This window comes from Barbus barbus, assembly GCF_936440315.1.
Source record: "Barbus barbus genome assembly, chromosome: 26".
Taxonomy (NCBI): domain Eukaryota; kingdom Metazoa; phylum Chordata; class Actinopteri; order Cypriniformes; family Cyprinidae; genus Barbus; species Barbus barbus.
In genome coordinates this window covers 23032141-23090857 of record NC_136754.1, presented here as the reverse complement: position 1 = coordinate 23090857, position 58717 = coordinate 23032141, and the positions used below count along the sequence as shown (strand labels likewise).

Below are 58717 nucleotides of genomic sequence, written 5' to 3'. Positions count from 1 at the left end.
AATGAAAGAGTTTTTGTTTTCGATTTGATTTATTTCGTTAAGTAGTAATTTAAAGCTTTCTATAGATATATTTATCATGTCTGTAAGGCATGTATTTGCTGACTTTCGGTTCATTTTTGTGAAGCGCTCCTGTTCAAGACGAGACGGCAGAAAGCGCATCATTGTATTCTTTATTTTAGAAAATTATTTTAGATATTTTATAAAAAGTTTTGTTGATATTGTGAGTGCACACAAATAAAAGTAGACCCTTTACAGTTCCGAATTATGTATTACTCTTTCGTTTATGAACAAAAATTACGGAGTAAGTTGTTTCCATTGAAAAAATGCAATTGATTGCGATGGTGCCTCCATGTCCTGTGCTTTAGCTTCCACTCTCCGCACAAACTACTGATGCAGCGCACATTTATCTAGATTTAATGTTTAAACATTGTTATATGCTTGAACTGTTTTAGTATATCTATAGATTTTATTTTAGGCAAGTTGTGATGATTTGAGAAGGCTAAATTGATCAAACATGGCTATGATCAGCATACACGCGAGGGTAAGATTTACACGGGGGGTCGGATTTCGGTACAACACCGGGTTGGATGTCCACCACAGGCTGCAGCAAGATGCTCCTCATTTCCCACGCCCCACCCCCCTACTTGCCTCCTCCTCCCTCTCGCCACACTCCAGTTCAGTTGGTGGCGGTAATGCACCAAAAGTTGGCTTGCCCACCGCCAATAAACGTTACAAGAAGAAGAAGAAGAAGAAGGAAGGACCCCCCCCCCCCCAGGGTAGTGTAATCAGTCCAGTACTATTTAATGTGATGATAAATTATATATTTGGTAAACTGGAAGGGAGTTTTGGTTTGTCATTATTTGCTGATGATGGGGCAGTATGGAAGAGAGGGCAAAATTTGAGATATATCTATAAACAGCTTCAGAAGGCAATTAACACAGTAGAGAATTGGGCAGAGAAATGGGATTTTAAAGTATCAGTCTCAAAATCTAAATATGTAGTATTTGATTTTAAAAGGGAAAAACCAGAACAGGGATTAGAGATATCTAATACACCCATTGAAAGGGTTAAATCAGTTAAATTCTTGGGAGTTTGGTTTGAAGAGAGAATGTCATGGAGGGTATATATTGATCAAATAGTTAAGAGATGTGAGAAAGTTATTAATATTTTAAGATGCCTAGTTGGAAGAGACTGGGGTGGGGATAGAAATACATTAATGATGATTTACAGGGGAATCATCAGATCCAACATTGACTATGGATGTATGGCATATGGGTCAGCAGCGCCATCTGTTTTAAAGAAATTGGAGGTTATTCAAGCTAAGGCTTTAAGAATTTGTAGTGGGGCAATGAGAACAACACCTATCAATGCACTTTTAGTTGAAATGGAGGAGACTACTTTAGAGTTAAGGAGGACTAAGCTGTCCCTGAACTATTGGTCTAAGCTCCGAAGTCTTAATTGCAAAAATCCGGCCAGAAATTTATTAGAGGAACACTGGGAGTTTCAGAGAAGTGGTGGAAGGGATAGAAAGGGGAGCATGATTAATTCCGTGGACAAGAGAGCTCAAGATATGGGCATGAAAGACTACATAATAGGACCAGGTCTCCAGTCCCACCATGGTTTCTGCCAGAGCCTACAGTTGATTTTTCAGTGCTAGATCAAGTTAAGGAAGATAATCAGAATCAGAATCAGAATGAGCTTTATTGGCCAAGTATGTTTACACATACAAGGAATTTGTTGTAGTGACAGAAGCTCCACAGTGCAACAGAAAGACAGCAACAGGACAGGACACAGATAATAAAAGAATAACAACAAATAACCAAATAGGCAATGTACAAAGCAGCAAAAACACAATATATAATATAGACAACTATGTATGTACCGGTCAAGTATGTGCAAATTAGAAATGAGAGAATAAAAATAAAATTAGTGAGTGTGGTGAATGGATAGTGTATTATAGTTGTGTGTTCCACGTTTATTGTTGAGTGTTCATGAGATGGATTGCCTGAGGGAAGAAACTGTTCCTGTGTCTGGTCGTTCTGGTGCACAGAGCTCTGTAGCGTCGACCAGACGGTAACAGTTCATAGAGGGAGTGTGCTGGGTGTGAGGGGTCCAGAGTGATTTTACCAGCCCTTTTGCTCACTCTGGATAAGTACAGTTCTTGGAGAGTGGGGAGGGTTGTACCAATGATTCGCTCAGCAGTCCGGACTACCCTCCGTAGTCTTCTGAGGTCAAAATGGTGATCCTGTAGCCATGGTTTGTGAACAGTTAAAAGGAAATTGGTCAGGCAGTGTGCAGATATTTACTGGCCCTATGAATCTACTCGATGGAAAAACAACAATAGGGATAAGTATCCCTCAGTTATGTATCAAACAAGGTTTTCGATTGCCAGATAATATGTCAGTCTTTTCTACAGAATTAGTAGCAATTTTGTGGGTGGGTGGGTTTTGGGACAAGGACCTGGAAGAAATGTTTTATGTTCAGATTCCACTGCAGCACTAATCGCAATTAAGGGCAGGAAGAGTGAGGCCAGACCAGATTTAATAGTTGAAATTCTGATTGCACTAAATCGGGTGATAAAGGTGGGAAATATAGTGGGATTTATGTGGGTTCAGCACATGTAGGGATTCAGGGGAATGAAGAGGCTGATGAGATGTCAAAAAGCTACACACAAGAGTGGAGGTTGATTTGATAGTAATGTATGGAAGAGTTGAGTGCAAGAAAATATACAGCAAAAAAATAAAGCAAATATGGCAGAAAGAATGGGAAGAAGGAAATAAAGGCAGACATTATTTTTCAATTCAGCCTACATTAATGCACACATCATTCACAAGATTAGAGAGGAGGGATAGTGTGGTAATCACTAGATTGAGACTGGGGCATTGTGCAATGAATTATGGGCTGGCAAGGGTTGGCAAGCATCCAGACGGCAGATGTTTGTGTGGAGAATTAGAAACCGTGAAGCATGTAGTAATGGATTGTGAAATTCTTCGTGCTACAGGAAACCGCATGTTTTCTGATCTGATGGAAGCTGGAGTCTCATCTTTATCTTTAAAATCAATTCTTGAAAATAAGGAATATGACGCAACAAAGGTTGTTAAAAGTTTTTTACTCCACACTGGTCTTTATTGGAGGATTTAATCTATGAGATGGAGTTCTTCAGATGAACTGAGGAGGGCAGCAATACGCATTTGTAGCGTCTAAGCTGCCGCAAATCACACAAGAAGAAGAAGAAGAAGAAGAAGGAGAAGGAGGAGGAGGAAGGCCGTTACTGTTTCGTTTCTTAACACAAAATAGAAGTGTAAATACGCGCCAGCAGGATTTGGGTTGGGTGTTTGAAATAACAATTTCTAACATTATTAGTACGGATTCAACAACATGGGAGGTGGTGACCTTGTAAGTAAAATTTTGTTTTAATTTTGTTTTTTTTGTAGTAGCGCAGTTGCTAATGATAACCATTGTGGCCTAACAGTTCAGCTTGTTTATGAAAACTTACCAGTTTCACTCACTGGCCGTAAAAAAAAAACAAGACTCAACAGTCATGTCACCTTTATTTATATAGCGCTTTAGTTTATACAATACAAACGTGTCAAAGCAGCTTTACCGTGTTAAACAGGAAAATAATGCTTCAGTAACGCAAACAAAAGTCTTCTATAAAGCTGCTCTAAAACATCCAGCTCAGCTCAGTTCTCAGCCATAGTGTCTGTGCGATAGAGTCGATAATATTGACAAGTATCAAGTGTCCCCAACTAAGCAACCAATAAGTCAATTAATAAATATGATTAACTCCACATCTTTTTTTTTTTTAACAAAAATCTGTATTCTCTCCACAAATACCACCAGAACTTGAAAAAGAGTTGGCATCCGCAAACTTTGAAAAACATCGAGCGCGTGTGGAAAGCGGAGCAGAAACATGAAGCGGAGAGAAAGAAGATCGAGGAGCTGCAGAAGGAGCTTAAAGACGAGCGAGCCCGAGAAGAGATTACCAGATATGCACAAGAGACAGGGGCTGTTAAGTGTGTGACGTTCAACCACATTCTCTCAGTTTTCACTGTCAATTCCGCAACATAGCTTTGTCATGAAAGAAATACATTATAACACAATGTATAATTGGACTTAGTAATAATAACAGACTTACAGCTTTAAGCCTAATGTAATATCAAAATTGTCAACATTGCAGGAAGAAAGATGACCGTTTGGACTGGATGTACCAGGGTGCAGCAGGACAGATCTCTCGGGATGAATACCTTCTTGGTCGCCCCATTGACAAGCAGATCACACAGCAGTATGAGGAACCTGAGAGTGGTCCATCAGCTGAGACCGGACTCCTGCCTGGTTCTATATTTAACCCTACAAGTTCTGTCTCTACTAATGATATGGCTGCCAAGATCAGAGAAGACCCTCTTTTTGAAATCCGGTAAGTTGGAACGGTATTATTATTTTTAACTAAAAGGATTGTAAAGGTACACAAAAATGATGGTTCAGTGCATTCCTGGGTTTTGAAGTTGTGGTTCATTATAATTTCTGTACAACGGGGAAAGTCAAACATAAAATGTAGGCCGGCCTGCAAAATCTTTAATTTTAGTTGCCATTTATTAATCACAATTGTTCATGCTTGAGAAATTCCTCGGTTTTGACGTCACGGTTTCAGTACAGCAGGAGGAAAAAATATTACACACACAGGTGTTCCTAATAATCCTTTAGGTGAGTGTGTGTGTGTATATATATATATATATATATATACACACACACACACACACACACAGAGCTGGGTAGATTACTTACAAATTGTAATCCGTTACTGATTCCAGATTACATGACAAAAATTGTAGTCAGTAACGTAATCTGTTACATTACACATTTTAGGTAATATAATCAGATTACTTTTAGATTACTTTTGATTTAACTCGTTTATCACATTGATTTAAATAGCATTATTTTGTACCATAATGATGTAAAAAAAATGCAAACAGTAAGAACTTGTTCCCTTCATTGTAATTTACTACATGAAGCGCATTAAACATTATATTACAGTTTCCCAAACTAAGGTTCGTAAAGGAACTGCAGGGGGGTTGTGAGTTTAATGAAAAGCTGACAATTAATTAAATCATAAAACATAAAATTAAAATAAATCATTTTAAATCAAACTTTTTTTTTTATTAAATTTTTTTTTTTTTAATTTGAACTCCCTTTTGAGGAAAGTCTCTTCACTTGGCGGCCATATTTGCAACGCCTCCAGTCAGCTCATACAATACAATCTTAATGAACAGGGGAATCCTGAAATCTCAAAAACTGCTCGCTCACATTGTCAAATCAGCAACAAAAATCTGAAATTATTTGCCCCATGAATGTTGTTTTTTATGCTCAAATAGCATTTAAAAAGCTTATTTTTCAGGCTAGACCAGGCAATGTGCATGCTGAATCATAACCTGCTTATACTGTGCATATGCATTGGCAGGTCTAGTCAGGTTTCTTTGGGAAATTTGGCTCTTTCATTTCGAAAGTGGGACTATTCCTCCATATTGCGTGTTGCAGTTTCTCCCATTCATAAGCATAGGAGTGAACAGTCTTTGTGTTTCTATAGACTTTGTTTTAAATAAAACACTTACTAAAAAAGATTAAATATTATTATTTACCTGCTTGCCATGTGATCATTAATCAAAGAAACCGTGAACATGCAAATGTGATACTTAATTATTGAAATATTTATTTTAAAATCTCAGGGGTACTTAAAGCAAATATATTTGGTGAATAAGGTTTAGATGACAAAGTTTTGGAATGCCTGCATTACATGTATCTAAAAAATAACGTGAATGTTCATTTTAATTAGTTATAATTAATAATACATGGTTAAAAAAACTACAGAGTAGTAATTCAAATAAAAATGAATGTTCATCAGTAGTTGATGCAATGTTGAAACCCTTCTTAAACCTGAAATGATTTTTGTAAATCCAGTGGTCAAATGCTGTCGCCACCTGACTAATGACTGATCTTTGTGTGAATGTCCGCAAGACTGGACTATTTATACATATATAATAAGTATATAATAAGTAGGCTATTTTAGAAAGGAAAATTTAAAAGATTAAAAAGAGAAATTAGGGGGAATCAATGATTTATGAATCATTTATTGCTATTGTGTGAATAATATGTAATCATGTAATCCATAAAAAAGTAACTGTAATCTGATTACGAGTATTTTAAAATGTAATTTACTCTGATTACAAGTACTTAATTTTTGGAATCTGATTACGTAATCCAGATTACATGTAATCAGTTACTACCCAGCTCTGTGTGTGTGTATGTGTGTATATATATATATATATATATATATATATATATATATATATATATACACACACACACACACACACATATACACACTCACCTAAAGGATTATTAGGAACACCTGTTCAATTTCTCATTAATGCAATTATCTAATCAACCAATCACATGGCAGTTGCTTCAATTCATTTAGGGGTGTGGTCCTGGTCAAGACAATCTCCTGAACTCCAAACTGAATGTCAGAATGGGAAAAAAAGGTGATTTAAGCAATTTTGAGCGTGGCATGGTTGTTGGTGCCAGACAAGCCAGTCTGAGTATTTCACAATCTGCTCAGTTACTGGGATTTTCACGCACAACCATTTCTAGGGTTTACAAAGAATGGTGTGAAAAGGGAAAAACATCCAGTATGCGGCAGTCCTGTGGGCGAAAATGCCTTGTTGATGCTAGAGGTCAGAGGAGAATGGGCCGACTGATTCAAGCTGATAGAAGAGCAACTTTGACTGAAATAACCACTCGTTACAACCGAGGTATGCAGCAAAGCATTTGTGAAGCCACAACACGCACAACCTTGAGGCGGATGGGCTACAACAGCAGAAGACCCCACCGGGTACCACTCATCTCCACTACAAATAGGAAAAAGAGGCTACAATTTGCACGAGCTCACCAAAATTGGACGGTTGAAGACTGAAAAATGTTGCCTGGTCTGATGAGTCTCGATTTCTGTTGAGACATTCAGATGGTAGAGTCAGAATTTGGCGTAAACAGAATGAGAACATGGATCCATCATGCCTTGTTACCACTGTGCAGGCTGGTGGTGGTGGTGTAATGGTGTGGGGGATGTTTTCTTGGCACACTTTAGGCCCCTTAGTGCCAATTGGGCATCGTTTAAATGCCACGGCCTACCTGAGCATTGTTTCTGACCATGTCCATCCCTTTATGACCACCATGTACCCATCCTCTGATGGCTACTTCCAGCAGGATAATGCACCATGTCACAAAGCTCGAATCATTTCAAATTGGTTTCTTGAACATGACAATGAGTTCACTGTACTAAAATGGCCCCCACAGTCACCAGATCTCAACCCAATAGAGCATCTTTGGGATGTGGTGGAACGGGAGCTTCGTGCCCTGGATGTGCATCCCACAAATCTCCATCAACTGCAAGATGCTATCCTATCAATATGGGCCAACATTTCTAAAGAATGCTTTCAGCACCTTGTTGAATCAATGCCACGTAGAATTAAGGCAGTTCTGAAGGCGAAAGGGGGTCAAACACAGTATTAGTATGGTGTTCCTAATAATCCTTTAGGTGAGTGTATATTAGACACAATATTGTCTGATTTTGCTAAATTGTGTACGTGATAAGAAGAACTGTTGTGTGTCTCCTAATAAAACACAATAAGTGTTGGACTTGAAGCAGCACTGCAGACCATTCTGTGTGTGACAGCAAAGTACAGCGAGAGCTGTCAACTCGTAAGTACGAACGTCCCAGGAGGAATTGAACGCAGCATAATCTAGTGTTGCAGAGGTTTCTATGCTTTTCTTTTTAGGAGCGCTTGTCTTCCTAATTTAAAAATAAATAAATAAATTAGGAGCACCTTCTGATCAATAATCAAAAATTCTGATCAAAGATTAGCCTTCCTAGTACTAGGTGATATTTGACTCCTTAAAGTGATTTACAGGCATTTTCTTTTTCTTTTTACCTTTTTAATGGCATTTTACAAATTTTATTAAAAGTATGTCATCTGTCAAATTCAAAAAATTATATTTATAAGCTTTTTAGAATTTATAATTTTAACAGCATCTAATATGAAGTAGAATAAGACAAATAAGTTAGCAATCATATGAAATTAGTATTAATAAAAAAGAATTTGTACTACAGAGGTGGCACAGAAGAACACAAAATTGGCTTGTAGGTACGTTTAATGAGGCTCAGAGGTGGAATGAGTGCAATTAAATTCATTTTGAGATTCATGTTTTAAATATGTTGAATATAGAAATATTAAATTATTTAAATAACTGAAATAATACTTCAAAAATTAAACTAAAACCGCCAGCAGGTGGCGCCAAGTCACTGATTTTATCACTGAATCATTCATTCAATTGATTCGTTTGAACGGCTGATTAATTCAGGAATGAAGCAAATGGCTGTCTTTATGAATTGGTAGTCATGAATCACTGACTCACTAGATTCGTTTAAACCCGTAGTTCATTCATGAATGAAACCCCGCTGTGTTTGCTTTTAGAGATGCGCAGCGGCTCAGCTGTTACTTTATTTGGAACTATTTTCCTTGATGAAATGGCACAAAATCAGGCAGTAGTGTTATATTCATACAACGTAAGTCACTTAATTTTAACTTCTTGTTTATTGAACTGTTGTATTAAATCAATATCACATTTGCAAACTCCCTTAATTATTAAAAGCTGTCATTCTCCTTAGTTTATCGCAATCTGTGTGCTCACAGAAAACGGTCTATAGAGCGCGTGAGTGAGTTCTCTCTCATGAATGAGTAGAATTATTATTAATAGCCGCAAACCGGTGCTGAAATTCAAGTCCTGCTGTGTTCTCTGCTAATTACCCGACTGTAAATGATGCGAGTGGTGTCACTATGATGTTACTGCAGCTGTGGCGGGGATGATTTTTGTTGTGCCAGCCCACCACGGCTGAATGAATGTAGCGAAAACACTGACGTATATAGTAACAAACATATCAATTGGTTAAGACATCAAGTAGGAAAATATTTTTTTTCTTTTTATAATCTGATCTCAAAAATGGAAGTGTGTTTAATGGGTACGTGAGCGTAATAGGTATGTTTACCCTACCTGTCATACACCCAGTTTAAGAGCAGTTTTTCTTCTCTTAATTAGGAGTATAGTGAGTACATGCTTTACCTACACAAATGAAATACTCAAAGAACATTTGCATTTAAAGCAATTTTGAACTGCAATTCTATGATTTACACACTTTTATAAAATTTGTAATGTTTTCAATCTAATGCTTTTACAATACTCGACTCTGTTATGTAGTCATACAAATAATTAAACATTTGCATAACTTTTCAACACAAGGTTTTAATTCTTAAATAATAAAAGCCAAAAGAGAATGATTTTGCCGCAAAGTGAGCTAATATCACAAACTGTATAATATCAATACCAAGCCCATCTCCATTTGGTTTTAATGGACTTGATGAGTGACACATACAAACCTTCCTCCAAATGCAGCACTTCCATAACTGACATGCTAGCTTAATACTTAGCCTTGTTAAAAATCAAGAGTTTAATACCCCCCTCTCCCGCCACCACACTTCTCAATCAGAAGTGGTGTGTTGTAAAGAGCCAGCTGTTTTGGTGGAATGACCAAATATAATTGAAATGAATATCTGAGCCGGCAGAACAACAACAACAATGCGCTACATGCTTCTTTTCCCCTCATTTTTTCCAATTGACGGAAATCTGTTGTAGCGATTGACTGTCACATATAGAATGTATATAAAGATTTTAAAATTTAATATTTCATTCATTGAGATCCAATGTGTGATTGAATTGTTCCTTGAATTTTTTTGAGCAGTGTATTTGCAGTCACAAATACATATGTGAAGATGTACGTGATCACCTTGCTTCTGAACACTAAATATTTCTCATGTTTCCAATCTCCCCCATTCATTTTCAATGCACGGTCATTTTTGGCCAATAAAGTTAAGATCAATAAGGCCTACAGTAAATCAGTTTCAAAAATGAATACAAAACCACTCCAAATTGAAAGAGAACTGGTTGACAAAAAGATTGAATCCCATTTTTGGTGACATTTTATAACAATTTAAAATATAAAAAGCCTTTTTTTTTTTTTGGTAAGCCAGTCATTTGTGACCGGAAACACCACAAGTGTTCTTTTGTGCCATATTTAATTTTTTTTTTACAAGATATTAAAAAATTATTGGCAAACATTAGAGCAGGGGTCTCCAACCCTGTTCCTGGCGATCGACTGTCCTGCAAAGTTTAGCTCCAACTCTAATCAAATCTTCTCTAATCTTCAGGTGTGTTTGATTAGAGTTGGAGCTAAACTTTGCAGGACAGCCGATCGCCAGGAACAGGGTTGGGCACCCCTGCATTAGAGCATGCTAGTGTGAAATCAGTACTCAAAAGGTTAGAGACATCTGTGAAAATACCTTCAAAGGGTGCTAAGATAAAATGTGTAATCCCCATTTTGTTTTCAGAAAACGTGAGAAGAAGAGAGGGGTTCTTACAAATCCTGTTAAAATGAAAGAAATCCAAAAGATGGTGAGTAGTGTACTTTGCTTGATATTTTGTGGTATGTTTAGTGCTTTCAGAACTGAAACTGTTAACTTACTGTTAACTCACTTCAAAATGAATCTCATAGAAAGCTGCATTGGAAATTGAATTGACATTTAAATTTATCTAATTGCATTCCAAATGGTAGAGGTGTGCCCAAATAGTCAAATTAACGTATCCATTGGCCACCTTCTTCTTCGAAGTCCAAAACTTTACAATTGTAAGGTTTTGTTTTTTTGCTATTTGAAATTGTTCGAAAAACCTGCTTTTTCCAACTCGTCCTAGATGGTTTGTCTGATTTTCATGAAAATTGGCTCAGATCATCTTCAGCCCATGCTGACAAAAAGTTATGGAATTCAAGTAAATTCTTCAAACCGTTCTTGAATAACAGATGAACGAATTATACAAAAAGCATGCAAAAATGAGTCTGAGGCTGCATCTCTGCAATGGTTTGTTTTTCGGCACTGTGCCACCTAGTGGTCAGAAGATATAAAAAATACATATTTTTGCTTATAACTTCTGAATGGTGTGGCCGAAAATTAGATTTAGATTAGGTGCATCATGCGAGTCGAGTTGAATTATAGTTTTCCTATGTCAGCCATTTTGGGTGTCGGCCATTTTAAATTTTTTTGTAAAATGCTATATTTTACGAACGCATTGACGTATTATGAAACTTGGTATGTGTCATCAGCACGATGCCCTGAAGGAGCCTGAGAAGTTTCAAGCCACCGCCACCTAGCAGTAAAATCAAATATTCACATGCTTATAACTTTGGGTGTGGTCTACTTATTTTCACAGGAGTTTTTAGACTCCTGAATCCTTGCCGAGTCCAGCGATACCAAACATGCCAGGTTTTGCCTTATGGTTTGTGCAACGTTTAATTTTAGTGCTTAAAAAACATTTGCCAATATCTTAGAAACTGTTACTCCGAGTGACACGAAACCAACGCAGGAAATTTGAAAACATAGCGTGCCAGTTGTATGCTAATACCCCATTGCCAAAACTTTGATAGTAAGTGGCAAAAAATGCAAAGTCAGCCATCAGTCATTTTCTCTCTTCTCATATAAAACTGCCTATAACTCCAAAACTAAATGAGATATTTTCACCACATTTGACACGCATATGTATGGCCATACTCTAAGGACACACAAAAAATTTGGTGGGATTGTGCCTCTTGATGGCACTATAATTGAACAAAAAATTGCCATTGACTACAGTAGAGTATTATGATATAACTTGCTATATTTTATGAATGCATTGGTATACCATTACAAAGCTTTGTATGTACCATCAAGACCATGACCTGAAAGTACTCAAAAGGTTAGAGACAGTGCCACCATGTTGGTCAAAGATTATAATGAAATTTTAAATAAATGCTAATAGCTTTGTGAATTTTGCAGATGATGAAAGTGATACCAATGTTACCATAGTCAGCCAAACTTCCTGTCCGCCATTTTAATTTTCTTTAAAAACCTACTTTTTTGAACTCTTCCTAGACTGTTGGTCCAATTATCACCAAAATGGAATCATATCATCTTCAGACCATGCTGACAAAAAGTTATGGATTTTGTGTTGATAGTCAAAACCATTTTTGCATACCACAACAACGAATTTGAGGCATGATGCCAAAATGACACTTGCTGTACCTCTGCAATGCTTTGGCATACTGACACCAAACTTTGTGTGTGCCATTGTCAACTCACACAGAACACACCACATCGATTTGATAACACAGGGCTTAAAGTTTTCCAGCACCGTGCCGGATCTCTGGTATGCAGCGTTTGGTGGCGTAAAAAAAAACAATATGCTACATTTAAAAAAATTGTTTATCACTTTCGAGTCCATGAGTTCGCCTACCAATGGTATGAGAGGAGCACAGCTTTCACTCTCAACCAAACTAACATTAGTAGCCAATCAGAATTTTTTTGCTCTAAACACAAGACGCTCATAATAGTATCAGAGCTGCAGCCCAGATGAATGGAGAAGCATGACAAAAAGCTGCGAGGCGCAATGGTCGAAGATGTCCATCTAGCGCATATTTACATAGAAAAACTAATTAAAAAGCAGCGGAGCTTTGTAAGCAGCTATGATGAAGCATATGATTGCCAGAACAAATTTACTGGGATTTTTGAAAAGGTCCTGATCTCTTAATGGTAACGTTAACTTACTGGTAAAGACTGTAAGATGTAACATTCTAAAATACTACAGTTTTTCACATCTGTTAAGAAACTAAACCCCATTCTCTGAACCAAATTCTCAATAGCCTAAACCAATCTGTCAAATAAATCACTCTTTCTGCAAAACCGTAAACAAGTTCAGGCAGTTTAGACGCACTTTGCAAATCTCATGCACTCTTTTTGCAAAACTCTAAACACATTCTTACTCACTACAACAGTTTGCACTGTGATGAACTTGTGACGCAAAACCTTAAACACAAGAAAGCAAAAGCTAAGCACAACTGCAACACAGCCGTCATCGTTTACACGCGATAATTCAAAACTGTTCACAACTACTTCTAAATATGTGATCAAAATGTACAAAATATAAGCCGGTTCAAAGTGCATAGATGGCATGTTCATTCATCAATCCTAGATGTAGAGGGAGAGTGCATATACGAAGGGTGGAGGAAGAGAAGCATGAGGAAGAGCAAGACCAAGAACAGTCATTTCAGATGAAATTAGAGCTACTGTGATAGGCCATTTGCTTATGCATGAAATGACAGAGGCAGGACAAAGAGTTCAGCCTAATTTTTATACACTGTATTTTGGTCATTTCAGTATTTTTTTGTGTAGAATTGCAAGACTACTGCGTTAGGATGGAAGAAGTGAGTGAGAGAGAGAGAGAGAGAGAGAGAAATTGCAAGCTCGTAGACAGGAGTGTGTTCGACCAAAGTCTCTTTCTCGGTTTGACTTGAATGCGCAGACCGATCGCTGTATGAAATCAAAGCACTGCGATTTGTGTTCAAATCGAACACACCTCATCTCACAGCCGGTCCGTTTTGACGGCACATCCACATGTAAACATGTCGTTGGCATGGAAGTTCTTAACTGTGAGTTAAGCTGACACAAAGTTCGCAATTTGTATTACAGTATTGGCTGTTTTTGCTCAAGTTCGCTGACGAAGTTTCAATCAAAGCCACAGCAGAAGTCTTTTGTGTTTCCAAGCAACACAGCGGTGTTTCATTACTGAACAGAGGTGGGTAGAGTACCCAAAAACTGTACTCAAGTAAAAGTAAAAGTACTTCTAGAAATATTTACTAAAGTAAAAGTAATAGTCTGAATAGTTACTTGAGTAAGAGTAAAAAAGTATCGGATAAAAAAAAACTACTCAAGTAGTTAGTTACTAGTTACTTTGGATCATATAGGTACTGAATATAGTCTATTTTTTAGATATATAGATTACATTTATGTAATGTGTATACACACACACACACACACTGCCGTTCAATATATATATATATATAATTTTTTTTTATGTAATTTATTTCAGTGATGCAAATCAGAATTTTCATCAGCCTTTACCCCAGTCTTCAGAGTCTCATAATCCTTCAGAAATCATGTTGATTTATTATCAGTGCTGCTCTTTTTAGGTTTCTATTACTCAAAGAATACTGAACAAAATGTCACAGGTTCCAAAAAATATTAAGCAGCAAAACTGTTTCCAACACTGGTAATAAATCGATATATTATAATGATTTCTGAAGGATCATATGACTCCGAAAACTGGAGTAACAGCTGATGAAAATTCTGATTTGCATCACTGAATTAAATTATATTTTAAAGTAGAAATATAATTTCTACAGAGCTAACGCGGGTTCCGCGGGTGTTCATTTCATACTCTGTGACAGCTGTGGGGTGGTGATGGCGCAGTGGATAAGACACATGCCTTTGGTGTGAGAGACCCGGGTTCGAATCCACTGTGAGACACCACTGTGTCCCTGAGCAAGACACTTAACCCCTAGTTGCTCCAGAGGCGTGCGACCTCTGACATATATAGCAATTGTAAGTCGCTTTGGATCAGCTAAATGAATAAATGTAAATGTAAAGTAAATTAATTATGTATTATCCTATAACCTCTGACACTGAAACCTCTGAAAACGCCTCACATAACTGCTCTGAACATAACGAAACAAATGCATATTGACGGATCTTCTGTTCTGCAAAATGTAAACAAATGTAGCCTATATTTTTGCAAGCGTAAATATTGTAAAAATATGAATATTAATTGTGTCTAGAACAGGCCGCTGCGCAGAGCTAACGCGGTTCCGCGGGTGTTCATTTCATACTCTGTGACAGCTTATTTAACCCTTTAGGCGCCAGGGTTTTTTGGAAAAAATGCTGGATTTTGACATCAAGATTTCAAAAGCTTGTGGCTTGAAAGGGCTTAAAGATAGAGATCTACTGTAAATTAAAAAAATGTTGGGCATGACCGAAAGTTTATGTGGGGTGTAAATATACTCATCTAATTTGCATATTATGACGTCATCAGGGGCGGCCCTCTTGAATTTCATAATATTTAGGAAATAGTAGATATTGAATTGATGTTTGATTTTTTTTTTTGTTTGTTTTTTGTCTTTTTCTCCTCATTCCAAATGATCAGAAAAGAGGAAACCAACAATAAAACAGGAGAAAGTACTAAATTATTACTATATTACTATACTATATAGTAGTAAAACGCATGTCAACAGTAGCCTACTTTTTGATCAGTTCATCAGTAATATTCAGGAAATAATAGATATTGAATGGATGGTTGAACTTATTTGCATGTTGTTGTTGTTTTTTTGTCTTTTTATCCTCATTCCAAATGATCAGGAAAAGAGGAAATCAACAGTAAAACAGGAGAAAGTAGTAAATCATTACTATATTACTGTGCCATAGTAAAATACATGTGCCTATTTTTTGATCAGTTGACCAGCTATCTGTCCAATCAGGTATCTATGTGACAGTTTATAGTTCTTGAGAGTATGGCATCTCTCATTGCATGGCACAGCGCACAGACCGACCCCACACACCGCACCTGTACTGTCTGCCGGCGGCACTTAGAGCGCGCGCGATCAGAACAAACAGCGCAATCTGGCCGATCATCAGAGAGAAACAGCTCTCCTATGGACACTAAGACCACGTCCACCCCTGCCACCCCCATCCCCATTGGGCAAAGTGTTGAAAGGATCACTTGTTTGTGCTTTGTGAACGATCGCGCCTTGCGCAGCGGCACAATTGCGCGGAAAAGGTGTACCGGGAGAAGCGCGATCATTAGACGGCCGATCGTCATTTCCAAAAGGCAAATATTCCCCTTCAGAGTCAGAATCGGCCAATAACATTTGCAACACATCCTCACAGTACAACTTTTTATTAGCCGTTTGGCGATTTTTCTCTCACAAATCTCACAATTTACTCAGACGCTATGAACTGAATTGCTTCCGCATTAATGACACGATAGCTCACTTGCTCTGCTATTTCCTCGAACAATTTTGGTCTAGAATCGAAGTACTACATGTCTGCCATCTAGTGGAAGGGAATACAAATGAGCCATTACACCAGATTAGGAACTACAGCCCATTTCATGAAGTATGACGTCTTGTCGCAATTTTGCGACTTTGGCGCTTAGAGGGTTAATGTATAAATTATACATTGTATTTAATGTAAGGTACATGTACAACAAACTGGTAATGTCATAGTGGTATCGTGGCCTATACCTGTGGAACAGTAGACAGCACACGCGGTGTTCATCTAATAAAGATCTTCATATAGCTCTAGCAAACAAGCCTTTGCAGATTTGCTTTCAACTGACTGTAGATTTTTCTCTAAAAAATATACTTGAGTAAGAGTAAAAGTACCCATTTTAAAATATACTCTAAAAGTATTAGTTACCCAAAAAATTTACTCAAGTAAATGTAACGAAGTAAATGTAACTCGTTACTACCCACCTCTGTTACTGAATGAATCCACGTTTTTGAATGAATCAAGTGAGTCAATGATTCAGTAATCCATTCATAAAGATAGTAGTCACTTGCCTCAAAACAAGAAGAATAAAGTTATTGTTCTTTTGATCAATATTTTCTGTAGTTTTAAATAGAACATATTTACAAAGTCATAATTATAATAAAAAATTATGTTTTCTTTAGTTAGCCTATACAATGCATATTTGTTAAATGAAAACTACGAATCAAACAGATTTGCTTTTAAAATGGTATTTCCATGTAATTTGACAAACTTCCAGTTTAACCCACGCCCACTTCCGGATCCATCCGAATACAGATACAAATAATTCTGAGATTGTTACAGATACAAATACAGATATAAATAATGGCTCCAAAAGTATTGGAACAGTGAAGACAAAATTGCTCTGTTGACTGTGGAGTAGAGACATTTACAAATATGATTAAAAGATGAATATGAGACAGACATACAGAATGTCACATTTTATTATTGGTTGATTCAACACAGATGTTTTACCAGCTAAGAAGTTCAGTACTTTTAGAGTTTCATCCCCCTATCTGATATGAACATAAGTATTGGAACAGTTGCCTCAGGTCTTTCTAAGTGATCAGCTGTGTCCTGTTGCATTAATTCTTCAGATATTAAAAGCAGGGAATGTGTCGTATCAGTTATATCCATCACTTCTGCATTCTGAATCTTGCATTCGATGATGACACACACAAACCAGGATGAAGATGAGGGAGCTGACTTTGAGAGAAAAACAAGCAATTTGGATGCTAAAAGAAAAGAGGAAATCAATTAGCTATTGTAAAAATAAAGGGCATGGAGAAATCAAGAGTTTGGAAACCACCAGTGACACCAGCAACCAACAACTACCTGATTGGCTGAGAAAACAACAGTAGCTGATGACAGACAATCATAAAAGCTGTGAAAATGAACCCTAAAAGACGTGTGTGTAAAATTACCAACAACTTCCAGAAAGCTGGGGTGATGCTCTGACAATCTACTGTCCTCAGGAGACTTTGACATAGAATAACAGATGCTACACAGCAAGATACAAACCTCTGACCAGCACCAAAAATAGAAAGGCAAGATTCGAGTTAGCAAAAAAGCACAAAGGTTGTAACGCTCTGACCCAGATAACTTCATGAAATGAAAGAGAGGGAAAACTAAAAGTTGGTGTCCCACACATTTAATGGTTGGTACTCGAAAACGCGCTCCTCTCATACATGAGATTAACTCTTTCTTGGCATTACAAACAAAAGTAAAGACAAAATAATAACAAGGCAGAGCGGAATTATCCTCCGTGGTGGTTCTCATTTCACAATCACGTAGTCCTATGTTGTCACCATATAGTGCACGCTATAAATGAAGTGATCAGTCTCTTAAAGGATTAGTTCACTTTTAAAAAAAACTTTTGCTGATAATTTACTCACCCCCATGTCATCCAAGATGTCCATGTCTTTCTTCAGTCGAAAAGAAATTAAGGTTTTTGATGAAAACATTTCTCCATAAAATGGACTTCATTGGGACCCAAACGGTTCAAGGTCCAAATGACCGTTTCAGTGCAGCTTCAAAGGGCTTTAAACGATACCAGACGATGAATAAGGGCCTTATCTAGCGAAACGATCTGTCATTTCAAAAATAAATAAAAAAGTTTAAGTTTTATAAGCACAAATGCTCGCCTTGCTCTGTTCTGTGATGCGCGTTCATGACGTCATGTAATACGCAATGACGTTGAAAAGGTCACGGTTGACTTAGGCGGAAGTACCAAGTCAGTGTTTACAAATGTGCGGAAGGAGGACAATATACACATTCAAATGTCTTTGTGTCAGTTTATCGTTTAAAATGCCCATTTCGTGTGCGTATCCTGGGTGTTTTAATATTAAAAAGCCTACTGACTCGGTACTTCCGCCTACCTCAACCGTGACCTTTTCCACGTAATTGCGTATTACGTGACGTCACGAACGCGCATCACAGAACAGAGCAAGGCGAGCATTTGTGCTTATAAAACTTAAACTTTTTTAATTTATTTTTGAAATGACCGATCGTTTCGCTAGATAAGGCCCTTATTCATCGTCTGGTATCGTTTAAAGCCCTTTGAAGCTGCACTGAAACTTGTCATTTGGACCTTGAACCGTTTGGGTCCCAATGAAGTCCATTTTATGGAGAAATGTTTTCATCAAAAACCTTAATTTCTTTTCGACTGAAGAAAGAAAGACATGGACATCTTTGATGACATGGGGGGTGAGTAAATTATCAGTAAAAGTTTTTTTTAAAAGTGAACTAATCCTTTAAAGGGCACACCGCACAATAATGCGATGCATTCAAATACATAGTTTTGGCCGTTACAAGGTGAGCCAGAAGAGTTTTGGAAATGTGTTTATGGACCGATGAGACAAAGATGAACCTTTATCTAAGTGATGGGAAAGCAAAAATGTGGAGAAAAAAAGGGAACTGCAAATCCCAAGCTTACAGCCTCATCTGTAAAGCATGGTGGAGGCGGTGTCATGGCATGGGCATGCATGGCTGCTTCTGGAACAGACCCTCTCAACTTTACTGATGACTTAATGTATGATGACAGTAGCAGAATGAATTTGGAAGGGTACGAAACCATCTTGCCTACCGATATTCAAGAAAATGCCACCAGATTCATTGGGAAGTGCTTCATATTGCATCAGGACAATGACCCAAAACACCCTGCCAGTTCAGTCAAGGAATTTATAAGGGAAAGTCTTAGATTGCCCAAGTCAATCTCCAGATTTAAATCCGATTGAACATGAATTTCACCAGCTGAAGTGGAGAGTAAAGGCAGAAACTCCCCAAAACAAGCAGCAATTGGAATTGGCTGCATTAATAGGCTGGGAAAAGTATTAAATAAAATAATAGCTAACTAAATAATAGCTTTTAATCTTTTATATCTGCCTTATGTTCAACTGTCCCAATACTTATGCTCGCATCAATGAGTGGGATGAACTCTAAAAGTGCTGTTCTTTTTATTTGGTAAAACATGTATGTGTTGAAACGGCTAATAATAAAATGTGACATTCTGTAGTTTTGTCTCATATTCATCTTTTAATCATATTTGTAAATGTCTGGACTCCACAGCCAACAGAGCAATTTTGTGTTTACTGTTCCAATACTTTTGGAGGGTGTATGTATATTTGTGTGTGTATATATATGTGTATGTGTGTATATATATATATATATATATATATATATATATATATATATATATATATATATATATATATATATATCAGGGCTTGACGCTTACCTTTTCCCCAAGGAGCACATGTGCTCCTAAGTCAAAAAATTTAGGAGCGCATTAAAAAAATTTAGGGGCGCAATTTAGCTTAATAAGGGGATACAAAGAGACATTTACAAGCACAATTATTTAATTTATCAGAATACAGAAAATACACAAGGTTTTAAAATAATTTTACTTCAGACACTATTTAATAGGCTAATTATGTAATTAGTTATAATCCTATTAAACTGTGTCGGTATAAAATTTTCACAATAATCATTGAAGCTTTTGTCACGGTATATGTTTTTGTTTTTAAATCACAATATATAATTTCTAAGTGAAAAAAAGTGTTGTCCTCCTAACAGGTTAAATAACTTTATTAAAGATAATTTACTAAAAGACTTTTATAAAAAATACATAAAGATATAAAGTAAACAAGTGTTTCAAGATTAGAGTGCAAAAGATTGTTCAAATGAATGAAAGAACAATAGGTAAGGTGCCATTTGTTAACATTAGTTAAAGCAGGTTAACATTAACTAAAAATGTGCAATAACTAATTGTTGCAGTAGTTAATATTCTTTGTTAATGTTGATTAATAAAAAAATACAACTATGTTAGTTAATGTTAGCTCCATTGAATTATATTAAGACAACTTTTGATTTTATAATGTATTATTAAAAGTTGAAATTAAGATAGCATTATTAATAAATACAGTCATTGTTTTTTTCATGTTAACTAATGGAACTTGTGTTACTGAACAATAATAACGAATCAGTCGTTGATATATAGATAGGCCTACTGTTCTCTATTATAGATCAGTGGATGGGCCATGTTTAGGTTAGAAAAAATGTTTGAAAATAATTAGCTCATTAAGTCTTTAAGTAAGAATGATTTGATGCTATTGTGAAGACTAAAGCGACTATAAATATCTAAATGACTGTGAGTGTGAAACATTATTACACAGTTTTAGGAAAGTAGCGCAGCGGATTTGTTTACTGGGTTACCGGGGTAACGGCAGCGCCCTCTAGTGGCGAATGTGCGTCATTCAGCGCATATATATATATATATATATATATATATATATATATATATATATATATATATATATATATATATTTTTTTTTTTTTTTTTTTTAATTATTTATTTATACAACAGTTCGTTCTGGTTCTCAAATCTGATTGGTTGAGAACTGTGAGATATTGTACTGGTATCGCTACAGGAACACCCTTTCACAATTTTGTATCACTCTGCTTGTTCTAGCCGGGTCTATCTAGTCTAAGAAGAAACATACATGGCAAACGACACATTTTTTAATGGATATTTCATTTGATATTAACTACAAAAGCTCAATAGACGAGAAAGATGCAGGGGAATCTTCACTAACAGGCCATTCAAGAAGTACAGCCATTACATCTGCAGATTTGGACAATTTAGAAAAAACCCGACATGAAAATAACAATGTACGGCAAACAGTGTGGGCTGTAAACTGATTTAAATCATGGTTATCCGAAAAACAGCTCAGTAGCACTTTATTTTACAGTATGTGTACTTCCCTGGTAAATACATGGTAAATATCTTGTACCTACAGGCAAATGAGTGGTAACACGAAGTACTTACCCGAAATGTATGTACATGGTAACAAATAAGAAACACGGCTGTACTTAACAGTCGCACATGCATGGTAATTAGTTTGTACATACAGACTAGTGTGGGTAAGAACAGTCAGTTACAGGTAGGGCCTGTACATGTTACATTAGATACTTTACTGTACTAACTAATCTGTATACATGATAAATATGTAGTACTTACGGACAAGTGGGTACAAACAGGCAGGTCTTTACAGTATCCATATATGGTAACTAATAAGACACATTACTGTACATACTAATGATATGTACATAGTAAGTATATAGAAATAGGACTGTAAAATAAAGTGCACCATTTTACATAAACATTACACGGGAATTACCAATTCTTCAAATGTTGTAAGCACTGTTGTGGAGAGCAATTTAACATTTAACACACATTTGTTTGTAAGTACTACATATTTAGCACATGTATACCAAGTACAGTGTGTGTCTTGTTTGTTACCAACATTTTTCTGTAGGTGCTACACATTTACCATGTACATGCCATTAGTATGACATCTTTGTCCTGTGGTTTGACAGTACAGGCGTCACACCGGAGGACATTTTCTGTCACACCATAGGACATTTAAATTTTGTTCTGACCTTGCTATTCAAAGCTAACCTGTCATTAGCGGTAAGCAAGACAAATTTGCCAAATTTTCCATGATTATGTAGTTTAACATGAAGTTTTTATTTAAACATAATTTAGGGGTGTCGCACCAAAGGACAACAAAATGTAACACTTTTGTATTGGTTTTAAAAAAGTTCAATATTTGAAGAATTCTGAGACAAAACTGACCATGTGCACACGTGGGGATGTCAATCAGCATATGGTGTCACACCATAGGACATGGTTTTCAAAGACAAAATGTATCAAGTTCCTACGCTTTCAGAAATATATGGATGAAAAAAAAAATGATGTCATTTACTAAAATAGACACTTGTGCAATTATGCACAAGTAATAAGGTGTTTAACATTTTTATGCTTTTCTTTTTCATTTATAAAAGTTGTAATTTATTGAACCATGCTTTGGACAGTCACACCATGGGACAATTTGAGATTTAGCTCAAAAAAAAAAATATCTAATAACACTGCAGCTTTTATAACAACAGGTCCATGTAGGACAAATAAATGTTTACTGCATTTTAAATAATGACAATATTAATTATATTAATTTTTATCTTGTGGGACAGTGAAAATGCCATGTCACATCAACAACCCGTATACATAAATATGAAAAAGATTACAAGTGACGACGTGTGTCCAAGTATGGTGACCCATACTCGGAATTTGTGCTCTGCATAACCCATCCACGTGCACACACACACACACACAGCAGTGAACACACACAACGTGAACGCACACTCAGAGCAGTGGGAAGCCAATGCTGCAGCTCCCAGGGGGCAGTTGGGGGTTTGGTGCCTTGCTCAAGGGTCTCACCTCAGTCATGGTATTGAGGGTGGAGAGAGCACTGGACATTCACTCCTCCCACTGACAATTCCTGCCGGACCCGTGACCTTCAGGTTACAAGTCCGACTTCCTATCCATTAGTCCACGACTGCCCCTATGTTGCTTGCATATATGTATAGTGAATATTAAAAAAGGAAAGCAAATATGGAATTTATCCCAATAAAAAAAAAAGTTACAAGTTTAAAATAATGTTTAAAAAACACAAGGCAACAAATTGCATTCAGCGAACCTCCTAAGGAGAGAAAGATTGCAGAAAGACCAAAAACTTAAAAATATGACAATCTGGTTATGGTCACTACTAAGGTTTTTCTCATTATCTAACTGCAATTAGAGTATAACTGTCTACTGTCTAATGATAAACATTAACTATAACAAGCTTCATAAAATAGCTCTACTGGCCAGATGTGTCAAAAAATGATGTAATTTCTTCAGCATTCTGGCGAGTCTGCTTGAGAAACACTGAAATGAATGGGCTTTAATGTTGGAACGATTGGTTGTTTGGAACTATTGTCTGCTCCATGACACGCGTTACTTCCACATTCCTCAGTTCCTATGGAAGCATATGGGAGTGTCGCAACTCTGTTTCTCAATGCCTCTGCATAAATGCAGGGAATCCATGATAAAATCTAAGCACGCAAACTAGAACTCCGTTATAACTAAATGCACTGGGTGGCACTGTGAAAAATGCCCATCCCTAGTTAATGGCATTCTGGGAAATAAGCATTTCACTCTGGTCCACAAAATTAGTTAATTTACTAAATACGATGTTATGTTTTGTCTTAATGAACTTTTTAATTAAATAAATTGTACTTAAAATCTACTTGGAATAATGCATGTTGTTACCTCGGTTCAAATTCAGGAGTTTAATTTGAATTTTTAAAAAAGACTTTCACTTTTTTTCAACAGTTGCGTCACAATCTTGAGAAGGAAAAAAAGAGAAAACACAAAAAGAAGAAACGAGAGGAGAAAGAGAGGAGGAAGGAGAAAAAGCACAGAAAGAGGAGTTCAAGCTCTGATGAGGATGACACAAAAAATGGGTACAATGTTTTTGAATTTTTTTTTTTTTTTTTACATTCTTTTTATTTCAATTTGCTGTTACAAATCTCACTTTGCTCCCTGTTTGAGAGATAACATACCTAATTCAATTTAACATTATGTGTATGTTTTTCCAACCAGGTCAAAAGACAAACGATCAAATGTCACAACCTCTAATAGACATCACAAATCAGACTATGGACTTCAAGTGAGTAATTTTCTGCCTGGCTACCCTGCTGTCATGTTTCTTTTGGATTTTTATTATTAAACATTTTATTGAATTTGTCATGCTGACCTCAGTAATGGATGATTTAATTAGTTACTGGATCTCCATAACCAAATTCGTTTACTTTTACTTGTGACATCCAAACCACTGCTTAACATTGATCTAGTAATATCAGTAACACTTTAGTACAGGGTTCCTCAATAGGCAGCCCGTGGGCCACATCCAGCCTGCGAGAGAAAAATGTTTGGTTCCCGTTAATTTCAAATAATGTGGCATGAAAATGTAATAAAAAAAAAAAAGTTTTTTGAACATTTGTAAAAATGGAGTTATCCGTTTTTGCAAATTAACTCTTCATATACATATGTGTGTGTGTGTGTGTGTATATATACATACTCTAAAACCTTCCCATATATATATATATATATATATATATATATATATATATATATATATATATATATATATATATATATATATATATATATATATATATATATATATATATATACATACACTCCCCTCCAAAAGTATTGGGACAGTGAGGCCAATTCCTTTATTTTTGCTGTAGACTGAAAACATTTGGGTTTGACATCAAAAGATGAATATCAGACAAGAGATTTACATGCCGGCTTTTATTTCCAGGTATTTACATCTGGATCTGACACACAACTTAGAAGATATCATCTTTTGTTTGAACCCACCCATTTTTCATGTGAGCAAAAGTATTGGAACATGTGACTGACAGGTGTATTTTGTTGCCCAGGTGTGTCCAATCACAATGATTATTCAAACAATAATTAGCACTAAATGTCTACGCTCAGTTTCAGATTTGGGTTTTGCCTGTTCAAACTGCATTTATAGTTAAGAGGTGTAACCAACATGAAAACCAGAGAGCTGTATATGGGTTAAAAACAAGCAATTATGAAGCTGAGAGAAGGAAAATCGATCAGAGCCATTGCACACACGTTGGCCATAGCCATTTCAACCATTTGGAATGTCCTGAAGAAGAAAGAAGCCACTGGTGTACTAAGTAACAGACATTGAACAGGTAGACCAAGGAAAACAACTGCAGTTGATGACAGAAACATTGTGAGAGCTGTCAGGAAAGACCCTAAAACAACTGTAAGTGAGATCAGCAACAACCTCCAGAGGGCAGGAGTGAAGGTATCACAATCTACTGTTCACAAAAGACTTCATGATCACAAGTACAGAGGCTACACCAGAAGATGCAAACCACTCATTAGCAAGAAGAATAGGAAGGCCAGGCTGGAATTTGCCAAAAAGTACAGAGATGAGCCTCAAAAATGCTGGGACAAAGTTTTATGGACTGATGAGACAAAGATTAACCTTTTGCCAAAGTGGCAAAAGCTAAAAGTTTGGAGAAAGAAAGCATCTGCTCATGATCCCAAACATGCAAGCTCATCTGTGAAACACAGTGGAGGTAATGTCATGGCTTGTTCTTGCATTGCTTCTTCTGGGACGGGCTCATTAATCTTCATTGATGATGTAACACATGATGGCAGCAGCAAAATGAACTCAGAAGTCTACAGAAACATTTTGTCTGCCAATTTAAAGAAAGATGCTACCAAACTTATTGGGAGATCCTTTATCATGCAGCAAGATAATGACCCAAAACACACTGTCAAAACAACAAAGGAGTTTATCAGGGGCAAGAAGTGGAAGGTTTTAGACTGGCCAAGTCAATCTCCGGACTTAAACCCTATAGAGCATGACTTTTACCTGCTAAAGAGGAGACTGAAGGGGGTAACCCCCCAAAACAAACAAACAACAACTGAAAGAGGCTACGCTGAAAGCCTGGAAAAGCATCACGAAAGAAGAATGCAAAAGTTTGGTGATGTCAATGGGTCACAGGCTTGATGCAGTTATTGAAAGCAAAGGATTGCAACTAAATAATTAAGCATTTTTCACTTTAATCTGTTAATTCTATCTGTCCTAATACTTTTGGAGGGGAGTGTATGTACATATATATAAAAAACACTTTTTCACACAGTATATATACACACACACACACACACATATATATATATACATATATATATATATATATATTTATTTATTTATTTATTGTGGCGGGAGGAGCAAACGACAGACACAGTGGGCGTGGTGTCAGGCCTCGGAGAGGCTTTTATTAAACAATAAATCAACAAAAATAGTGTCCAAGGGGAAAAAGTGTCCCAAAATAAACAGGGGGAGTCTGGTGAAGGGCGGCGAATACGGGACGGGTGGTGATGATGATAAGGGGGGAGGCAGCCGACTCGTCAGCCCCCCCCCCAGCGACATCCCCGTCCTAGGGGCGCCGCACACGCAGGAGTGCTACTTTCCTCAACCAGGCTCCAGCGGTCGGAGTGGGCGGGGCAGGAATTCCTCTCCGGGCAACTCTCCCTCTCGCATCGCGCCGGAACCGGGACAGAGAAAGCGGGTTTTAGTTGACAGCCTCAACCAACCACAGGGTAATGATGACAAATAGACAGAACGTCACTTACCCCACTGGTGGCTGGGAGGCTGTCCCCGTCATTCCTCCGTCCCCGTGCGGGCTCCACGGCTTCATGCGAGCGAGAGGGGATGACGTCATCAGATGTTGGCCAACTGCGCTGTCTAGGTTCCGCCTGCCCGCATTCTCCACCACTGTGGCAGGAGGAGCAAACGACAGACACAGTGGGCGTGGCGTCAGGCCTCGGAGAGGTTTTTATTAAACAATAAATCAACAAAAATAGTGTCCAAGGGGAAAAAGTGTCCCAAAATAAACAGGGGGATCTGGTGTCCTCGTCGTGCTGCGGGGCTTGTGAAGCAGGGCAGTGTTCAGGAGAGAAGGGTCCAGGGAAGGGGCGGAGTCTGGTGGCCGCACACGCTCCCCTCTCGGGTCCGGGAGCGAGTGGCGGCGGCTTCATCCTCCTCCTAGGCCCCCGGAGCTTCTGGGGGACTCGACGGCCCGGCATCCTGGCCCGTCAGCCGTCTAACGGGTGCGGCAGTCCTCCTACTCGACGTGCCCTTCCTGGACCCACGAGGACACCAGCGTGCATGCACGGGGAAGAGACCGGTCTCCCGAGGAGAGGCACGCTCGGCATTTAAACGGCGGCGGTGATGAGGCTCTATTCACATCAGGTACGCCTCATCACACGCTGCCAGCCCTGGCTGTTTCAGCGCCCCTCCTCTCTCGCACACCCACTCCTAGGGGTGTGCGATATGACGATTTTTGATCGTGGACGATAAAAATGTCTCCACGATCTGCTTTTTAAGAAATATCGTAGTATCGCGCTACCGCGCACATTGTCAAATACAGTTCTGGCGCCGCCGTCTCTATATACTGTACAACACGACATACAGCAGTAGAGTTACTCAGACAGGACACTGCACTTATTCGCGATCGCAAAAGTAGTGCTACATTATTTGCACACAAGCCTTGCTGGTTAAATGTTTAATTTGCGCGCTGGTCTGACGTGCGCTTGTTCTGAGCGCATACACCTGAATTATTTTATATACACCTATTTTGCGCTAATACTGTCAAAACACACAAGGTTTACATACAGACTGAGTTGGTTATCTCTAAAATGAAAGTAAATAGTTAAGAGAGAAACGGATGCGTGCCTGTATATTAGATGCGTGCAGCTCTTAAAGGGACAGGACACTAAACGTGCTGTCGACTGTCATTAAAGGGATAGTTCACCCTAAAATTTAATTTCTGTCATTATTTACTCAGTGGAAAACCAAACAGTTGCTGGTCCACATTGACTTTGATAGTAGGAAAGAAAAATCCTATGGAAGTCACTGAGGACCAGCAACTGTTTGGTTTTCCACCTTCTTCAAAATAGCATTTATAAATGTTCAGCACAAGAAAGAAACTCATTCCGGTTTAAAACAACTTTTGAGTAAATGATGATATAAAAATACAACATTATGACAGAATTGACAGACAGATGACAGAATATTAATTTGTGGGGGAACTATTCATTTAACATTAACAAAACAACAAAACGCAAAAGAGAAAAATCACTCACTATTCTTGACTGAAAAACTTTAATACAGTTGCTTTAGGAATCAGTCTATCTAGTGTTTTATTTTTATATTTGTTCATTCAATTTCATTGAATGCTCTGCTAAATACACCTATTGTACCTGGAAATAAAGCACTGTTTGTTTTATTTGTATATTATGTGTATTTGTAATGTGTATCTTTGTTCTTATTTTTTAATAAGAAAAATAAAATAATGACAAAGATTTTTTATCTTCGCCCACTTTGGCCTAAATATCTGCCATGCATCTTTGTCTTTCTAGTTTGGCTGTAATGCTCAGACAACTTGTAAAACCAAAATAGTAAAACTAACAAAGAATCGTGATAAAAATCGTGAATCGTGATATTTCTATAAAAAATCGTGATATGATATTTTTCCCATATCGCCCACCCCTACCCACTCCCGTCGGGAGCCTGGATGGTGAATACGGGACGGGGTGGTGATGATGATAAGGGGGGAGGCAGTCTACTCTAGCTATATATATATATCTATTTCTCAGTGGCCCTTGGCTTGGTATTGTTGGCAGAATTCGGCCCTCGGCGAAAACTAATTGAGGAACCAGTTATATATGTATATGAGGACCAGTTCTCACTATTAACTAATTGCTAATTAGCATGCCTATTAATAACATATTGGCTTTTTATTAATACTTATAAAGCACATATACTGCATTACCATACTGCATAATCATATTCTACATTCTTAATCCTACCCAATACCTCAAATTAACTACCTTACTATTAATAAGCAACAAATTAGTAGTATACTGAGGCAAAAGTCATAGTTATGGTTTGTTAACAGTGAGAATTTGACCGTAATTTTTATCAAATATGATTGTCATCTTAAATTTGTGAATAAATGTCTTGACTTTTGTGCCTGATTTATTCCTGTCTTAACTGTTTCAGTTACCAGCAAGCAGATCCCATCACTCTTCAGTATCTAACCACACAGATCACGGTTCAAGAGACAGGAGTCGATCCCCGTTGTCTCATAAAACAGACAGGGACAATCACTCCTTTAGAGTGACAGAGCAAAGACCTAAAACCAAAGCCCCCAGCCCATCAAGACCCAGAGACCGCTATCGAAGACAATCCACTTATTGCAGCAAGTATGATATGTTCATGAGTTGATCATTTAATCTACCACGCAAAGCAAGCCATGAATGTTTTATTCGTATCTATATCATACATCTATATCAGAAGTTATCAAAAACTTGAGTATTAATACATTTCATTATTTTGTTTTACTGTTGAAAACATTGTTTTGTCAGCTACATAGAATTCAACTACATTTTCCCGCTCTCAGGCACCTCTCAACTGAAGAGTTGGAAAAGAAGAGAAGGGAAATGATGGATTTTGCCCGTGTAAGAGAAGTGGAAAGGCAAAATAATGTGCAGAGGTACAAGAGACAAGAGGAACAGGAGAAGGCCAGAGACAATGCCAAACACGACCGTCATGCTGGCTTCATACAGTCAGTATTTAAATTACTGAAACCAGTATTGACCTGAAATAAATGTTACTGTTATACCAAGTAGTTTTATTTATGGCAGTGGTATTAAGTATTTTTTGTTATTTCTGCTCTGTCATCAATGTGCACATGGGTATTTTGTCAGCCATAAAATGATTTGGATGATAATGACTTTCTCTCTAATTAATTTGTAAATTTGTTTGCAGTGACATGAAACTAGAGAGTGCTGCCACCTCCTCTCTGGAAGACCGTGTGAAGAGAAACATTCACTCTATTCAGAGGACCCCTGCTGCTCTGGAGAAGAACTTCATGAGAAGATGAGACCATAAAGAACATGGAAACTTTTTCCTCTGTCTTTTGTATTAAGATTTTTAAGATTTGTAATTTTGAAATAACATGATGCTAGATCACGGTTGTAAATAAAATGACCAAATGACTTGTTCTCCTCAAGATCTTTGTCTTAACCTATGGAGGACCAAACCTGCATAAATTAAATATGAATGAATAAATATATTAATGAATAAATAGATAAATGGATAAATGTGATAATAGGAAAACAAATAAATGAATAAACGACTTGATAATATGATTAATTTGTAATAAAATAAATTTCCCTCCCTTTATTTTCTGCTTGTAGACATTTATACTTTTTTTTTTTTTTTTTTTTTTTTTTTAAAGTAACTTAATTTTTCACTAATTCTTTTTTTAATGTATTTTTTATTATTTATACATTTATTTTGAGATTTATTTATATATTTATGCATTCATTTTTTTTTGGAATGATTTATTCCCACATGTATTTATTTTTAGATTTATTTATTTATTCATTTATTTTTACTTTTCCATGTGTAACATGTAAATGAGGAAGGTGGTCCTTGTGTAGCTTCAGTGCATCATTGGTTGAGAGCTCACGCGTCGCATCGTCAGGCCAGCTAAAGCGATAGAGATGAGAGTTTTCAAAGAAAATTGCGGCAAGTAGTAATTAGTTGTCCAGTTTGCTACGGGATGTGGCAGATCAGCTGGAGAGTTGTAAGTTATTTTCACAGAACGTTATTCGCATTAGTGCCGAAATATTTAAAATATTTTCCAGAAATAAAAACAGGAAGCTGAAGCTACTTATGTGATCTCCCACAGCATCGTCGACCTAGGGTCTGACGTTGATGGTTCCAGACTTCAGCTTCAGCTTCCTGTTTTTATATTTTAAATATTTCGGCACTAATGCGAATAACGTTCTAATGTTATTCGTGTATTTGAAGAGCAAATAAGTTAGCATTTGCTGTCTAATTGTAGCCAATACTTTTGTATGTTTTAAATATATCCTGTGCATAGCGGTTCATCTTTTATATCATGAGATTTTGGCCAAGTGTATTAAACAAGAAAAACTAAGCGCCCATATAGCAACAATAAACGTTATAACCTGTAAGTAGTTGAACCCATACACGTAAGTAGTAGATGCCCATCCACCTGTGACAGACAAAACAGATCTCCGTCATTCGCTGGTAAAAAACGTTAACCCCAGCTTGATTTTCATAAAATGTTAAGTGCAAGTGTTATGTGTCTGATAAAGCCACAATACGAACTCTTGCGATGCAGTGTTTAATTATTAGGTTGGCTTGAGAAAGCCAACCTACTGATCTTCTACTTAAGCTTATTATTATTCTTCTTAGCCAAATTTCTGAACGCATCTCCTCCTAGAGCTTTCAAGCTAGAACCACCAAACTCAGCCCAGCTCTTCAGACTGATCTCACTTAGTGTGCTATATCTTTTCTAACTGATCCGACTTATAGTTTTCATAAAAATTAATATTAAAAATCATAAAAATCCCATAGACTTACATTCATGGAATGTTCAGATGAATTCAAACGTAAACAATCTGAAGCCCATTAGACTCAATCAGACTTCCCTTCTATGTACTATTTCTAATCCATTCAAACTCATCTAATATTTCTAATTAATCTATCTATCCTAGCGACATGCTAATCATGCTAGAAACATACTAACAATATACTAGAAGCTTGCAAATCATGCTAGCAACATGCTAATCATGCTAGCAACCTGCTAGTCACTTGCTAATCATGCTAGAAACATGCTAGTGACATGCTAGTAACTTGCTAATCATGCTAGAAACATGCTAGTAACTTGTTAATCATGCTAGAAACATGCTAGCAACATGCTAGTCACTTGCTAATCATGCTAGAAACATCCTAGCGACATGCTAGTCACTTGCTAGTCATGTTAGCAACATGCTAGTCACTTGCTAGTCATGCTAGCAACATGCTAGTCACTTGCTAATCATGCTAGAAACATGCTAGTGACTTGATAATCATGCTAGAAACATGCCAGCGACATGCTAGTCACTTGCTAGTCATGCTAACATGCTATCAACATGCTAGTGACTTGCTAATCATGCTAGAAACATGCTAGTGACTTGTTAATCATGCTAGTAACTTGCTAATCATGCTAGAAACATGCTAGCAACATGCTAGTCACTTGCTAATCATGCTAGAAACATCCTAGCGACATGCTAGTCACTTGCTAGTCATGCTAGTCACTTGCTAATCATGCTATCAACATGCTAGTGACTTGCTAATCATGCTAGAAACATGCTAGTCACTTGCTAATCATGCTAGAAACATCCTAGCGACATGCTAGTCACTTGCTAGTCATGCTAACAACATGATAGTCACTTGTTAATCATGCTAGCAACATGCTAGTGTAACCCGTTATACGTGATAAATTTGTCAACTTTACAAATGGACCAGTGGGCTCAAAAGATTAGGTTCGTCCGGGGAGAGAGAGATGATACAGCAGCAGTGAATACTCAAAACAAAAGGGATGAAATAAGAACAAGTTTGAATTTACTGAATGTTCTTTTCTTTTCTTTTACCTTGTTGTTAGAATGAAATGATTGATCAATTAGTTGAACATGGACCATATAACCTCACACAGGCGTAAGGAAAATAATAGAAAATGAAACAAACAAAATTTCATTAACTCTGAACGTAAATACTCAGGAAGTCCAAAAGGTTGATGTTTTTCAATGAACAGATCAGTTCGTAAACTCAGTCCAAAAGTTTGTGAGGCACTTAATTCAGTCGTCCTATTCTGCCATGGATAGAACAGAATAAATTGATGTGTGGTTCTAATCCTACCGTTCAAAGACGAGCAAGTTCAGTTTCGGCTTCGGTTTCTCTTTCAACAGGGAATTCAAAGGATTCGTTAAACGGGCGGCTCGCCAGTCCAACCCCACCGTTACACACACAGGAAGAGCTGAGACAGTCCACACTTCAGGAATGATTCACACTTCGTCCGATTTGCGTGCAGAGTGGATCACACTCATCAATTGGACATCACAGCACTCACATGGAAACAAAAGCAGAAGAACACAAAAAAAACCTGGCCTTGAAAACACAAGGCCCAAAAAAAAATAATTAGCATTTGACACTATATACGAATAAATTCAGATTATACACAACTTCTAATAAAACACAGTAATAATGTCCATTTATAAGACTCTGTACAATAAATTGTCTTTATGCAATAAATTGTCTGTGCAATAAATATTTTTTTTTTTCTTTTTGCATACTTGCTGGTAAGCATCTTATTTAACACACATACATTGCATTCCATGGCATTAATTTCACATAAATGCCTAATTACATCTTTCATTTTACACGTGGCTGTATTTGCCATTAACACTGCACCAAATAAACAATAATTTGATGTAACACACTTAATATGATCCTTATTGAACCTTACTGAAATTATTGAAATTATATTAACTCACCAAGGAACTCGTTTACATGTACATCAGAAGAACCAGGGAAGTTCCAGATTATACACGTTCTCAAAATGTCATTCTCGAGCATAAACTGCTTCTCTCTGAATCCTTCGTTAGAGATACACACACACGACACGCACTGTATTAGCTTTTAAACTCGCGCTAATATTGCGTCATTGACATGCGGTCAACACATAATGTGAACAATCATATCACTTCACTCATTTTACTGCTAACTTATTTCTACATCGTCATCATATAAATGATTTAGAGGCATTTATACAACTCTTACATCAATTCTCGACTCAATCGGAGCTTCAAATCTCCCGGAGCAGCACAAGCATCTGCTCGCGTCAGAGGTTCACAGAGAAAAGAAAATTCTAGAAGGCACTGCTCTCTAAAAGTGCCGCGATAGCGGAATTTTCCATGACGTCATTCAAAATGCGATCTCATTGGAGGCTTATGTAAAGGGAGATAACGCTATTGGACATATTTATAACATTCAATATTTTATATTTCTCCATTTCTATATAATTAATTATTTTGTTTGCAGTCTTATATTTGATCTGAAAGTATGATCTTTCATACTTTAACTCTGTTGTTTAATTTGGAGTGCATTTTGTCTCTGTCCACTGGTAACCTGGGTTACACTTTCCCCCTCTGAATTCAGGCACGTCCTCGGGCATGCTTGGGGTTGACTTGTCACCACTATAGGAAAAGCACCAGACATATTCAAGGATTGATCACTGATGGATGTGGATTCTTCCAAGGAAGTGGTAAGTGCAGAGCTCAACCCTTGCAGTAAGGACTGAATGACTAGTGTTAGGGGATTTCCTAGTTTATGATACTGGAATTTGTTAGGAGGCCCACGCTGCCTTTTGGAACGTCTAGTGTCAATAGCTCCAAGGTTATCATCTGTAACGGGCTGGTTACTTGTAACATCCTGGGCAGGTGAGATTGTATCATTGGACTGTGTTTCCTCCGTCACAGTGTCCGACAGACCTGAAAACTCCAGCACATTTCCATTCATAGGTGCTAACAAATCTGGGGGCTCAGTACTTTCAATGTAGTTGCTTTTGCAGTTCTCCACTTCAACAGTATCTCCATCTTGAACAGGTATACTATTTTCTTCTTCATTTTCTGATTGATTATCTGTGGAGTTCTCTTCTAGTCTGATGTCAGGTAAGGTTTCTTTTACAAGGTCTACGGCAGCCGGAAGGGTTCCAGTGTCAGGTAAGGTTTCGTTCACAGGTTCTACCACAGCAGCAGGGGAATTGAGAAACTCTGTTTCAGGTAAGTTCTCTACGGGCATAGGATGTTCTGGAGGTGAAATAATTTTCGTACTAAACTCCAATTGGCGTCCTGAATTTCCAATATAAGATATAACAACCCATTCTTCAGCTCCAGTTTGTTCCATTGTCTCATCCACAAGGTTACTGCAGGTAAGTGGAATTTCAAGTTTGAAGGTTTGTTGTTAGACTCCAAGTACTCAATTACCTCTTTAATTTCAGGGTCAGCTCGCTGCTTCCTGATCAGATCCTCTTCAGACAGACAAGGAATTTCTGGGAGACCATGGCCATCTTCTTCCTGGATTTCTGGAGGTAATACCTTTTGCGTTCATGCTCAGAGACTCTACCAAGGTCAACGGGAAGGACTGAGAATCATGGGATTGATTGACGTGATGCTTTTCACAGATGGCCTCCACTACTTCAGGTAAGATTGTCTTGGTGTTGCCTTCAAGATCTCCAAGATGATATAGAGTGAACTGTCTGATTCGTTCTTGCTCTTTTTTTAGATTCCCAATCATCTGATGGTTCACCATTGGGACGACGAGACAATCCATCCGCATCTTGATTTTGTGCTCCAGCTCTGTATTGGATCTTAAAATTGTAGGTTGAGAGACTGGATAACCATCTATAACTAGTAGCATCTAGTTTGGCAGACGTAAGGACATAGGTGAGGGGATTGCTATCAGTGACCGCTGTGAAGTCTGTCCCATACAGATAGTCATGGAATTTTGTGGTGATTGCCCATTTGAGAGCCAGAAATTCCAATTTGTGGGCAGGATACTTGGCTTCACACTTTGTTAATCCACGGCTGGCAAATGCTATGACTCTCATGTGTCCCTGCTGTTCTTGATACAAGGCTGCTCCTAGTCCTGTAGCACAAGCATCAGTATGCAATAGGTAAGGCAGACAAGGATTTGCGTACCCCAAGACAGGAGCAGAGGTTAACCTTTCCACGAGGCTTTCAAATGCCTGTTGACACTCGGTAGTCCATCTGTCACCCAGAGACTCTTTTGGATTAAAGTAAGTATGATCTTTATCTTTCTTTTTTCCCTTTCGAACCGGAGGATAGCCAGCTGTAAGATTGTTGAGCGGCTTTGCAATCTTGGAGAAATCTTTAACAAATCTACGGTAATATCCTGTAAATCCTAAGAAGGATTTTAGTTCCCGAAGGTTCTGGGGCCTTGGCCAGGTTTTAATGGCCTCAATTTTTGATGGGTCAGTTTCTACACCATTCTGGGAGACAATGTGGCCCAAGTAGCGCACAGATGTTTGGAAGAATTTGCATTTTTCGGGTGAGAGCTTCAATCCGTATTCTTTTAGACGATTTAGGACTTGTATCAGTCGGCGCTCATGCTCCTCAAGGGTTTCGGAGAAGATGATAAGATCATCGATGAAAACTAAGACTTCTCTTCTATTTAAGTCACCCATGCAGCGCTCCATGAGCCGCTGGAATGTGCTTGGCGCATTGGTTATCCCTTGCGGCATACGGTTAAACTCCCAGAAACCAAGGGGGCATACGAACGCTGTCTTCTGCTTGTCCGCTTCATCCATCTCAATCTGGTAATACCCAGATTTTAGATCGAGAACAGAAAACCACTTGGAACCAGTTAACATAGAGAACACTTCCTCCAGGTTTGGGAGTGCGTACGCATCTCGTATGGTTTGAGAGTTTAGCTTCCTAAAGTCAATACATAGCCGCACTGAGTTGTCTTTTTTTCGGACCACTACAATGGGGGATGCGAATGGGGACTCAGACTCTCGTATAATACCAGCTGCTAACAACTCCTGTAGATGTTTCCTAACGGCATCAATATCTTGTGGGTGGATGGGACGAGCTCTATGCTTGAAAGGAGTTTCGTCACTCAGTTTAATTCGGTGCTTCACCTTATCAGTGTGTCCATAATCCATTTCCTTCAAAGCAAAAACTTCAGACATAGAGTTTAACAAGGCTGATATCCGTTCTTTCCATTCGGAGGGCAGTGGGGAGTCTCCAAAATCGAGAGTTATCTGAGGACTTTCTGGTGTTTCAGAAACATCACTTGTTAATGGCTTGTTTATCACCTGCTGGACAGCATGCATTTCTGCAATCACAGACCGGGGAGGGATTACTATGTTAGTCTGGGTTTCATTCTTGACTACCACAGGCAAGGAGAAGAAACGTTTCACAGGTAAGGCGTGCAATCCACTAGCAACTAAAAGACCACTTGGCAGAGAAGATATGGTGGGAGGACTTATAACAGTCAGTGTTTCTGCTGGAAGGTAATTCAGACAGACGGCTCCATCAAGAACAGCAGTGCACCCTGCTGGTACAGTTTCAGGGACTGCCCCTTTTAATGTCACACACCCAAGGGTTTTGGCACATGATTGTCGATGCCTCACATCAAGTGTCTTCAGTACAGCTGCATACCCTTTAGAAGCTGATTTGGGGCTCTCTTTTGGTACATAACTGGAGTAAAGTGCATCCAAGGTATTTGTGCCGATGAGGACTTGTGGTATATTTACCAAATCTGGGACCACCAGTGCTAGTGTGGTAACCTCAGCGTCTGTTCCTAGAAACTCTTTGGGAAACATTAAAGTTAACTCCACATACCCAAGGTAAGGCACTGATTGTCCATTGGCTCCCTCCACTTCCAGCAAAGATTCCAGGGGTTTCATGGGGTGATGAGACAAGTTATTTTTGTAAAATGACAAGGGAATTGTAGTCACCTGGGAACCAGTGTCTAAAAGGCAGTTCACTTCAATTGCGTCGACAATGATTTGGGCAGTGCATTTCATTCCAATTAGTCCCTTTGGCAGTTTGCTTTTAGGGCAATGATGCTTCGTCCCAGTCTCCATATGCCCTGCTACAGAGACTGTGTGGTGTTTAACTGAGTAGTAGTGGCTTGGTTCTTTAGGTCCCACTGGGCTTGTTTTTCTCTCAACTGGCGCTTCTTCTCATCTACCTTAGAAGGGTTCGGGTCATTTTCGCAATTGATGGCTAGGTGTCCATCCTCACCACTTCTAAAACAGTATCCAGGACGAGGACGAGTGGATGTCACTGAACTACTTTTGAGTTGACTGTTCTCATCTCTCCCGGTTTGCCTATGCTGGAATTTTGCCGTCTTCCCGGACCGATGTTGTGGGATTTCAGGGGCTGACAACTGAGCCTTTAACTCTGCCACTTGCTTCTTCAATCCTGCTATTTCCTTAGCTGCTGGGGTTTCTTTTGGCACTTTACCAGAAATGGATGTTCTCATAGCCTCTACTTCTGCTTGTAGTTCTACTAGCTCTTTCTTTAGCAGGATCAATTCAGAATTTTTTGGAATAATCAGGCTTGCACTTCTGGTAAGTTGAGGTTTGCATAGAAGCAACTTGAGCATTAATTTCAGATATTTGAGCCCTCATAGTATCCACCCCTTCAGCTGCTCCACCAACTGCATCATGGGAGTATGTTGACATTTGATGAGTAGCAGTTCTCATTTTGGGGGCATTACTCTGTTTGTTCAATCTAAAATGATTTCTCATTCTGTCTTCTTTTGAGGCTTGCCGGTCTTCTTCCGTGCAAATTTGCACTACCATCTCTTCAAAAGAAGGTGGGTTGATCTTTTTCTTCTCTAGCTGTAAGCTGGAAATTAACCCATTATCCCAACATCCACGGCAGAATTGCTTGATCAGACAGCAGTTTTGCTCACTCTCCGCAATGCCTCCTCTCTTTACAGTAGTGCTCAGCATAACTTGCAACCGGTGCAAATAACTGGAGGGCTTCTCTCCTGGGTTCTGTAGCATGGTCATGAATTTTGCTAACAGCTCATCTCCATCCTCCACGGATCCGTAAACTGACTCTAGTAACTCCAAGTAAACTGGAGGTAAGGACCGGGGACTCACATGTTTAATGACATCAGCTGCCGAAGGGAGCAGACTATCAAGTATTCTCCTTGTGCGAGACAAATCCGAAATGGAGGGGTCATCTAATAGAAATTGAACACTTGCCCGCCATGTGTCGAAGTCTGGCTCGTTTACTGGCCTAGGAACTTTACCAGAGAAAGACCTGAGACGGAAAGAGGCAGGTTGTAATGTAGCAGTGTCGTTGGTTCTGACGATGTGTTCAACTACAACTTTTTGCACGCTGGGTGGATCAATCATGTCCATTGTGAGTACTGGATGGGGTAACACATTAGCTGCAGGATGGCTAGTTCTACTGCTGGGTCTTTCCTTGGACAGGTTTTGTGATGTCTCAGATTCAATTGAGGAAGGGGCTACTTGTTCTGTGGTCACTCTCTGTAATTTGGCTGGGGACGACGGTCCATCCAGTGAGCTGGTGGTGCTGCTATCACGAGTTTGAGAGTCTGCAGCATGTGGATACTCAACTCTATCACCTGAAGCATCTATGGGCTCAGCAACAGAACAGCCAGCTTTCATTCTCTATAACTCCTCCGGGAGCACTTCTTCAATTGACTTTCCACTAGCGCTAGCAATATTTTGTAGTTCTTCCAAATACAACTTAGTGGCTCTGTCACTATCTACATGAGGGTAGGCACAGCTTAAGGCACGCACTATGAAAGTGGTATCTGGGTTTGACGTACTGACCATTGTTATGGGCAGAAGGGGCATTAGTGTTTTCATAGCGGAGCTATAAGTAAACTCTATAATGGCATGTTGATGGAATTCGGAGTTTGGGTCATCAATGAGAAGGTTGCGACTAATGCTGCCATATCTCAACAACCATGCTTCTAAGTCCTGATCTGTTTCAGTTAATGTTAAGCCGCTGACTATTACGGCATTTGAGACATCTACATTCTCTCTTTTTACAATATCCATGTTGTCAATATTCTGCTGAGTATATAAATAATATATTTATATTGTCACTATTGCTGCAGGCCAATCTCTCTCCTCCTCCTGGCTGGCTGGCTCGCCACTTTTACTTGTAACCCGTTATACGTGATAAATTTGTGTCAACTTTACAAATGGACCAGTGGGCTCAAAAGATTAGGTTCGTCCGGGGACAGAGAGATGATACAGCAGCAGTGAATACTCAAAACAAAAGGGATGAAGTAAGAACAAGTTTGAATTTACTGAATGTTCTTTTCTTTTCTTTTACCTTGTTGTTAGAATGAAATGATTGATCAATTAGTTGAACATGGACCATATAACCTCACACAGGCGTAAGGAAAATAATAGAAAATGAAACAAACAAAACAAAAGAAAATTTCATTCACTCTGAACGTAAATACTCAGGAAGTCCAAAAGGTTGATGTTTCTCAATGAACAGATCAGTTCGTAAACTCAGTCCAAAAGTTCGTGAGGCACTTAATTCAGTCGTCCTATTCTGCCATGGATAGAACAGAATAAATTGATGTGTGGTTCTAATCCTACCGTTCAAAGACGAGCAAGTTCAGTTTCGGCTTTGGTTTCTCTTTCAACAGGGAATTCAAAGGATTCGTTAAACGGGCGGCTCGCCAGTCCAACCCCACCGTTACACACACAGGAAGAGCTGAGACAGTCCACACTTCAGGAATGATTCACACTTCGTCCGATTTGCGTGCAGAATGGATCACACTCATCAATTGGACATCACAGCACTCACATGGAAACAAAAGCAGAAGAACACAAAAAAAACCTGGCCTTCAAAACACAAGGCCCAAAAAAAAACAATTAGCATTTGACACTATATACGAATAAATTCAGATTATACACAACTTCTAATAAAACACAGCAAATAATGTCCATTTATAAGACTCTGTAGAATAAATTGTCTTTATGCAATAAATTGTCTGTGCAATAAATATATTTTTTTTCTTTTTGCATACTTGCTGGTAAGCATCTTATTTAACACACATACATTGCATTCCATGGCATTAATTTCACATAAATGCCTAATTACATCTTTCATTTTACATGTGGCTGTATTTGCCATTAACACTGCACCAAATAAACAATAATTTGATGTAACACACTTAATATGATCCTTATTGAACCTTACTGAAATTATTGAAATTATATTAACTCACCAAGGAACTCGTTTACATGTACATCAGAAGAACCAGGGAAGTTCCAGATGATACACGTTCTCAAAATGTCATTCTCGAGCATAAACTGCTTCTCTCTGAATCCTTCGTTAGAGATATATATACACACACAAGACACGCACTGTATTAGCTTTTAAACTCGCGCTAATATTGCGTCATTGACATGCGGTCAACACATAACGTGAATAATCATATCACTTCACTCATTTTACTGCTAACTTATTTCTACATCGTCATCATATAAATGATTTAGAGGCATTTATACAACTCTTACATCAATTCTAGACTCAATCGGAGCTTCAAATCTTCCGGAGCAGCACAAGCATCTGCTCGCGTCAGAGGTTCACAGAGAAAAGAAAATTCTAGAAGGCGCTGCTCTCTAAAAGATAGTAGAATTTTCCATGACGTCATTCAAAATGCGATCTCATTGGAGGCTTATGTAAAGGGAGATAACGCTATTGGACATATTTATAACATTCAATATTTTATATTTCTCCATTTCTATATAATTAATTATTTTGTTTGCAGTCTTATATTTGATCTGAAAATATGATCTTTCATACTTTAACTCTGTTGTTTAATTTGGAGTGCATTTTGTCTCTGTCCACTGGTAACCTGGGTTACACTAGTCACTTGCTAATCATGCTACCAACCTGCATATGCATTTAACATGCTTATTTCTAATTAATCTATCTATCCTAGCGACATGCTAATCATGCTAGAAACATACATATAAACATAAACATACAATATGCTAGAAGCTTGCAAATCATGCTAGCAACATGCTAATCATGCTAGCAACCTGCTAGTCACTTGCTAATCATGCTAGAAACATGCTAGCAACATGCTAGTCACTTGCTATCTATCTATCTATCTGTGTAACTATCTATCTAAACTTTTAAACTGTTTCAAGATAATCATGCTAAAAACATGCTAGCAACAATATCTATGTAATCCATCCATCTAAATTTTCAAACTTCAAGCTTTTACAACTGCTTTTAAACTTTAAGGCTAGGCTTTCTCAAGCCAACCTAAAGTTTGTCTTGACAAACTTTTTTATCTAGTTTATTTTATTATTATATATATATTGCGCTATATTTCAGTGCGGTCCCAGACAGCAATATAGTTTTGGCCCAGATCCGGCCCACATCTGGCCCATGTGAAATCCATGCGGGCCAGATCTGGGCCGACACTGCTTGCTGTCTGGGGTGGTGTGCCGTGGGATTTTTAATTCATCAAAACTGTGCCGTGGCAGAAAAAAGGTTGGGAAACACGGTGTTAAAATGTTCTTTTGCGGTCAACAAAATGATCAAACATGACGATTTAATTAGGGGGGCACGTTGTGTTGTTTGCGCCCCCAATGACCCCCCTTGGTGACGGGCCTGCTGCAACCTTTAGCCAAAAATGCGTAACGGATAATGCTGACAGAAAGGAGACCAGAGGCTGTTTTTTGTTTTGTTTTTTTTTTTTATGGATGTCAATGGAGGAGAGGCTTCACTAAGTTGAATAAACCGCAAAATCTGTGCAGAACACCACAAGATGTGGAAGTCGTGGCCTAATGGTTAGAGAGTCGGACTCGTAATCCAAAGGTTGCGGGTTCGAGTCTCGGGCCGGCAGGGACTGTAGGAGTGAATGTCCAGTGCTCTCTCCACCCTCAATACCACGACTGAGGTGCCCTTGAGCAAGGCACCGAACCCCAAACTGCTCCCCGGGCACCGCAGCATAAATGGCTGCCCACTGCTCCGGGTGTGTGTTCACGGTGTCTGTGTGTGTTCACTGCTGTGTGTGTGTGTGTGCACGTTGGATGGGTTAAATGCAGAGCACGAATTCCGAGTATGGGTCACCATGCTTGGCAGAGGAAAAAAAAAAGCTGCATGCCGGTTAGAAATGTGTCCGAGGGCAGGCAGCCTTGTTCTGATGTCATGCCGACTTGTGTCAAAAATCTCTAGTGACAACAAGACAGCATGCAGTCGAGTGCAGTTGCTCTCCCTCAGCTGCGGTGACCAAAAGCACGATGGGAAACAACTTGCTGACAACACAGTTTAATGCTCATTGGTTCAAACAACCGTGATGCTGCGTTCTCTCTAAAATGTTTATATCTGATATCACGTGATTGTTGAAATTATGTGTGAATATTCCCAAACACTATGGGAGTGCTATCTCTGTGAGAGATATGATTATAATATATATATATATTTTTTTAAATACATGTTTGTATTAAAGTAAAATTGGATGATAAATAAACCTTTTGCATGGAATTAAATAGCAAGCACTTGGGTGTCTTGTTTATCGTACCTATTTTCATATAAAAACAACAGAGCTGAAATTATATCATGTTTATTAGCAATATAGCACACGAGTGTGAATAATGCAATATCCGCCTTTGAACTGGTAGGTGTCTGTTTCACTTTGAGAAGTCAGAACTGTCTGTTTTGATGCACTTTCCACTCCTCCCCTTACTGCTGCAGTCTATTCTCGGCTAAATTTCAGACGAGGCTAGGTGTGAGCCTCTTGCGATTTGGTCTGCGGGCAGGGGCATAGATTACGCGGGGGACGTGTCCCCCCACTTTTTATAAAAAGTAAAGTCGTCCCCCGCACTTTTTCATCGGACAGTTGTGTTCTCGACATGTGGAGGTTTTAATGGAGCAATGTATATAAATGCAGAATGATTTAAAATTCAAAGAGACAAGATAATTTATACATGACGTTTACGTTTCCATGGCAATCAGTCTCTCAGTTTGTCACGTCACTACACGCCCAGGCTCGTGCCCACGGTCCATCATTCATTAGAGGTCGAGATGAGTTCAAAGCGGCAAAAAACGCTTCACTCCTTTTTTTTACGAAGAAGTCAAGCAGCGTAAGTTGGCATGTAGGATCCGAATAGTGTTGCACAATGTTGAGTGACTCTGCCTATTGCTCTTGTTGAATAATTAGCAAGTTTTGATGTTCATTATACGGAGGGAAAAAAAGCTGCCTGGACAAACATGCACTTATTTATTTTCAGTGTATTTTTCCATAACTCTTTTGTACCGTCTTTTATTTTAACACATATGTATGTTATCAGAACCCTTCAAATAAGAATAAAGATAATGTTGAACTGGGATTTTACAGTGTTTGCAGCATTGTGACATGTTTAACTCTGCCAATACTATACATGATGTATTTCAATCAAGTATGCAAAGCACTGATCTGATACAGGACCAATCTTCATTTAGGGGTGCTCTGTCATTATTGCACTAATTTGACGTTTTTATGTGTTGTCAAGAATGAACAAGAAACAGTCAGCCTAGGTTTGTTAGAGCAGAATCAGGACGACACACAAGAAAAACAAACTTCACAGGTGAGAAGAACTGATAGAGTGGTTTTTAACACCTGGCTGTTTTTACATTGTATAAAATCTATTAATACACAAGCGTTTGTAGGATTATATTTGGACCAATCATAGAAAACACATAATTAGTCAAATATAGAAAAATAAAAAATAACATTAATATGATGAACAACTTCTCAGCTATCATTTTTAACTACAGTAGGTAATTATTAGCTTGCATATTGGTTGTTTATTAGTACTTAAGCACATATTAATTCTGTATTCTTCATGACCATATTCTGCATCCCATAATCCTAAACTTAACAACTACAACGACTACCTTACAAGCTATTAATAAGCAGTAAATGAAGAGTTTATTGAGGCAAAAGTCATAGTTAATAGTGAATGTGTTCCCCATTCTAAAGTGTTAAAAATAATTTAGGATACAAATGATTGGTTATTGTCCAGCAGTGTACTTAATTAGTTATTTTCTTCTGTATGTCACTATTCCCTGTATGTACATGTTTCAAACACTACTTTATTTGCTATAGACAGAGGCAGAAGTGAATTCACAGATGAGAGTGAATGAGGCAGAAAGTTTCAGTGAGGCTTCAGAGGTAAGATTATTTACAGCATTGTCTATGATAAGATATTTCTTTTAACAGAGTAATCATGTGAATGTGCAAGTATCCATTACTGTGTGCCATGTACTGTGCATACAACACACACAAAATGCAATTAGAAATATGTAAACAATAGTACCCTTATGAGGACATCTTTGTAACTTATACTCAAAAAGGTGCACATTAGTACCTTAGAATACCAATATGTACCGTCATGACTTTTGTACTGTTTGACTTACATTTCACTGCTGGTTATACGCTGTATAATGGTGTATGTGACGAATAAAAATCTTGAATCTAATGTACAACTATGAAAGTTTTTGGGGTAAATAAGGTACAAAGATGTCCTTTTAAGGGTACTGTCCCAGTGACAAGCTGTTGTATTTATTTCTTTTTTCTATCTTTCTTTCCTTTTTTCCTTTTATAATCATATATAATGATATAATCGTAAAGCATATTAAGCAAAAAAGGTATGATTAAAAATAAAACCTATCAATTAGACAAGGGTTAACTGAAAAAAAAAACACTAGACATTCCGTCCCCCCCACTTTTGAAATGATGGCTACGCCCCTGTCTGCGGGAGTTTGGGCTTTAAATCTGTGGGGGAAGGAAGTAGTTCCGCACAACAGAGTGTTTTATAAGGCACTCTGTTGTTTCCTGTTTAATTACACACATGTTCCGTTGAACTGTTGCATAAACGCAATATCACTCAAGTGATACCGGCTCTATATCAGCGGCTGTGATTGCCTCCAGTGTGATTGGACTTTGATATGTGGCTCCACCTCAGGATCACAACTGCGCAGACTTAGGCTTTAATCACTACTGTACAGACTCTGGCTGACGCCAAATGATGCCGTTTTCGCAAGATGACAACAGCCATAATGAGAATGTTCTGGCTTAACTTTTCTATAGTGGAAGGAAGTGGAGATGCATCATCCACCTTTTTTTTTCTTTTTTTTTTAAACAGTCTATGGTCTTAAGTCAACCTGTTCCAGTCATCAGTACTGATATGTCTGTAAACTCAGCACACACACACAAAAAAAGTTCATGGACTATTTATTCCATTTCTGTTTGTGTGAAACTTGTTTAGTTTATTTTCGGAGTTGTTTAAATTGTTGTTAAAAATGGAAAAAGTTGGTCAAAAACAAACATTTACACATATATTGACCACCGACCACAAGGTGACATTTTTATTTTTTAGCTCAGCTGAGCTGTCACAATAGAACACACAAGATTGTGGGATATCAAAGGCAGCGAAGAATACATCTATGCTGCCTTAAAAAATGCATTAGATGAATATATCTCAGGAGACTGGAAGTGAAGCTAGCACTGAATTCAGACATGCCTTGATGCCATCCTACCTTGGAAGATATTCTCTCGAAGGCAGCATTTTTGAGCTTTCGGACACAGCAAAAGACTCACTCTAGTCAGCCTATAGGGGGCACTGCAACGATCAAAAATGTCAAAATCATGAAGTCATCCGTTACATTTCCTACATTGTCTCAAGAACTACTGCTGTCAATCAAAACTTTTGTTAAATATTTGATATCATGTTAAGCCTACTTTTTTGAACTTGTCCTAGATCGTTCGTCCGATGTTCACCAAAATTTATACAGACCATCTTCAAACTATCCTGGCAAAAAGTTATCAAAAGGTTTTAATAGACCCAATCATTGTATAATGCACATGAATTTGATGAAGAGCTCACCAAAGTGGACATGAGGCTATATCTCCTCAACGCTTTGTCTAGATCAAACTTGGAGTTTGACCTGACCATGACCTGAGGTTACCTGCACAGTGCCAAAGATATGAAAAATGGCTGTTTTTATGTATAATTCCTGAACAGTTTGGCCAGAAATGACAAGACTGTTCTCTTTAGATTTGTGCCCTGTCCAATTACCCACACACATCTTTGCACTTGACCACTTATATGACATATTTCCTGTATTTGGCCCAATTGTTCAAGTGAGCATGAAGATCACAAGTGTGTCGAACTTTTCATTACCGGATGTGTGTGCTTTTAATTTGTGTGTGTGTGATTTGTGGTGCTTTTAATTATGCGATTAAAAATAAGTTGCAAATGTACAAAATAAATATACAGATCTTTGTACCAAGAAAACATGCAACACAGTTTTATTACCAAATTATTTGTAATATCTAATTATTAATATTTAACTTACATTGGAAAGGTTTCTCTGACCTCTTGTGAGATCTCTGCAAGTAAATTATATATAAAAAAAGAAAAAAAAGATGCATGATGGGATTCACAAATACTGCTCCGGAGCAGAGTGGATTCAGTGTGTTAAGGGCACTGTGCTTTGGTTTTTAAGACCTGGGACAATCTTGTGCAGGTATTTACTGTCGTGTGCACGCGCTGTCAAGTGGCCAAGAATGCAAGTGTGGGTATTTGGACAGAGCATTGGAGTAGCATACAGAGTCCAAATTTATTTAGAATTTTGAATGATATCCAATTTTCCCATGGTGCCATTAAAGGGGGGTAAAGTTTCTGAAAGTTTCTTTTTTTATTATTATTATTAATTGCCATAAAGAACGTACAAAAATGAAATAACCAATGCCAGAGGTGAGTGCAATTGGGAATACAGTTTTTAGTTACAAAATCAAGAAAATATTATGAAAATGACACAATGAGACCGTTTTAATGGCTTTGGAATTGTTGGATGTAAGAATAGTGACCAAGTAAGATTTAAGGTCCTTACAGAAAACAGGGAAGTAGGGCTTAGCACCTTGAAATTTACATTTGTGTAAAAATAATTTTGCAAGAAAAATAAATGTTTATCAGATAATATTTGTCCTTGTCTTCTTTAGTAATGTTATGACAACCAAATAAGACATCTTTATATAACAAAAAGAAACTCTATGAAGAGCATGTACAAAAATTCAAAAATCCTTCCAAAATAAATTATTATATGTACATTCCCAAAAAAGATGGTACATAGATTCATCTTCAGCTTCACAAAAGGAGCATAAAGAATCAATATGTGGAAACCTTTTTTTTATCCATATAAAGCTTAGCAGGGTAAAAAGATGAAGTACGTCCGTGAACTACCACGGAATGTTATCGTATAGGCCATTCCAGTGGGAGACAATACATGGGAGAGAAGTTATCTCTGCCTGAAACAGTTGTCTAGTTTTTTTGTTCCCACTAGAAGAGGAAGATAAAAAGCAAATCTTCCCAATCACTATATCAAAATGATGAATCTTTGACAAAGAAAACTGGGCTCTAGCAGAGCCCTCGAGAAGAGTAATGGCCCCACAGGGAATGGCGTCCATTACAATGGCGAACTCTCGGGGAGTGACAGGAATATTATATTTACTTAGGAATTCTGAATAAGAATGTAAGTAACCAGTTTAATAACTGAGAAACTAGAATAATGACCAAATTTGGGAAAAATACCCTCAGCTCTAAGCTTTAGTGATGAGGGTTAAGCCTCGTAACGATAAATCTCTCTTATTATAAAATTTCCTTTTAGCTTTTCCAAAAACTGGGTCAAAGTTTAATCTGTATCTGGCTTTATCATCCTTACATATAGACACACCAAGATAGGTCACCTGTAATTTAACTGGGATACTGTAAAGATAAGGAGAAGAATAAGTGTTAATAGCTAATAATTCACATTTATCAAGATTTACATTTACATTTACATTTAGTCATTTGGCAGACGCTTTTATCCAAAGCGACTTACAATTGGGGAATACAAAAAGCGATTCATCTTGAAGAGGCAGTCAGACAGAGGAAGTGCTCGTAACACCAAGTCTCAGTCATTGTTCAAATAAGTACAAGCTAGTAGGTGGAGAGAAAGATAGAGGGAAAGTTTTTTTTTTTTTTTTTTTTTTTTTTTTTAGGATGAAGTCAAGTACTGCCGAAAGAGATGAGTTTTCAGTTGTTGCTTGAAGGTTGCCAGGGATCCGGCGTTCCGGATAGGGGTGGGAAGATTATTCCACCAGCCAGGAATGGTGAACGAGAATGTTCTGGAGAGTGATTTTGAGCCTCTCTGTGATGGTACCACAAGGCGTCGCTCACTAGCAGATCTCAAACTTCTGGAGGGGATGTAGGTTCGTAATAGTGAGTGGAAGTAGGAGGGTGCAGAGCCTGTGGTAGATCTGTACGCAAGCATCAGTGACTTGAACTGGATGCGAGCTGCCACTGGTAGCCAGTGCAAGGAGATGAAGAGAGGTGTAACATGCGCTCTTTTGGGCTCGTTGAAGATCAGTCGTGCCGCTGCATTCTGAATCATTTGTAAAGGTTTGATTGCGTTTGATGGCAGACCAGCCAGAAGAGCATTGCAGTAGTCCAGTCTAGAAACAACAAGGGCCTGGACAAGAAGTTGCGCAGCATGCTCTGTCAGAAAGGGCCTGATCTTTCTGATGTTGTGTAGTGCAAACCTGCAGGAACGAGCAGTCTTTGCAATGTGCTCTTTGAAGGTCAGCTGGTCATCAAAGATTACACCAAGATTTCTGACCGAAGTTGATGGGGTAATCATTGATGAGCCGAACTGAATCGTGAAGTCATGCCGTAGAGTCGGAGTGGCAGGGAAGACCAGAAGTTCCGTCTTTGCCAGGTTGAGCTGTAGGTGATGTTCTTTCATCCATGCCGAGATGTCCGCCAGGCAACCTGAGATCCGTGCAGCTACCGTTGGGTCATCTGGTTGAAAAGAGAGATAGAGCTGTGTGTCATCGGCGTAGCAGTGATAGGAGAAGCCATGTGCATGTATGATGGGACCCAGCGATGTAGTGTATGTGGAGAAGAGGAGGGGTCCAAGAACCGATCCCTGAGGAACTCCAGTGACCAGTTGATGTGGTTTGGATACCTCCCCTCCCCAGGTCATCCTGAAGGATCTACCGGTGAGATAGGATTGCGTGCGAGTCACACAGACTCGCACGCAACTTGAGCGCTATGCACGAGTGATTAATCTCAAGAGGTGTGTTGTGCTGCTAATGTGTGAGAAGTAAATGCAAAGTAAATGCTTGAAATGCTTGAAATTTAAACATGTCAAGACAAAAGAAAATTGATGAGGATATGGAGGAAATTCGAAAATCTCTGAGCATGTTGTCTGAGGATCTTGCTCGAGTTGCTAAAAAACAAGAAATGCTGGGGGAGCTAATGTCGGAAGTCAAACAATTGAAAAGTTGGGTAAAAGAAAAGGATATGGTGGTCGACCAGTTGGAAAGAAGGATTGATGAGTTGGAACAAAATGCAAGAGGGAATGACTTGATTATTAGTGGGCTTGATATCCAAAATAGATCTTACTCAAGTGTGGCTGCTGGAAAGGACGGTGAAGATATTTCGAGCGAAGAACAACAATCGCTCGAATATCAAGTGATGCAATTTTTCAAGACAAAGGACATTGATATTAAAAGCAAAAATGTGTCATCTTGCTACAGTCTTCCGAGGAAAAACAAACAAACAAAGCCAGCCATTGTCTTGCGGTTTGTCGCGACTAAACATAAGAGAGACATTCTAAAGCAAGGGAAAAAACTGAAGGGGAGCGATGTTTACATAAATGAACATTTAACCAAAAAGAATGCTGATATAGCCAGAGTGGCGAGGAACCTACGGAAACAAATGAAGATTCAAGCAACATGGACAAGAAATGGGAAGGTGATAATCAAATTAAACGGAACGCCTGAGGAAGCCAAGATTATCACGGTAAGAGATCTACGCAAACTTGAAAGATTTAAAACATGAACCTTGAAATGAATGAATTGCACTCTGATGGAAATGGCAGTAGTCCTAGATGGCCCAGATTGTGTGATGTTTTTGGAAGAGGATGGTTAATTTGGGGCTTAGGGCTATTGAGCCTACTGACTGTGTCTATTTTGATGGCCTTGGAATGCTGTGAAACTGGATGGATGGATTGTTTGTGCGTATGGATCATAGATAGAGGACTTGGCCTACAAGTGTTGAATATTTTAAATGACAATGACTGATTGTATGCTTAAAGATTACGTATTTCCCTTTATTGATGGCCATGACAAAGACTTGGACCAGCCGAAGAGTGATAAAATGGACAAAGAAATGTCAATGTCAAGTTTAGTTACACCCTATCTGGATTACACGCACAGTGGAAGATTAGAAGATATGGATGAAAGAGCGTTCGATGTGGGGAGTGAAATAGACCCCGAGAGGAATTTCTATTATGACTCCACAACAGATGGGTCCAATTGTAAATATTTCACTGAGAAACAATTCAATGACATTGTAGAGAGGGATGGAGTTTATATTATCCATCTCAATAGCAGAAGTTTAAATAGAAATTTCTGCAATATTATGGATTATTTGAAGCGGCTGAAGAGGACATTTTATGTTATTGCGATTTCTGAGACATGGTTACGAAATGATACTGTTGAAGATTTTGGAATAACAGGCTATGAAATATTCTTTGTAAATCGGACTCTAAAGAAGGGAGGTGGAGTGGCCTTATATGTTAATACTGCCCTGCAATGCAAGCAGGTTGTCTCTATGTCAAAAGAATGTGTTGGGAATTTTGAAATAGTTACTGTAGAAATAGAGATGAAAACAAGTAGAAATCTAATAGTTAGTTGTGTGTATAGAGCGCCTGGGACATGTATTGACAAAACAAAGGATCAATTAGTTTGTATGTTTGAGAAGGTGGTAGGTAGAAAAAATATTTTTGTTTGTGGAGATTTTAATGTTGATCTTTTGAATTTACAAGGCCACAAAGGTACCACAGACTTTATTTATACAATGGACAGCCTAGGTTTATTTCCAACAATCACAAAACCGAGTAGAATTACAGCACATAGTGCTTCACTAATTGACAATATTTATTCAAATGTTGTTGATAATGATGTTGTAGGGGGATTGTTGATGGAAGACATAAGTGACCATTTGCCAATTTTTGTTTATTATAATTGTAAATTAAATGGAGAAGCACCTGTAAGGAGGAAAAGAGAATGGAGGCTAAGGACTCCTGTAACCTTGAAAGCCTTTAAGGAAGATCTATTAAGATATAATTGGGAAACAGTTTATGTTAATGATGTAAATGAAGCGTATAGCTCTTTTTTGAATATTTATTTAAAGTTATATGAAATAAATTGTCCTTTAAAAATGTACATTGACAAAAAGAGGGAACAAAAACCATGGATGACAAAAGGGTTACTTAATGCATGTAAAAAGAAAAATACACTATATAGGGTCTTCTTAAGACAAAGAACGGAAAAAGCTGAGATGAAATATAAGGTATATAAAAACAAACTAACGAAAATACTTAGGATAAGGAAGGAGACATATTACAGCAGTTGTTTAGAGGAAAATAGAGAAAATATGAAAGGAATGTGGAAAGTCATAAATGGTTTAATAAGAAATAAATCTAAAGAAGCTGCATATCCTAAATTTATAATAAAAGATAATATGTGCAAAGACAAGAAACAAGATGTGGCCAAAGAATTTAATGATTTTTTTGTTAATGTGGGACCGAATCTCGCAAGGGATATTGTTGAACCAAAAGAGAAAAATAGATTGGATGAATTAATTGAAAATAATCTGCAAAGTTTGTATCTAAGTGAAGTTAGTGAATCTGAAGTGAGGGGAACGGTTTTAAACTGTAAAAGCAAGAGATCACAAGATTATACTAACATAGATATGTCCTTAGTGAAAGAAACTATAGAAGAAATTATCAAACCATTGACACACATATGTAATGTCTCATTTAGGACGGGAATATTCCCTGACCAGATGAAGGTAGCAAAGGTTATACCTTTGTTTAAAGCAGGTAATAAAAATGATTTATCAAATTATAGACCTGTATCACTCCTTCCACAGTTTTCTAAAATATTGGAAAATCTTTTTGTTAAAAGGTTGGATAGTTTTATCAATAAATATAATATTTTGACTGAGCAGCAGTATGGATTTCAGGCCAAGCAGTCGACCGGACTTGCAATAATGAAATTAGTGGATGAGTTAAGTAAGGCCATTGATGATAAGAAAGTGAGTCTGGGTGTCTTCATTGACCTGAAAAAGGCATTTGATACTATCAATCACGATATTCTCCTGAAGAAGCTGTTTAAGTATGGGGTCAGAGGGGTTGCATATTCTTGGATTTGTTCATATATAAATAACAGAACACAATTTGTTTCAGTTGATGGAATTATGTCAAGTCCCCTGAAAATTATTTGTGGGGTTCGACAGGGCTCTGTCCTGGGACCAAAATTGTTTATTTTATATTTAAGTGATCTCTGCAGGGTCTCAAGTGTTCTCAAGTCTATTCTTTTTGCGGATGATACCAATTTTTTTTATTCTGGGAAAGAGTTAAAGAATATTGTGAGAAATGTGGAAAGGGAGATGGAATGGGTTAAGAAATGGTTTGATATTAATAAGCTGTCACTGAATATGAGTAAAACAAAGTTTATGATTTGGGGTAAAAATAGTGTGACAGACGTGAAAGTAAGAATAGGGGTGGAGGAAATAGAAAGAGTTAATGAAATAAAATGTTTGGGTGTTATATTAGATTCTAAATTGGGGTGGAAAAAGCACATTGATTATGTAAAATCCAAAATCTCAAAGTCAGTTGCGATATTAAATAGGATTGGGAATTTGTTAAATAAGAAGGCATTATTTATGTTATATTCATCATTATTTGTTCCATATTTAACTTATTGTCTGGAGATTTGGGGTAATACGTACAAGACATACACCAAACCACTTTTTATTTTACAAAAGAGAGCCTTACGTATCATCACAAGATCACAATATAGGGATCATACAAACAATTTATTTTTAAAATTAAATATTTTAAAATTCTATGATTTAGTGGATTACAAGGTTACATTGACAATGTATAAAGCATATTATAAAATGTTGCCTGATAAAATTTTGAGTATGTTTGAGAAACGTTATTGTAAGTATGAGTTAAAAAGAACATGTTTGTTTAAAAAACTGAAGGTACGAACAAATATTAGATGTAGAACTATCTCTGTAAGAGGAGTGAATTTATGGAATTGTTTGCATATAGACCTTAAATTGACACAAACAATAAGTGGATTTAAAAGGCTCCTAAGAAATAAGATGATACTTTCATATAGATAAGTTTTGGGTAATTAAATTCTATGACTTTGTTGTTTCAAGTGTTTGCAAGAAGAGAATTGAGCACTGATTGACTGTTTGTGAATATTGAGAGGGATAGGCGTTAATAAGCCTTGAGCTTCAGCCTATACCCTTTGGTTTAATGAAAAGTTATGTATATGAGTTGTATATTTGTTATTGTATATTTGTTAGTGATAAACCAAATAAACGAAACGAAACGATTCAAACCAGCGAAGTGGAATTCCAGTGATGCCCAGTGATGAGAGTGTAGACAGGAGAATCTGATGATTGACAGTGTCAAAAGCAGCAGAGAGATCCAGCAGAATGAGGACTGACGATTTGGAATCAGCCTTTGCAGTTTGCAGGGCTTCAGTGACTGAGAGTAGCGCAGTCTCTGTTGAATGGCCACTCCTGAAACCTGACTGTTTAGCATCCAGCTTGTTGTACTGTGAAAGAAACCGCGAGAGCTGGTTGAAGACAGCTCGTTCGAGTGTTTTCCCTATGAATGGAAGGAGAGAGACAGGTCTGTAGTTATCTAAAAGAGAAGCATTTAATGTAGGTTTTTTGATCAGTGGGGTTACCCGAGCCTGCTTGAATGCTGTGGGGAAGATGCCTGTGAGGAGAGATGTGTTGATAATGTGTGTGAGTGCCGGTAAGAGATTGTTTGGAGAAGATGTGAGGGGATCGGGTCGAGAGGACATGTTGTAGGATGGCTGGAGAGGAGAAGTTTGGATACTTCTGCCTCGGTGAGGGGACAGAAGGAGAAGATGGGAGCTAGAGCGGTGGATGTGGTTGATTGGAGGTCCTGCGGAGTTGAGAACTGGTTGCTGATTGTTCTAGTTTTGTCTGTGAAAAAAGAGGCAAAGTCATCAGCGGTTATCAAAGTGGTGGGAGGTGGAGGAGGGGGACAGAGGAGAGAATTAAATGTTCTGAAGAGATTACGCATGTCTGGAGCGCTGGTGATCTTGTTGTGGAAATGTGAGGATTTGGCAGTGTGGACTTCAGTAGAGAAAGATGAAAGCAAAGACTGATACCTACTCAGGTCCGACGGATCGTTTGATTTGCGCCATTTTCTCTCTGCCGCTCTGAGTTTGGTCCGATTCTCTCGAAGAACATCGGATAACCAGGGGTTAGAAGGAGCAGCCCGTGCTGGCCTAGAGGACAGAGGACAGATGTCGTCTAGACAAGAGGTTAAGGTAGAGCATAAAGTGTCAGTGGCTGCATTTACATCCAGAGAAGAGAAATGGGTAGGCAAGGGAAGAGAGGAGGATACTACAGAGGAAAGAAGGGAGGGGGAAAGGGAGCGTAGGTTGCGTCTGAAAGTAACCGGTAAGGGAGATGGTGGCACCTGAGTAGCAAAATGTAAAGTAAATGTAATGAAGAAATGGTCAGAGATATGGAGTGGTTGTACCAGAATGTTATCTGTAGAACAATTGCGTGTATAAATTAAGTCGAGTTGGTTACCAGATTTGTGCGTGCTAGTAGTGGTGAGGCGTTTGAGATCAAATGACGCTAGGAGTGACTGGAAGTCTGTAGCATAAGGCCTGTCTAGGTGAATGTTGAAATCGCCGAAGACTAAGAGTGGAGTGCCATCCTCCATGAAAGACGTCAGCAGTCCGTCCAGATCGTCTAGGAAGGTTGGTGGTATTTGGCCCGGCGGACGATAGATTACCACAATCTGGAGTCTTATAGGAACTGTCACAGTAACAGCATGCGATTCAAATGAGTTGAGATTGCCTAGGGGAGAGTGGGTAGAGTATTTCCAATTGTTAGAAATGAGCAAGCCAGTGCCAACTTGCCTAGGACAGATATAAAGGATACTTAAGTGTGCGCTCGGTGTCGTTGCTCGGTTAAAGTCGCGCAGGATAAAGTCGTCTGTCTTTACACTCGTTGGTCTTCACACGAGGAGGCTGAACGCTTCGCTCTGACATCAAATAAATACAGTCTAAGAAACTAGAGTGAAAACAGCTGTTGCCGGCTTCTGATCAGCCCAGCCAATAAGGTTAAAGGACTGCTAAATAGCTCAAGACGAAACTAACACTTTGCACAATCACAAAGGCTCGTTCTCAGCTGAGGCGCAAATTATTCTAATTTCCAGTAAGTGCAATTAACAGAGAAAACCACGAAAATGCAGAGTAGAAATAGGTAGGAAACGAACTATTCCTTCCTAGTAGCAAGTAAATTATTTAAACATTAAATTATTTAAATCTTTAAATTATTTATTTAAATTATTTAAAGATTTAGCTTTAAACCGGAAGCTTTAGAAAAACATTTAATGAGTAAAGTAAAGTAAAGTCGTGACGTATTGTCAAGTATGGTGACCCATACTCGAAATTGGTGCTCTGCGTTTAACCCATCCAAGTGCACACACACAGCAGTGAGTAGTGAATAAATGCACGCACACACACACACACACACACACCGTGAACACACACCCGGAGCAGTGGGCAGCCATGCTGCAGCGCCCGGGGAGCAATTGGGGGTTCGGTGCCTTGCTCAAGGGCACCTCAGTCGTGGTATTGAGGGTGGAGAGAGCGCTGTACATTCACTCCCCCCACCTACAATCCCTGCCGGCCGGGGACTCGAACCCGCAACCTTTCGATTACGAGTCCGACTCTCTAACCATTAGGCCACGACAATCCCCCGAGTTCGATAGCGACTGGAATTTGTCTTTTATCTTTAAGAAACAAAGTAGTGTCATCGGCTAGCGGACTAATAAGTATATGCTTACTGGCAACAGTAATACCCTGTAGATCACTACTTGAAAGGGAGAAGGAAAGAAGTTGTGCAGCTATAAGAAATAAGACGAGACAGGGAAACCCTGACGAACTCCTCTTGACAACTGAAATCTAGGAGAGGTACCCCATTTAAGATTGATAGAGCAATTGGCATTATTGTAGAGAGTTCTTATAAATTTACAGAATGAATCTCCAAATCCAAGCTTTTTGAGAGATAAGAAGATAAATTTGTGATTGAGAGAGTCAAATGCTTTGTAAAAATCTAAAAAGAGAATAAAACTGTCATCAGAATAATCTAATAAATCTAAAACAAGTCGAATATTATTAGCTATGTGTCTTTTTGGCATGAATCCTGATTGAGTCTCGTCAATAACAGAGTTTAAAACACTCTTAAGTCTTTTAGCTATCCAGGCTAATATTTTATAATCGTTATTGAGCAGACAGATAGGCTGCCAATTATCTATCAAAGAAGTATCCTTTTTGGGTTTAGGTATTAGAGTTAGTAGTCCTTAAACTTGGAGGCAGATTTTCTAACTCTTCTAATACTCTTCCGCAAAGCATTTGTAAAATTCAGCCGCCAGGCCATCCGTACCGGGAGACTTGTTATTTTTAAGGCCTTCAATACCATAAATTATATCAGTAATATTTACACTGAACAAAATTATAAATGCAACATTTTTGTTTTTGCCCCCATTTTTCATGAGCTGAACTCAAAGATCTAAGACTTTTTCTATGTACACACAAGGCCTATTTCTCTCAAATATTGTTCACAAATCTGACTAAATCTGTGTTAGTGAGCGTTTCTCCTTTGCCGAGATAATCCATCCACCTCACAGGTGTGGCAAATCAAGATGCTGATTAGACAGCATGATTATTGCACAGGTGTGCCTTAGGCTGGCCACAATAAAAGGGGGGGGGGGGGTTCCGGGGGGTTCCGAAAACCAGTCAGTATCTGGTGTGACCACCATTTGCCTCACGCAGTGCAACACATGTCCTTCTCCTTCTAGAGTTGATCAGGTTGTTTATTGTGGCCTGTGGAATGTTGGTCCACTCCTCTTCAATGGCTGTGCGAAGTTGCTGGATATTGGCAGGAACTGGAACACGATGTCGTATACGCCGATCCACAGCATCCCAAACATGCTCAATGGATGACATGTCTAGTGAGTATGCTGGCCATGCAAAAACTGGGATGTTTTCAGCTTCCAGGAATTGTGTACAGATCCTTGCAACATGGGGCCGTGCATTATCATGCTGCAACATGAGGTGATGGTCGTGGATGAATGGCACACCAATGGGCCACAGGATCTCGTCACGGTATCTCTGTGCATTCAAAATGCCATCAATAAAATGCACCTGTGTTTGTTGCTCATAACATACGCCTACACATACCATAACCCCACTGCCACCATGGGCCACTCGATCCACAACGTTGTAACATCTGCTTATGATCCTTGATGGTGGTCTTAAGAGACCCCTTTTAGCCTTTTTACATTTGCATATAATTCACAGACCTGGCCCCACATTCGACCTTTATATGGGTGCTAAATTGCCAATGGTTGCCCCCCCCCCCCCCCCCCCACTGTCAAAAAGATGCTAAACAGACTGACTATCTTTTCTCTCCATCGGACTTCAAACAAATTCCAAAGAGAACTAAATGACCCTCAGTACCAGGCCTGGCTGACCAGTGGACTACCCCCACGATTACAAAATACATAACACACACACATAGAGACATTTTCTTTATTTAGACCATATTTAATCAGTTACAAAGGTATCTGGTATATGCATGGGTTGTTTGTATGTTTCCTTATTATATTAGCCTAGTTACCACTCGTTATTTGTATTAATAAGCTCTAAACACTCATATTCAGGTGTATGAATGTATCTCTGGTTTAATATCTTTTAGATGTCTCCTTCTTGATCTCAAAATGATCTGCTCTTTATTTCTCAAACAATGATGTACACTATGTGATCATGAAGTGCATCATACTATTTTTACTGTACTGTGGGAAAATTTACACCGATTTGCCAGGACACTCGTAAAACATGCAAATGAGGTGTCAAGTGGGACAAAGAAACACTTTCCCGCTGTAACTATGTGCCTTGTTATTGGCACATAACTAACCAAAATTGGTGTTACTGGGAAACCAGATAAAACTTCTCCCACACATAAAAGGCGAGGTCTTCTCTTTATTTCCGGTACCCTGGAGACACGCATATCACCTTGGAAATCTCGTGACTCCCCTTTCGGGGGGAGTATAGTTGTTCTCTACCTGTATTGAGTCCCA

General features: G+C 38.3%; 1 protein-coding gene across 1 annotated transcript; it reads left to right on the top strand.

The window, feature by feature from the left end:
* The first annotated feature begins 3217 nt into the window (after positions 1 to 3217).
* Positions 3218 to 30241, top strand: cwc25 (CWC25 spliceosome associated protein homolog). Its single transcript, XM_079378519.1, has 9 exons — positions 3218 to 3396; positions 3844 to 4016; positions 4181 to 4417; positions 10497 to 10560; positions 23768 to 23898; positions 24038 to 24104; positions 29058 to 29260; positions 29458 to 29622; positions 29826 to 30241. The coding sequence occupies exons 1-9, from the start codon at positions 3379 to 3381 to the stop codon at positions 29938 to 29940; spliced, it is 1173 nt and encodes a 390-aa protein (XP_079234645.1). The 5' UTR covers positions 3218 to 3378; the 3' UTR covers positions 29941 to 30241.
* Positions 30242 to 58717: the final 28476 nt, after the last annotated feature.

What these genes read in the sequence shown, in the direction of transcription:
- cwc25 (XM_079378519.1), top strand. An exon ending in CAAGAGACAGGGGCTGTTAA is followed by an intron (nt 4,017 to 4,180) that starts GTGTGTGACGTT and finishes TCAACATTGCAG; the next exon opens with GAAGAAAGATGACCGTTTGG. An exon ending in TGAAAGAAATCCAAAAGATG is followed by an intron (nt 10,561 to 23,767) that starts GTGAGTAGTGTA and finishes TTTTTTCAACAG; the next exon opens with TTGCGTCACAATCTTGAGAA.